We start from the raw sequence: 72089 nt of genomic DNA on the forward strand, positions 1-72089 counted from the left end.
TCCCTCCAACTCTGTCCTGCAGCATCTCTCTCTCTCAGTAATAATAACTAGCTTTTCCATATGAGCCATCCAACTCTGTAGGCTGGGAACTTCTATCCTCATTGCCTTCTTTGGGTTTTCAGATGGTTATAGGAGTCAGAGCAGATATTCAAATTCCCATTTTACAGGTGAGCAAGTTGAGTTTCTGGGAGGACATAACAGCTAGTAGGTGGCAGGGCTGGGACTTGAAAGCAGAACTTCTGCCTCCATATCTGTGCATTTCTTTGTACACAGCACCACCTCTGCAGTCCCTGTACCACGATTTTCTTTGCGTCTTGCTGTCTGTTGTTTTCCAGAACAGTCCTTAGAGGTAAAGTGGACACTTCATTTGCCTTACCAGTGCCCATGCACATCCTCATCTTCCTTACCAAGAGAATCCAGAACTGGTTCAGAGATCCAGGCCTCCCACCTCAGGTGACTCCACCCTCAGACTGATCTGAGGATAATCCCATTCCCCCTAACAATGGGAAGGGCCATGTGAACCAATTCTGGCCAATGAGAGAGGGAAAAGAGTCTGTTAGGAAACTTAGGGAAAACCTCTCCTCTCTTCTAAGAGACTCATAAAAGGAGAGCTCCTCTTCCTCCTCCGGACGTTGCCCTGTGTGTAGCACTCAGGACTGCTGAAAACATCTAGGTAACAGCCTGAAGGTGAAACCAGCACCGAGGTTTCCTGATTCCTGGGTGGAGAGCAGACTGGAGCCTAAGCCCTGACAGCATGGTGAGTGTTGACTGTCACACCTGGGGCTAATTCTGAACTTCCCATGATGTGAACTCAGGAGTTTTCTTACTGCATATGCCTGTTAGAATGTGGCTTCTCCTCTTGTAGCTGGGAGCACCCTTCCTGGCTGGGATCAGCCTACAGGTGCACTAAGCCCTCCTCACTCAGCTCTCCCTTCCCTTACGTCTTTCTCTGTCACTCTGCCTCTATCCTTTTGTCAGGAGGGCTTACACATGAAGGGGAACTTGAAGTACAGAATAGATGGGAGTTCTGCCTAGCTCAGGACAAATACTTGGAATAATTGAGATAATTGCATTTTGTTTGTTTGGTTGGTTTTAGTGTTAAGATTCTTTGTGTTGGCCATATTACAGCCTTGGGAATGGTAGATACTTTTATTTTTCCTATAAAGGAGCCACCCCTTCCACAGTCCCTGCTGGGCCCTTCCCTCTAACCAAGGCTCAGCTGATTGAACCAGGCAGGAGCACCCAACTCCAGAGAGAATCATCTGGGCTGCCAGCTGTCCATACATTGTGGCTGCTGTTAACAGAAAAGACAACTACAAATTTGTCATCTGAGGACTCTGAACTAAGGGCACAAAACATGTTATTAGCCAGTGGAGAGACAGACATACACAGACCTGGGAGAGCATGGGCAGCTGGGTGTGCTATAGTATATGCCCCCTTACAGCAAAACAGTCATAGAAGGTTTGCAATGCTCCTGAGCCACCTGGAACCCCAAAGCTCTTTCAGATCCGGGCACAGTAATCTCTATCTCCAGGATTCCCTTTGCCACCCATTCCTTGTGATAATCTCCCATGATTTAAGATGTCTTCTCCCTGCAGCTAGACACCCATTCCCTGGCATGACACACAGGGCGCTCCGTGATCTTCCCTGCCTGTGTCCCCTGCTCTCTCAACTTGCTCCTCTTAACTGCATTGCCTCTACTCCTCTACACACGCCACATCCTTCCATATCTTCCTGCCTTGGTTTGTGCTAGTCCCTCTGCTTGGAATGTCCTTGCTCTTTGTCCCCTGGTGAGATCATGTTCATCTTCCAGAACCCAGCTCCTACAGCTCCATGATTCTTTCAAGTAGATATGAGTATTCCTTTCCTTGTTTTCTCTTGCATGTGTTCATTCAAAATTTATGTATTTAGTGCCTACCATATGTGCTGTTATGACAATGAAACAAGGCTGGAGGAGGAAAGAGTGACAGGATTGGGGTGGCTGTAGTGGCTGCTTTAGTGAGGGCCATTGGGGAAGTCTCTGAGCTGAGATCTGAGAGCGGTGAGAGAGTGGCCTTATGAAGGTCTGAGAGAAGACTTTCATTTCTAGCAGAGGGAACAGAAAGGTGAAAGCCCCACGGTGAGAACAATTCTGGAAAGAAGACAGCAAGCGTAGCTGGAGTGTAGAGAGTGAAGGTGAGTCAGAAAATGGGCAGGGATGAAATTATACAGAGCTTGATAGCCTCACTGGGCCACTGCAAAGAATACGAATTTGGTCTAAGCATGAAGGGAAATTCCAGGGAAGGGTATGAGAGGAGCAAGTGCCAGGAACTGATTTGCATTTTAGAAAGGTTCATTTGGCTGCTGGACAGTGGGAAGGGAAGAGTAAAAACAGTATTCCAGGTAGGATGGTGTCTCTGGAGGGAGAAGCGTGGCAGGCCTGGGGCCTCCTGTGGAGGGAGAGCCAATAGGACTTGTGGACAGGCTGGTCGTGGAAAGGGAGGGCGAGGGATAGAGTGGAATTGAATCTCAGATTAAGGCCTGAGCAATTGGGTACATAGAGGCACCTTTTACTGAGATGAGAACAAGTGGAGGAGTGAGTTTGGGGGTAGAGGTCAAGAGCTGGGTTAGGACCTAGCACTTGTCAACCATACTGCAAGACTTTCCTACAAGTCCCAGACTCCTTGAGGGGAGATTCCATGCATTTTTTTTTGGTCTCTCTTCCCCCATTATACATAGCCCAAGTCTTCAGAAAAGAAGATACTCAGTCCATTGTTGATGAAGGCTTTGACTTCCACAATGTCCTTATTACCGAAAAATTCCAAATGGTACATGGATATCCTTCTTTTCATTACCTTACTTGGTCACCACCAAGCCATTTTGTTTTTTTTTTTTGATTACTCTTCAAATGGCAGTAACATCATCCCTCAGTCACAAGTCAATCTGACCTCCCTCCATACCTATGCCCTCCTTTGGTCCTCTCACAGTCAAACATGACCCAAATGGGTGCCAGGGGAGCCCTCCAGTTAGAGACTTGTGCTGGCAGGTGCTCCATTAGCATACCTTGGTTCAGGAAGATGTGATAGCTTGTTCCCACTGGGTTATGTCAAATTGGCCAATCAATCACCAACCATATACTGAGCACCTTTGATAATAAGCCCTTACCTTTGCCTTGCACTTTATAGCTTACAAAAAGCATTTTTATATATCTGCTCATTGGACTTGTGCAACCAACCTCTGAATTGATGAGGCTAGGTCTCTGGATATTAAATTCCCTATTTCACTTCAACTTCCACATCTTGCAACTAAGGGTCTTAACTAAGACTGTTCCCTCTGCCTGGTGTGTTCTTGTCCCTCTCATTGGCCTGGTAAACTTCCGGAAATGGTACCTTCCAGAATCATCTTAAGTGTGAAATGACACCATTCCTGACCCTCAAGCAGAGTTAATCATTCATCCCTCCCCACTCTGTGTTACATGAGGCTATAGGGATATATCTGCCTTTTTATTTATTACCCTATAGATATACATAAAATATGTAATACATATATATGTACCTATCTCTCTAATAGATAATATTCTTTTTGAGGGGAAGGAATGTATTTCATTCACCTCAGAATCTCAATGCCTGATATATTCCTTTACATATAGTTAGCAATCAATAAATCAATGGCCATATGGGTGTTTTTACAGCTTAAGGTCATATTGTGGAGAACTGTGTATATTTTGCTAAGGGATATGGAACTCAGCCTGTAGGCATAAAATAGTCAATGGGAGCTTGATTTATATCATGAAAGGCAGATGGCAGGCTCATTTCACAGAATTTATTTCCCTGAAAATTGATGAGTTTTGATTTATGTCTTCCCTTGAAGGTCAGGTTATGGACTGTTCAACTCACTTTGCCTTTCTCTCTAACAAGGGTTTCATGAGAATAAGATGGTGGATATGGTGTCAATTATACACAGCCTGTTTGTTTGTCTCACCCAGGAAGTTTCATTTCAACACATCAAATTTTCATTGAGCATCTACTGTGTGCCTGGCACTGTGGTCAATGCTGTGATAATAAGGCAAGGTGGTTGGGGCGCCCTTTGCAAAAGCCCTGGAGGTGGGGCCTGCAAGGCATGTAGAATGGCGACATGTCTGAGTCCCCTGTCGTGTAGCCTTCATTCCATGCTGTTGTGATCTGTTCCCAGGGACTTGAAGCTCAAGTATATCTGTGCTTCACTGGAAGAGATGAAAGAGCTGGAGACCGTCTGTGATCAATGAGCCCCTGTCACTCTCATGACACTTTCCTGAACCATTTCACCAGCACTCAGGTGAGCCTGCAATAATGGGCTGATGGGATGGGCCCACAGGGAGTGAGGCAGTGGAGGGCAGCAGCACTGATGGATATAAGTGTCAGAACGGCCCACTAGAAGACTTAATTGACTTCCTCAGGCTCTTCCTTCTGCACTTATTCATCCATCCATCCATCCATCCATCTATCCATCGATCAATCCATCCATGCACCCATCCAGCTATTTATTCTTTTATCCACTCATTCATATCTTTAGCTTAAAGCACAGGTCAGCCTCTTCTTTTTGGTGCATATTCATCCATCCGTCTATCCATCCGTCCGTCCATCCATCCATCCATGTATCCATAATTCATCCATGAATGCGTAATTCGTTTTTAAAGTACATATTTTCTTGCTCAAAAACCCTGAGTGGCTGTCATGTGTCACATGTTAGAAGCAACGTTGCCTGTCTTAGCATTCCCAATTAGCCTAGATTTCCTGATCATATCTATATGAACCCTCCCTTAGCTCAGTTTCCCCTGGGGCAAGCTGGATTTTTTCTCCTCTCCTTTTCTCCCGCCCTCTTTCTCCTTCCCTCTGTGCCCTCCCCATCACTCCTCTCCACTTCTTGTTTGTTGCAGTCCAACTCTTCATTCACTTAAGTCTTCACTTCCTCGTGTGACTGTCCCCTTTGCTCTTGCAGTAGCTGTCTCCTGGGTGATCTACCCCTTCTCTGAACTACTAAAGCTGTCAGCATCTGACTCACTCTTTGGGTGTTTGACTTTTGTGTCCTTAAATTTATCTTTTTATAAATGTGGTCTTTCTCTTCCAAGAATCCTGCCTTTCTTCAGTCCTAGTAAAGACTATTGCCTTTGACTCTGTCCCACCTAGCCTTGAGCCCATCAGGACTCTGAGAAATCAGGAATGAGTCTTGATACTTCAAGCCTTGTGCTTCTGGCTCCTGGCCTGAGTCCTGGGCACCTGTGAGGCTCTGCTCTGAAGCCTTTATTCTCAGACCACTGTACTTAGAGGAAGGGTGCATGTTAGGCTCACCTAGAAGCCTGTTTGGCTTTAACACTTGTGTCATTCTCCTGAGCCCCAGCACTGGGATGCAACCTGTCCCCTTACCCCAAATTTGATGAGCATTTTCTGTGAACTGACTAGTCCCAGAGAACCATGTCACTGCTGTGTGTGTGTCTTTGAGTGTTACCATTTTAGTTACTTCTTGCTGTGTAACCATTTCAAAACCTACTGTTTCTCATGATTCTGTGAGTTGGTTGGGTGGTTCTTCTGCTGGTCTTCCCTAAGTTCATTTAGGTGACTACCGTCAATTTAGGAGCTCCCTGGATAGCCTTGCCCACGTGTCTGGGGTGAAGTGACTGGAATGGCCGGGATGACCAGGACTCTCTCTCTCTCCATGTGGCATCTCATCCTCAAGGAGGCAAGGCTAGGCTTCTCAGAATGTGGCAGCCTGGGAGTTCCAGGAGTATAAACGCAGAAGCTTCACAGAGTCCTCAGCTCTGGAACTCACCCAACATCTCTTCCGCCACATTGTTGGTCAAAGCAAGTCACAAGGCCAGCCCAGGTTCAAGAGTTGGAGAAAGAGATTTCACTCTTTTGATGGGAGGAGATCTAAAATATCGGGCCCAGCTTTTTCAATTCCCCACCTCATTTACCCTGTTCCATTCACCAGACTGATCTCCCCCAGAGGCGTACACCATTCCAGATTAGGCCCAAGTTCTCCACTTTAGAGATGACATATAACACCCCGGGCTATGACCTCAGGAGCCCTCTTTTTACCTCACTAGATCATCTCGACTATCCTATACACTCTGTGAGGCAGGGGCTGTGTCTAGACCCTGGCAACTGTCTGCACACCATCCTGTCGCACATTTTTCAGAGCAGTTATTACTACCTAAACTCAACTTCTTGTTGTTTTGTTCACTTGTGCATTGACTGTTTTCCACCAAAACAATAGTTTCCTAGAGGAACTTTGTTTTGCTCACTATTTAATCACAGTACCCAGAGGTATACTTAGCACAGAGTAGGTACTCAGTAAAAATTTTTTGAATGAGTGAAATCTCCCCAAAGACTGTGATCCAGCCTCAAACCCATTGACAACCCCTCTCCCAGCTCCTGTCACTGGCAGATGCCCAGAAACATCTGTTATTTAGGACAATTTATTCATTTATTACACATAAATGTGTGAAATGCTATGAAGATTGTGGACAGCCTCTTTACTCCCATTTGATAAATGTTTCCAAGAGTCTTCTATATGCCCTGAGAGTGTTCTGCTCCTTGGAAGTGTATAATTTGTTTGATAAGACAAAACTTGAACATCTGGAAAGACAAGAGAATGTTGTCTGTTTCATTCAAATTCCTTCAAAGCAGTTCATCTCAGCCATTTGCATGTGTGCTGGGTGCACATTTTTTAAAAAGAGCAAAAACCCTGCCACCACTATGAGCACTCATCAAGGGGTTTACCAGCAATCCCTCAAGACTTCTCAGGCTCTTGTTTAGATGCGGTTGTTCACTGAGGTGAAATTCCAGGTGACAGGAGATATTATATTTCTGGCATTTTCTCTGGCAGAAGATGAAGACTGTGCTCTACCTGTTCCTTCTCTGAAGCTAGATGATCTGGTGTTTCGAGTTTGCCCCAGCCAATTGACCACACTGAGTGACGTGCTTAGTTTACACTGAATACCAAGAGATGGGTGGGATTGCTGTGCATATGTATTAGCAGGATTTTGGCTGGAGGCCACTTGTGACCTCTATTGAACGCAACTTCCTCACTCAGGAGTTGATATGGAACAACTCACTCCTATTGGCTCAGTGCCCAGAAGGCCTCAGAGAGAGCCCACAAGATCAACCTGACAGACCCTGGCTTTCCAAATAAAGAAACACACCCCCTCCACCCCAGGGTAGGGGTCTTTGTGGGTCCTGCCTACACCCTCCTAGGATTGCTTTCAGGGGCTCAGAAAATTAGCAGTGATGTCCATGGCCACCACCTGAGCAGCGTATGCTTCCATGTGAGGCCGGGTTATGGCAGAGCTGTGATTTGTCCTTGGAATCTAGGCCACATCCCCAACACCCATAGGCTTCCCCAAGCATGGCAAGGAAAGGGGGACTCAGGGAACCCACTGCCCTTACCACACCCCAACCCTTGGTCATAAATAGGGGAGTTCTGAAACTGAAGGTGGTGAGCTCCTGCCTCCAGACTGAAGTGATGATAGAACTCAGTGCCTCTTTATCTTCAGGTCAAATCTTACGACACCAGGCCCAGCCGCTTACTTGAATCAAGGCTGAGTCAATGTGAGTAAACAGGACCAATGATCACTCCCAAGTAGAACACTAAGCCACCCTTAGATCTGCACTAAGTGATGGGCGCTGTCCATTGTACCTGCTTCGTGTCTTCCCCTGCTCCATAGCCTGGCCTGGCTGGAAGCACACAGCTGTCATCTCTGGGAACATTCCATTCCCTGCCCTCCTCCTGCCTTCAACCGTGCACACTGCCTGTGACCTCATCTCCTCTGTCCTCAGGGACTGTCACAACCATCTGCCTATCATATTTTGGAGTTGACTATGAAATGACCAAGGATCCTGAATCTTAGTTCTTCCAGAAAGACAGACTTCCTCTTATAGTGTGAAACTATGGTCTTCCCAAAACACACAGGTGCCAATCTTCAGAGGGGCCACAGTGTCATCATGAAGGTGAAATATGGGCTTCATGGCACACGTTTACCTGGATAAGCCAGGTTCACATAAGGAATCTAGAATAAGATAGACTGAAGATTCCCTCAGGACTCCTTTCTCAGATTTCCTGCTCCAACCTGCGTTAAAGGGGGCCACTAGACCATTTAGAATACTCTGCTATTTTCTTTGTCATTTAACTTTATTTATAAGTATATAACATATAGAAAATAATACAGAGAAAAATAAAACAAATACCCACCACCCATCTCAGGAAATGAAACATTATAAATACAACAGAAGGCCTCTGTGTGACTTTCCTAGATCCAACTCCCCATCTACCTTCCCTCCTCAGAGATAGCCACCACCTGCAATGAATATTCCCAAGCTAGATCTTATGCTTCCAGTACATGTGGGAAAGCAAACATCAGCTTGGTCAACAGTTTTGTTTGCCTGCTTTAAGTCTTGTTTGTTTTGTTTTGTTTTTTCAAGACAGAGTCTTGCTCTGTCACCCAGCCTGGAGAGCAGTGTTATGATCTTGGCTCACTGCAACCTCTGGCTCCCAGGTTCAAGCGATTCTCCTGCCTCAGCCTCCTGAGTAGCTGGGACTACCGGTGCACACCACCACGCCCAGCTAATTTTTGTATTTTTAATAGAGACAGGGTTTCGCCACGTTGGCCAGGCTGGTCTCGAACTCCTGACCTCAGGTGATCCACCCGCCTCGGCCTCCCAAAGTGCTAGAATTACTGACATGAGCCAACACATGCAGCCTGCCTGCTTTAAATCTTTATCTAAGCAAAAGTACTATCTTCAGGATCCACTGTAACTTTTTCTTCCCTCAACATCAAGTTTCTAGTATTCAGCCACGTTGATACAGGCTGCTTACTCATTTGACCATCTCCTTCTCTTTTGGTGGACTGTTAGGGTGTTTCTAATCTCTCACTACCAGAGTGCCGCTCACTTCTCCTGCACAGGAAGGAGGAGCTCTCTAAGGTGGTTCTGTTCGTTTAGGTGTATCTTTGACTTAACTAAATAATACCGAATTGCTCTTCAAAGTGTTTGTATCTGCATTAGCATAACAGTTACCATTGCTCTACCATCAATCAGTACTTGGCACTCTCAGATTTTTTCATTCCTGTTCCTTGGATGGTGGGAAAATGGCCTTTGCTCTTGCTTTAATTTGCATTCCCCTGATGATCCACCAGGCAGGGTGTATTTCATGCCTATTGACCATTTCTGCTTCCACTTCATCTTACCTGTCCATAGCCTTGTCCATTTTTACTATTGAGTTGTTGATCTTTTTCTTAATGATTTATAGCAGGGTTTCTTAGCAGCAGCACTATCAACATTTTAGACTGGATAAGCCCCTGTTTTGGCAGGGGTTGGGTAGGGGTGCTGTGCTGTGATTGAAGGATCTTACTAGCATCCCTGGCCTCTACTCACTACATGACAGTAGCAAATTCTCTCCCACCACAGTTGTGACAAAAAAAAAAAAAATGTTTCCAGGCATTGCCAAATGTCCCCTGGGGAGTAAAACTGCCCTCAGTTGAGAGCTGTTGATTTATAGGAACACTTTATTTTTCATAGATGTTAATCTATTTTTAGCCTTACAAATTGCATATATCTTTACAAAAATATTCTAGGACAGTCAATAGATGTGGTTCCTCTCTGTCTCAAAAACTTTGCCATGGAGAGAGGAAGATAGAACAGCACGTTTATTGTGTCCAAAGAGCTAGTTTGGGTGGTCTCTGTTTCTTTTTTTTTTTTTTTTTTTTTTTGCTGCAAATCTACAAGATATGTGTTAATATTCCTATTTTATAGATGAGGAAAATCAATCTGGTAATTTTCCCAAGAACATTCAACCAATAAGAGTAGAAACTGGTACAGATTCAGGTCTGTCTGTCTGTTTCAGCAGAGTGGAAAGAAGGTGGCACCAGGAGTGGGGAGGTCTGATCTTAGTCCTGGCTCTGTCACTAACTGGCCATATGACCAATGCCTGGCCTCCACACGTCAGTCTCACATGATGATAAAGAGGCTGGACACAAGATCTCAAATGTTCCAGCCCATTCTACCAACAGAGCAGAGTGGTTGGCTTTGCCACTACCTCATGAGTGATCCATCTCTGAATCTCCACTCCTTGTTTTCCTCATATGAAGGTAGAGATGCAAATAGCACTGAGTCCCCAGGGCTTCTGTAAGGATTCAACGATTCATGTAAAGTACTTAACACATAGCACAAGTTCCATAGATGCCATAGAATGTCATCGTAATTCCATAAATAGGAGACCAGTTAGTCTGGATTGGGAAGCACTGTGAAATGTAGAGTATGATATAAAGGAACATTTCACTACCTTTAGGTATAAATAGTAACACCCAGGAAGAGTTTTGTCAATAGGCAACTCTCCTTCTTTGAAAGGTGAAGAAAGCTCTGTGACAAGCTTGTGGCTTACATGGTGGTGGTGCTTTGAAGAGTTATTCAAGCCTACCTACGGTTTGTCCTTTTTTCCAAGAGAATTGGCAGCTGGGCAGTGCTATCTGCAAAAACTGTACGGAGATAAATATTAACCCAGGGCTCCCAGGAATCACAGGATCTGAATGGGGCTCTAAATGCATGCCTTGCTTTCCTCTCCATGAAAACTGTATTTGAAACAAGGGAGTCAAGCTGCTCTGGAGGTTTCATGGGCAGAGGGGCAGGCTATCAGCAAGCAGGGCCCCCCTTCAAAAGAGGGAGTACAGAGGGGTAAGGGGCTCTTTAAACATGCATGCCAAGAGAGCAAACGCCCCACAGCTAATGGCTCTGCAGGCTTAGAAAGGGGATGCCTGCAGAGTTTGCCTGTAATTAGTTGTTAACACATGAAAATAAAAGCTGATTTGGAAACGGAGTCCATCATTTATTTATAGCGATCCAATGCAAGTATTGTTTTAAATAAAAAACTAGACACAGTTCCTAGTCAGAACCAAACCATTCAAGTAGCTCCAAATTTGCCTCCTCACTCACTCACCTTCTCTCTACCTTTTCTTAGAAGTCCACCTAGACCACACTGACCTGCCTGAGCCCTGCACCCTTTGGCTTTCAGGCTTGCATTCTGCCCCAGACTGTTGTGCATGACTAGATCGTGCCCGATTCCTTGCACTTGTGCCTCTGTGTGTGTGCTGGTGAATGAAAAGAGCACAGACTTCAAAGAGAACCCAGTTCAAATCCTGTTTCTAGCCATGTTCAGCTCTATGACCTCATGCAAGGCACTCTGCAAGCCTAGGCTTGTTGTAATTCAGGTATAGATGCAACTAGGTACGGGAAGCCCCTAGTATGTTGCCTAGCACATAGCAGGCACCCTCATTCCCTCCTGGCCAAGGTCGGCATCTTTCTTTTTCATTCATTCTTAATTTATGGCGAAAAATCAGAACAGCATAGATAGTACAAGTTCTAGAGCCAGACTGCCTCTCTGTGTTACTTCAAGTGACTTACTTAGGCTTATAGGACCCAATGTCCTCCAACGCAAAGTGGGAATGATACCAGTACCTACCTCACAGGGCACCTGTGAAGGCCAAGTGAGCACTTAATAAGAACTCACTGCATTCCAGTGCTCTTGATACAGGCAGTGATAGCATGCAAGAAGGAGATGTTTTCTCCTTACTCCCTACTCATAAACGCTATACCTGGAGTATGGTGAGAAAGGAAAGGGCACCTGTTCTTTGAGTCTGACAGACCTTAACCAGGATCATACCGATTCCACCGTTGTGATCCTGGGGAAAGGCATAGAACATCTCTGGGCTTCACTTTTCTTCTCTATAAAACAGGAGTATCAACAGCACCTACCTCATAGAGTTGTTGTAAGGGTTATATGCATTAATATGTGTAATGCGCTCAAAATAGGGCCTGACATATAGTATGTTCTCATTAAACATTACCTTGTAACAAATGTATGACCTCTTTGTTGACTTTCAGCCTCTTCATTCATCTTTTCTCCTCTGCTTTTCCTTCTTATACCTTCCTCTGGCCAGGATACCCAACTGCTAGGGTTCGAGAGAACAATGTTGAAGACAGTTACCCTCTCTCCATTGCCACTGAGTGCTGTGTGATTTATACACAGTATCCCAGGGAAGCCTCTTATTACTGCTGCAAGGGAGGGTCATTTTAAGAGGAGTCCAAGGCTTCTGGAACATGTTATGCTCCCTCTGTGGCCCCAGGTCTAAGTGCAGCCCTTAAATTACTGTGCAGCTTCAGAAGAGACTGAAGCATTTCCTTGTCAGAAACAGCTTTGCTCCTTCTGGAAGGGAATCTCCAGGGGAGAGGTGAAAAGGAAGAGGAGCGGCGAGCAGGGCAGCCTGACACGGGATTCAGGTGCCGCTGAGAGGCCTCCCCATGCTGTGGAGACAACAGAGCCTATCTTATTGGTTCTCTAGACCCAGAGCTTCCCAACCTGGCACGGCATCAGTATTTCCTGGACTTCTCCCCAGAATAACCAAACCTGATATTTCAGGAAGATGGCCCTGGAATTAGCATTCTTACCAACCACAGGGGATTTGGATGCAGCAAATGAACAACAGTGGAAAAGCAGTTCCCCTAGCACCTATTTTTACCAGTCCCCTCATTCTCTCTCTAAGGAATTAGCCACCAACTGAGAGATGTCCTACGTATGACTGCTCAGCCTCATTCCCCTCCTCTGTGCTCACACCATGTGCCACCCGGCCTGCCTCCAACGTGTCTTACACTACCATCCGTGAAACTCCTACCCTTCTGCCTAGGGCCTCTCCAAAGGAGAGAAGAGAACCTTTCCAGTGGCAGCCAGTGGTGTGTTCCTGGTGCTTGAGGTGTGAGTTGAAAATGCCATTATTAGCATTTTTCATCCAGCTGCATCCAAGCCTGGCCACGCTTCTGTTGCTTACTTGGGCTTCCAATCTCTATTTACAGGTTTTGCACACAGCGAGGACTCAAGAACTGTACTTTCTGGATGGAGCTGAATTTCTAAGGGAACATACTTCCCATCTCCTAAACAGGTGACTTATAAGACACCTTTGGAACCCATTCTACTGGCAGTTTAGAGACCACCTGCCCTTATTTTATTTAACTGAACCCCTTCCACTCTACTTAGGGCCATAATCTCTGATTTTAGGAATGATGAGACATTCTGAATGCCCTTAGAAGCGTTCCCCTATCTACTGGTCATTAAAAGCAAATGACAGCACAGTGAAACACTGTGGTTTAGAAGTGTCTAATCCTGGTAGTCACTCAAGCTGACATTTCAATTCTCTGAGCCTTAATTTTTATTTATAGGACACGTTAAACCAGATGATTTCTAAAATCTCTTTAGGCTCTGCTACCTTACTCATTTACATTATCAGTCATTTACACCTTAGCATGAATAAAGACTGAACAAAGTAAAATGGGTGGGCGAGACAACTGGGACTGATAGAAGAATAAAGGGACATAGACAAAATGGCTAAGGGATACCAAGAAAAAAGTTCAAACAAGTTTCCTTAGGGAAGCCTTTGCCTATTCTTGGGAAGATCTTTATATGTTTGGGGTTCAGTCACTGTGTCATTAGACTCCATCTCTCCCCTTATTTACTTTACTCCCCGCTCCTCTTCCCTACACCAACTCTACAACTGACCCAGCTTGACCTTGACAGAGGGGGCACTAATGGCTCTTCAATATAGCCCCACCTGGAAGGTGCTGATTTTGCATAATCCTAAGATTAGTCAGAGTTCATATAGTTCAGTGACTGTAATTAAACTGTGGAGCTAAGGATTGGGGTCTGTGACCTGAAACAGTGACCATGGTAAGCCCCTGCCACAGCAGGCAAGAAGAGACGGGTGGGGTCAGAATTCTCTAGCTTCTGCTGTTGCATCCTCACCTGGTCCTAGGAAGCACCTTGGAGGCGGTTATAGAATGCCGGTAATGGTCAGGTGCCGTGGCTCACTCCTGTAATCCCAGCACTTTGGAGGTCGAGGCGGGTGGATCACTTGAGGTCAGGGTTTCAGACCAGTCTGGCCAACATGGTGAAACCCCATCTCTACTAAAAATACGAAACAGTAGCCAGGCGTGGTGGTGGGCGCCTGTAATCCCAGCTACTTGAGAGGCTGAGGCAGGAGAATCGCTTGAACCCAGCAGGCGGAGGTTGCAGTGAGCCAAGATCACACCATTGCACTCTAGCCTGGGTAGCAAGAGTGCAACTGTGCCTCAAAAAAAAAAAGAATGCAGGTGGGTGACTCGGATGTTGGCCCAGGGAACACTAAAACCTCCACAGCATTATTCTGGAGGTGAAGGTAGAAAAACAAGGAGATATACACTAGGGCTGCCAGGTACCCATCCAGTTTATTCATTCATTCCACATTCATTGAGAATCACGTGCCTTACTGTGTCTGGAATTGGTTCCTTCTGGTGGGTTCTTGGTCTCCCTGACTTCAAGAATGAAGCTGCAGACCCTACGGGTGAGTGTTACAGCTCTTAAAGATGGTGTGTCGGGAGTTTGTTCCTTCAGATGTTCAGCTGTGTCTGCAGTTTCTTCCTTCCAGTGGGCTCGTGGGCTCGCAGACTTCAAGAGTGAAGCCGCAGACCTTCGCAGTAAGCCTTACAGATCTTAAAGATAGTACGGACCCAAAGACTAAGCAGCAGCAAGACTTATTAGGAAGAGCAAAAAAACAAGCTACCACTACGTGGTAAAGAACCCCAGCGAATTTCTGCGTCTGGTTCGGGTGGCCTGCGTTTATTCCCTTATTTGGCCCCACCCACATCCTGCTGATTGGTCCATTTTACAGAAAGCTGATTGGTCCATTTTACAGAGAGCTGATTGGTCCATTTTACAGACTGCTGATTGGTCCATTTTTACAGAGTGCTGATTGGTATGTTTACAAACCTTTAGCTAGACACAGAGTGCTGATTGGTGCATTTACAATCCTTTAGCTAGACAGAAAAGTTCTCCAAGTCCCCACCTGACCCAGAAGCCCAGCTGGCTTCACCTCTTATTAACATCCTGAACTCCAGGATTGGTACTCACAGGGTAGTAAGTTGACCACCAGACCACTTTATACAGCATCCAAACTGGCATGGAGAACTCAGACTCCATTCAGATGGATATCAATTCCATCTGGATCTAATCAAATGCAAAGGACCCAGCATCACAAATACAGGTGGCAGGTAAGACTCAAAGTCAGGAGTGCAGCACTGCTGCAACTCTGGGTATAGAGTTCTATGAGAGCAGGGCTTTGACCATTGTGGTGGGAGAGATATATGCAAAGAGGGAGCGGAAGGAAAGAGCTGGGGACTAGAGATCTGAGTAGAAACCACACTACAGGTGGCATCAGTATCATGAAAGGATGAAAATGATGTTACTTGTAGACGTGTAGGTCCCCAGGGCCCAAACTAGGCAAATTGGATGATGGGTGTGTTGCACTAAAACCAATGCCAGGCTGCACTCATGAGTGAGGCTGAGGGTCCTAATGGCTCCCTGCACTTATCAAGTTAGCTCAGGATTAGGAGTTAAGAATGAGAGTGAAGACTCAATGACCCCAGCTCAGCACCTCCTTCTCACTCTTGTTTTTGTGACCCTGGGGTCCCCAAGTACTTCTTCAGTGGGATCTTACTCTTGCTGCGTCTCAGCTAATATAAGATAAGGTGGTAGTAATGTCTTATTGTAGCACCTCCCCAAGATATGAAAAATAACTAAGTTCTTTTTATTAAATGGCTTAAAGGCCTATGGGATACAAACACTACAAGTGTAATAGTGTCATCTGCATAGGGGCACCTACCCAGGGTTAATGGGCCACGGTCATGTAGACACCACGTTTTTGGTTTATGCGGTAGGCAAAATTTTTTAAATGTCCCCATCCTCAAGATCACCCCTCTCATCTCTAGAATCTTTAAACAGGCTGAGATACCACGTCCATGAATATGTTACATTTACAGCAAAAGAAGTTTTGCAGATGTAATTAAGGTTACTAATTAGTTGACCTTAAAATAGGAAGATTAGCCTGGATTATCTGGGTGGGCTCAATGTAATCCCATGTGTTCTTAAAGGCAGATGAGGAGGACAGCAGGTGAAGTCAGAGAGAGTCAAAGCACAAGGATTCAACTTTCTGTTGCTGGCCTTGAAGATGCAGGAGGCCATCAGCCAAGGACTGCAAGCAGCCTCTGGAAGTTGAAAACGACCTAGGTGCTCAGTCCTACAGCTGCATGGAACTGAAATCTGCCAACACCCTGAGTGATCCGGAAGTGGATTTTCTCCCAAAGCCTCCTGATAGGAGCCCCAGCCAGCCGACACATTGACTTCAGCACTGTGAGATCAAAGAGCCCACCCAAGGCTGTTACTAGAGGGAGGGCCTTGAGTGTAAGTTATTCAGTTTCTTGGCGTTTTGAACAAAGAATTGGACAAAACACACAAAGTAACAAAGGACTGAAACATAGGAATGAAGTAGGGAAAGCAGGAATGTATTAAAGTGAAAAAGGACTCCACAGGGTGGGAGTTGGGCCCCAGCAGGTGGCTCAAGGGCCCAGTTGCAAAGTTTTCTGGGTTTTAAGTACTCCTGTTCAGGTTCCTATTGGCTACCCTTTATCTGGATGAAGAATTTGGCCTGTGGCTAATTAAAGGATGAAGTGAATTGGTGTCCTATGTGACGAAGGGATGGTCCCTGCTTGGCCCTCGGCCCATCGAAGGCACTCTCCCTTTCCATCTGAGACATCTCTCCCTTTCCATCTGGTGGAAGGAGAGGGTTGTAGGGAGAGTAGCCTTTGCTCCTTTGCTACTCTGGAGCGGGGAGGTGGTGTTTTTCCTTTTGGTTTAGCTTTAGGAAGTTGGTGTTAATTGGCCTTAGCTTCCCTGACCCTAGACCCAGGTGCTATCCTTTTGATTCAGCTTTAGGAAGTCAGCACGAATTGGCCTCAGATTCCGTGCCCCAACACCTTGGTGTTTTTCCTGGATTCAGCACCAATTGTCCTTAAGTTCCCTGCCTCCAGACCCTTATTCTCCTTCCTGAAGACGGCTTGAACTTCTGACCCACAGAACTAGGAGCTAATAAATGAGTGTAGTTTTAAGCCACCGAGTTTGGCAATTTGTTACAACAGCTGTCGAAAATGAATGTAATCTACAAAATAGGAGATGTCACTTAGGGGAGGGACAGTAATGCGTTGTGAGCACCTGGAGAGCAGAAACTGGGTGTTACTTATTTGGAGGCCTTACAGCCTGATATGTAGTAAATGCTCAATAAATATAAGTGAATGAATCAATGAATAAATGTTAAAAGGATAAGCAAAGGACCAGGCTCAGTCTATAAATTAATGATTTCCCAAATAGCTGCAGATTCCAGAATGTGTTCAACCGAGAGGCAAGGGTGCTGAGAGGTTAGCGCTTAAGAGTCTGTTGTCTGGAGTCTGAGGTCTAATCTCAGTTTGGTCTGCTAGCTGTGTGACCCTTGGGCAAGTTGCCTAACTTCTCTGTGCCTTTATTTTTCCACCTGCAAAGTTAGGATAGTAACAGTAACTACCTCATAGGGTTGTCACAAGGATTAACTAAAGGATGTACATCAAGCTCTTAGAACAGTGGCTTGCCATAGTAAATATTCAGTACATAGTTGCAATTATTTCACAGATGGAATCAAAATGATCTGATTTCAATTTTTGTTTCTCCAACAAGGTACTCAATTGGTCTCCACGCCCCACCCCCTCATACACACTCCAAACCTTCATTTTCTCATTTATAAAATAAAGAGATGAACATTAAGAACAATCTTTATTTTAAAAACCTCTATCATGTTAAAAAGCAGTAGGCATGGTTATTTTAATCTAGGCAAAGCCCCATAGTTCTCACTGTTGCTGGCTTTTCAAAGTGGAATTCATCAGCAAATGTTACTAATGCTGCAAATGAGTGGGGCTGGGTGGGGTTGGGCTGGCTCTCACCCTGCCCTCCAGATGCAATGAGTGTGGGGACACTGGTGACTTCCACAAAGACTCACTGAAAAGGTCCAGTCCAGCAGCGGCTTGGTCTAAGGCAAAGCTTCTTTTCTCATTGATTAGCTGAGCAGGGGGAGAGGAAGCTATTAGTTTTATTGTTGTTTTTCTTTATTGGACTCACAAGGTCTCAATGCCATAAACCCATAAACCAGAACTGGATACAATCTATTCGTAATTATACAGGGGCAGATTATCTGCATTACAAATTGTCCACAGCAAACCTTGCTCACTAATTATTGATGAGATTGTCACTTGCCCTGCCTAAGCTCATGTTGGCATAAATGGCCCCATTTCTTACTGCGGACTTAGAAGGCCTTATATTAGAAATGCTTATGTGTGGACATTTCTCTGCCTGCCTCTCTAGAAGAGAAGTTGCTTCACAGCGGGCACTGTGCTATCTATGAAACAGTTTGAATGTATGCCCCAACCGTGACCTTCCTTCCAGAAAAGAGGAAGGGAGCCGGCCATTATAGCTATGTCTGTATTCAACTGTAGGCATCAGGACCCAAACTCCAAGACAATGCCTGTCCTGTTTAGGCCAGTGTTTTGCATCAGTGTTTAGGGAAAATCTCTATAATAGAAACTATAGACGGAGAGGGGACTGTCTTAGGGCATGTCAGAACATGCCCACATTATTTCATAGCCCATAGCACCGAACATACCAATGTTCAAGGGTGAGCACTCAAGCAGCTTGTGAAGCCCCAGGTAAATGATGCTCAGCTGCCACAGTTTCATTGTATTCAGTCACAGCATGGGCAATTAAGAATAAACTGCATTTGATTTCTCTGTGGTTGAGAAAGGATCTTGATGAGATGTCATCCTGGAGCTGAGCGTGTAGGTCCCAGGCAGATGTGTTCTGGGCTCCTGGAGCAGAGGGTGGGGATGACCAAGCCTCTGCTTGGGTTTATCTCAGCCAGAGCTACAAGCCCTTTGGATTGTTTTCTTTCCTGTGCCCTAGCCTTGAACTCTTGGCACAGTTCGGAAATCCGTTTTCATAAAACCAATTTATTTTTCCATTTATTTGATTAATTGAAATTGCTAATACTCTGGCCTCTAGGTCATAAACACTGGATAATAAAACCCCCTCTACATCTGTCCAGTGTTTTAGTGTTCACTAAGCATTTCACATCCATCATCTCAAAGGTAGGCAGGGAAGGGATCGCCATCTTTAGTTCATGGAGAGGGAGACATGTGTTGTCAATGATTACAGTTAGTATGGAGCAGAGCTGAGGCTGGAAGCTGGTTCTTAGAGTACAAGTCTAGTTCTCTTGTGGGGTGGCTAACAAGAGAATGAATGGCTCTTGTTGAAATTATTCCAGTTTACCCCAGGATTGAGTAGATTTTTAGGATCTGAGGCTTTTAGTTTTAAAACTGGGTAAGTTCTGGGCAAATTGGGAGGAGCTTGTCACTCTACTTCAGAATCCCAGGGTGTCTGTTGTGATAGAGCCCTGTCACCTCCATCAGGTTCAGGGGAGGGAGGTGGCATGTGACTTGACACAGGTGAGGCAGATGTTGTACCTGGAGCAGCCAACCAGGGCTGCTAGCTGAGAACAGCCAGAAGAACCTTGTGGATGATCAGAGAGTGGCAGGAGATCCATCTAAGTCAGATCTTGGGGTGGGGTTTGATGGGTTGTGGAGGGACAGGAGGTGCTGGTGATGGAGTGACCCCTCCTGCCTAGGCTGCTTGTGGAGACAGTTCATAGGAGAAGGATTCAGAAGCCTGAGAGTGCTGAGCCAGAAAGGGGACACTAATAGGAACTGCCTGGCCAGAAAGACCCATGAGAGAGACACCGATGGCCTAAAGACAAAGACAGAGCAGAGGCACCATGGTGGGTTGATGGGATGATGGGGGATGGAGGGAAAATGTCAGAGAAGGAGCAGACAGAGAGAGGAAGGTCCATGAGGTAGTTTCAGTTGGAGAAGAGTTTTGTGGCCCTCACTTGCCATCCACAGAATCTCTGTCCTTGTGGGCTACAGCCTCTTTCCCTCCAGCCTGGAGATTAAATCCTTCCTAATAAACCAGCCAATCTAATTTAGTTGGGGTGGAAGGAGAGGGAAAATGATTTGTTCAAAGTAGCCTGAGCCTGAGCTGAGTCTTCAGCTCTCCAGTCCAGGTTAATGGGCTTTTAGCCTTGAATCAGGGCGAGAGCCAGGCAGGCCACGTGGCTCATGGATGTACTCCCTTGTCAGCCTCACTGTGTCCTTGACCCAGTCCTAGGACCTCTGGCCCTGGGAACTTAGATGCCTTCCCCAGTCTCTGAAGGATGGGATCTCAGGTCTTGGTTCCATTCCCTTGCTTGTTAGCATTTTGCCTTTATTAATTTGAAGAAATTCAAATCTTATTGAGAAATCGTTAAGTTAAACCAAACCCAGAACAAAGCAACTGAGTAGAAAATTGCATATACCAGCTGCACTTTTTCCTTCCCACCCAGAGTGGAGAAAAGACTGTTTTTGTTATTACCACAGAGGCAAGCAGGGAGAGTGAGGCACCTGCACTGGGTATGTGGTCACCATGTGACTGGCCAGAAAGCCCCAGGAGTTGGTGTCAATATGGGAAACTGTGTAATGCTGAAGGGAATAATAAATAAGACAGAAGGAATTAGCTAAGAGATGGGATTTCCTATCCTTTTTTGTTATGGCAACCAGGTAGGATGTTATAACCTGCATTTTCGTTTTCCCTTCTGCCCCCTAGTCTCTATGTTTTATCTAATTTGTAGTTTTCTTAGTCTTGATATATTTAATTTATATCTTTTACTTTATTACATATATTTCTTGAAAGCTGCTTCAAATCCTCTGTGGAACAAAGTGAGGAATAAATATACAGTCTGACGAGCCTCTCCACTAGTGTCCTTTTTGGAGCATAGAGCCACAGTATAAGACTAAGTAACTAGGGAAGCAGGATGGCAGAGTGGTCATGCATGCCTCCGCAATACCTTGTCTCAGTTGGTGCTCAGAAGGGGGCACACAGCCACCTCTAAGTTGTGCCAGTGCTTCCTAGACTCAGGAGAAGCAAGTGAATATGGCTCTGTGTGAGCTGGCAAAGAAGAGTGTCCACCGCAGCTCTTGGCTCATGGCACCAAGTCACCCTGTCTCAGGATCTTATTGAATTGTGATTTCATGAATATCCTCATAAAGAAGCCAGTCTATCTTTCTGGAGCTTTCTTCTGGAGCTTCTGGGTTCTCAGATTTTATATTCTCAGTCTGTGTTTACCATCTGTGGGGGCAGGGGGACCTATTGTAACCTGCTTGGGTGAATTGAGATACGTCTTATAAAATTCTTGGATCATTGCAATAGCTTCCCAACTAGCATCTCTGCTTCACTCTTGCCTCCCTACAAGCCACTGATTGATCATTAAAAAAATGTAAATCGTCACTATGCCACTTTCCTGTGTAGAACCTTGCATTGCTCTTGGCATAAAATCCATGGTTCTTCCCAGGCCTTCAAGACCCTGCATGATCTGGATCCTACATACTCTCGTCTCTCTTGTCATTCTTCTTTTGTCTTCCTGAATATGCCCAATGTATTCCTGTCTTGAGTTTTTGCTTCTTCAATTACTATCGCTTGTTACAGGATTTTCCTGTTTCTTCATGTAGTAAGTTCTTTCTTATTCTTTAGGTCTCAAATCTCATCTTAGACATGCCTTCTCTCCCAATCCATCTAAACTGGCTCCATCCCCTTCACTCTGCTTGACCTCAAAATTATCCACCACATCATGCTACTTAAATCCAGCATTTATTACAATCTGCAATTATCTTCTTTATTTTCTCATTTGTTCATTATACACCTGCCTGAGCAGTGTATAAGCTTCAGAGGGCAGAGACTTGATCCGTTTTGATCTTAGCTATAACTGAGCCACACCTAGCACCTAGAACTGTGGCTGGCATGTAGGAAGTTCTCAGTAAATATTTGTGAGATTAATGTATTAATGACTTAAACCAAAAGTTCACAAACTATGGCTCATGGACCAAATCCAGCGTGTTGCCTGTTAGTGTAAATAATGTGCTGTTGGAAGACAGCCTATTCACTTACATATGCTACATGATTATGTATTGTCTGCAGCTCTTTTTGGTGCTACCATGGCAGAGTTGAGTACTTGCAACAGAGCTCATATAGCCTGCAATGCTGGAAATATTTACTATCTGATCCTTTGCAGAAAATGTTTGTTGACCCTTGGCTTAAACCATAACCCTAACAATGGCTTAATCCATATGGGTATTTAGCGTTTCACTTAATGAGAAACAGAAGATCTCAGGGTCAGTTCAGTGGCTCAATGGTGTCATTCAGAACTCACAGTCCTGCTATTTTGTGCTCCTCTGTGCTGGAAATATCTTCCCTCAAAGGTCTAAGATGGCTGCCACAGCTGTACACATGATGTCCTTACACATCAGAGTTCTAAGGAAAAAGGAGCTTAGTGAGAGCAAAAACTGGCTTTCACATGCTCAGCGCTTGGCCAGTAATTGACAAGAAGGAGACTGCCATGATTGGCTTAGACCAGTCATGATTCATGCCTTGAGGTTGGGCATAACACCTACAGTGAGCAGAGAAGAAGGCGGACGTCTGTCCACTTGTACGAATGAAGCATACTCAGTTTCCTCAAACTCAAGGTGGTTGTGATTAAGGACTGAAGTTTGTCTACTCTCTCCCCTTGATAGAATTAGAAATGGATGGGCACATTATTACTCTTTTTTCCTTTTCTAGCTTTCAGGTGGATCTTCTGTCTAACCCTTCACCCTCTTCACCATTTTCTTCCCACTCGCTCCCAGCCTTGACCATATAACATAACTTCAAGCAAGTAGGTCTCAGCTGACTTTATGACAATCTCACTTGATTTGGATTTTCCTAAGAGGACAGCCTGGCCTCATTATAAAGATTTAGGAACACCAATTGAGACTGTAAAATGTTCCCAATTCTATTCCCCACCAGCCAAGTCTGATGCTTTAAACTCCACTATACAAGAGATATTTTAGTTTAATGCATTGTTCTTCAGAATGTCTCTGTTAAAATGAATGGTATTTTCAAAAGACCATGCATGATGTGAAATTATGGCTTAATCTCAAAAGTATGACATCACATATCATCTTGGACAACAGAAATCTTGACCTTCAGAGGAGCAGGGAGAATGTTATCATGGAAATAGCACAGAATCATGAGATACCTGGATTCCATTTCCTGTTTGCCTATTGCTCTGTTATCCACCTTAGGTAAATTCAATTTCTCTTTCTGGACCTCACCTCCCTCATCTGTTTGATGAAAGAGTTGGATTCAGTGATCTTTGAGGGCCCTTTCAGCTGGTGAAGAGGAATTGGCCACACACTTTGTACAGTTTCATGTCCACATCACTGCCTTCATTCACTCCTCATTTCTTGAGCCATTCTTCCAATCCGTGTTTATTGAGAACTTCCCATGTGCTAGGAGTTTTCCTGGATGCTGGGAGTGTAGCACTCCTGCTCTCATGAAGCTTACTGTCGAATGGGGAAGATAGAAAGAGTACATGAGTAATATAACACCATGAGACAAGTGTGAGGAAAGAGGAGACAAGATCGCATCACAGGCTCATTTCAGTCCAAGGCAGAGAGGGAAGGTGTTACCTCATACAAGGGGTCAAGGGTGGCTCCCCAGATATAGAGATGTGTGAGCCTGAAGGAAGAGTCTGAGTTGACCAAGCTAAAAAAGTGTGGTGGGAGAAGAATCTCTCCAGTAGGGGTATTGGCATGTGTTAAGAACTGTTAGTAAACTGTGTACCATTTATGCTATATCAGGTTCACCATTTTTCAGTCAATTGACTTGCTATGTGGCCCATTCAAAATGACAATGGAAAGAAGAATCAGATAAATTTAAGAAGAATCTGAGCCAAGTTTATCCAACCAACCAACCACCACTGGGATCATAGTTAATATCTATTTTATTACTTAAATAAACCTATACTATGCGTTTTAAGCATGCCACGTATGTCAGATTCATTGCTTTAAAATAGAATTATCAAATTGTCACAATGTGCTAGGCACTTGGCCAGAGCCAGAGATGGGAAGTAGAATAGGACACAGACCATAGTCTCCAGGAACTCAGAGCTTAGTGTGGAGACAGTTGAGAACATTAACAGCCCGAGTACAGTGTGTTCCCAGGCACACAGAGGATGCTGACGCTATCAGGCTGGGGCCAGAAAAGCTTTCAGAAGGCCATGCGCCCCCTGAAGTGAAATTATTTCTTATTTATTTATTTTACTGTGGTAAAATAAACATAACAAAGTTTATCGTTTTAACCATTCTTATGTGTATCATTCAGAGGCATTGAGTACATACACAATGCTATACAACCATCACCACCATCCATCCCCAGAAACCACTCATCATCCCAGACAGAAACCCTGTGCCCCTGCAGCAAACACTCCCCATTTCCCAATCATGCTAGCTCCCGGAAACCTCAATTCTACTTTCTGTCTCTGTGAATTTGCCTACTCTATAGACACTTCACATAAATGGAATCACACAGTATTTATCTTTCTGTGTCTGACTTGTTTCACCCAGAACAATGTCCTTAAGATTCATCCAAGTTGTAGTATGAATCAGTATTTCCTTCCTCTCAAAGGCTGAATAATATTCATATATATATATGTATAATATTCACATACCACATTTTGTTTAGCCATTCAACTGTTGATAGACACTTGGGTTGTTTCTACCCTTTGGCTACTATGAACACAGCTGTACAAGTGTCTACTTGAGTGCTTGATTTCAATTATTTTGGGTGCACACCCAGGAGTGGAATTAGTAGATCATATGATGATTCTATTTGAACTGAATTTTGAAGGCTAAGAATGACCAAGCAAGAGGAAGCAAACACACAATTGATTAATGCCGAGGGAGGATGCTTTTCTGTGGGGCGGTCCACCCATCATATAATCTCTCACTTGTCCCGCCCTCAAAGAGCATGCTGTGTCCCACTGTGGTTACAACCACCAGCTCAGTTCCTGGTTTCCCTAGAAGTGCGACTCTGGGTCATTCAGGGGAAGAGGGTGGAACATGCTACCCTGTGGGATGTGCCCTCCTTTCCTATCTCCTTCCCTACTTCCACCCCACCCAGAAACATCCTGGGTCTTTCCATTCCCCTGCCTACCTCACTGGGTTGTTTTGAAGATCAAGGGGCAGTATGGATTGAAAGTGCTTTATACCTTGTAAGGCAGTAGTAGATATTTGTGGCCATAGCTGTTGCTATTGTTCTCTTTGTTAGGACCATTGTGAGCCTCCATTGACCTCTCCTGGCCTGAGGAAGTGAAGGGGGAGTCATCCCAGCCCCCTGCACAGGTACTTCATCATGGTGAGGAACAGGTTTCTTATTTACTACCAGGTCTGCCAGGCTCATGAAATGAAGCTGAGATAGAACACCTTCAATGGCTGTGTCTCTACACCATACCCCAATCTCTACACCACACCCCAATCTCTACACCACACCCCAGTCTCTACACCACACCCCAGTCTCTACACCACACCTCAGTCTCTACACCACACCTCAATCTCTACACCACACCTCAATCTCTACACCACACCCCAATCTCTACACCACACCCCAATCTCTCCTGACACCAAAGTCTATAATAATAACAGATGAAAACAGAGATTCACTCATCACATCCTGAGACATACAAAGGAAGCCAGGCTGCCGTTTTCATTTAGAGTGTCCACAGATCTGCATGGGAGAAAATTTCTAGAAATTCTGGAGCTGTAGTCTCCTCCCTCCAAGAGTTGGTTTCCAAAGCTTGGTTTACTCGATTTCAAACATCTAAACCATAGGTACTCAGGAACAGCTGTGTGTTTGGCACATTGCTAGGGTCTGTGGGGGTAGAGAAGCCCAAGACATGGGGTCTTAGCCTTCAGTCTGGTCATTGGCTTCATTCCAAGGTGCTCAAATGCTTGGTGTCTATTTCCTAATACCTCTGTTCCTGTTTTCTGTTATATTCTGCTGTTCTGGGCTCTGAAGGTGACTGCCATCTTCTGCTAAAAGGCTGTCTACTTTTAAGTAACTCCTTTGCTTTCGTTTGGGAAAGCTGTCTTTCAGTTACTGGCTGCCTGTCTGGTTTCTACCTATAGTCAATCAAAACACAGGAAACTATCTGACATGGTATATGATAAGATTCTAAACTGCATGACACATAAAATTGCCCCAGAGTCCCTGGACCACTCTAGACCTCTGATAATTAGCAGGGGTCCAGTTTCCCCTTAGGCTCAGAATGGCAAATAGATTCCACTGAGCTGCATTTCTCTGCCCCCAGGAGACATGGTTAATCCATCTTGGTGCTTTTCAGCTGAGCCAAGGCTTGGCTTCTGACCTTTTCTCAGTGCAAAGCTGTCGGCAGCCACCATCAATCAATCTGAGCTGGCACTTAGAGTATGTAGTAGACAGCTGGTGTCCCACCCCAATATCCTTTCTGGGCCATCCCCCCAGCTGCTGGGGGTAGTGGGTCTCACAACCCACCATTGCAACTGTCTCCTGAGAATTGTTCTCTGCTGGCCCTGATAGGAGCCACCTCAGCAGGAAATGTCTCAGATCTTGTGTCTTGACTGATACAGGGGCATGAAAGCCTGATACCCTTGTCTCAAAGTGGGGCCACTCTGTGATGCTATTTGTACATATTGATATTCCTGGGATCAAGCTGAGAATGACTGTAGCTTTGCTGAGCCCCTCTCCTTGCTCGGTCCCCCTTCCCTCACATCCTTACAGCTTTTGTTTTAGTTTGCTTGTACCTTCAACAGATCACTCACACAAGAATCCCCATCTCAGGGTCTGTTCCTAGAGAAACCTGAGCTAACCTAGGTCATCTGCCATACCTGCTTCTGCTCCTATACCCAAGAAGGAAAAATCAAGGACAAGGATAAATTGATAATGTGCAAAGTTTCCCATTCTCTGGCTCCTGCACAGTAAACAAACCATCATCCCACAAGTGTCTTCTGGGCTCTGGACTTGTGCCAGGTACTGTGCTGTGCACTGAGGACACACCGGCACACAAGACCAAGGAGGGCCCGTCCTCATGGAACTTCCATTCTATCTTAGCTCACTTTTCCTATACCACTTGCATTATCTGTTCCATGTATCTCTGGATTTCAGGTGGCCATTGACCCCCTGCTGTGTGTCCCAGTGCTGGCATTCTGCCCTATTCTGACAAAGATCATCTCTCAGATGGTTAACTTAGTCTTAACCTTGGTGTTCACTAGCTGCCGGAGCCTTCTCTGGTTTGCTCTGATTTTAGGCCAGCCTCTATCTCATACCAGGGCATATGTAACTTTGGAGATGACTGGGTCAGGCACAAGCCTGAAGTGAGGGAAGCTTAGAGGGGGTCAGCATTGTCTATAGTGAGTTAGAATACAACTTACAATACCATCACTGATAACATCCACTTGCATTCAGCACTTTGCGATTTACAAAGCACTTTTATGCTTGCTATCTCATTTGCTTCTCCAGCAATCTTGGAAGGTAGACTTAATTAGCTCTGTTTAAGTGGTGAGTAAGCTTAAGGATGGGTATAGATATGACTGGACTGCGAGCAGGAAATCTACCCCAGACCAAAGTGAAGGAGGTGGGTAGAATGGAAAGAACAGAGCAGCTTCTGAAGTATCTCTCAGGAGACAGAAGGTCAAGTAGCAGAATCAAAGACCTTCCACTGCCCTCTCCTCTATCTTCTGTTCAACCCAGGGAGTAGAAGGTCTTTGACCCTATTGCTTGGCCTTCCATCTCCTGAGAGAGACTTCAGAATCCATCTATTCTTTCCATTCTACTGTGCTCTGGTGTTCTCATTATCTGTAGCAGAAGTTTTATAATTTGCAGCTTATAGACCCCTAGAGATTCACGGGAGAGTTTCAGAGAGTTCATAATCCCCTTTCCCCAAATTGAAGTGTATGTCTATTTTTACCTGCAAAGTAATTCACACATTTCACAAGATCCCCAAAAGCATCTGCAAACCACAAAAGTCAAGAATCACTGCTTAGGTTTTGTGGCCAGGATATACAAAGGACCTGAGATGAGGACGGAGAAAGGTTTTTGATAATATCAAAACATCCACTGCAGATGCAGCAATTGTATGTGCAGGCACAGCTGTGATGTCCATGGAACATCTGGCTGATAAATGAATTTTCCTCTTTCCAGTGGTTTTGAATCATGCAGTGACAGATTTTTAGAGCGAGATGCCTGTTCACTGCTGGGCACTTGATTGTCTCTCTGGGTCCCCTCATTGGTAAAAAAAAAAGCACATTGTGCTAGGTTATCTTCAAGGGCTCGCCCATCACTGATGTTTTGTGCTTTTGTAAAGAGCCTCAGAAATCATCTCTTTCAGGATCTATTTAAAAGGTTACAGCATGCAGTGGCTAAGGGTGGGCTTCTGAACTAGAAAGCTCAGGTTGCAATCTCAGCTTTGCCTCTTGGGCAGGTTTTCTCTCTGGGCCTTGGTGAAATGGTGATAATGATGGCAGCTTCCCGTAGGGGTACTTTGAGGAGCACAAGAGTCAGTCATATGAAGTGCTTAGACGAAAGCTAGCCACACAGTAGGCACTCCATCCGAATAAGTGTTGACTTTTGTGTAATTTGCACACAGAAGAGAGAACTGAAGGGTAATAAGTAATTTTGAAAAGGTCAATACAGTGAGAAAGAACAAGCCTCGGATTCTTGATTCTTAGTCTGTGCACCTCCCTGACTGCTACACTTGCTATCATTCTTCATTTCTCCAAAGACTGAAGATTATTCTCAGTATCTGCACAGCCTTAGAAAACCCCATTCCCTAGGCCTGCTGATAAATCAATATTCAGGGAGTTTTAAAGACCTCTGTAAGGCCCAGACAGCACCTAGTACTATTATTTTCTATTCAAATTTTTATCCCTGTTCCAGCCAAGTCCCAATGTCCCATCTTTGGACACTGTCCCATCAGGAAGATCCTGCTGTGTCTCAGATGCAAGTCATCTTGCTAGATCTTAGCTTGCATTTCCTACACCATTTGCATTGTCTGTTTCATGTGTCTCTGGATTCCAGGCTGCCATTGGCCCTCCACTATGTGTCCCAGTGCTGGCATTCTGCCCTATTCTGACGTAGGTCATCTATCAGATGGCTGACTCAGTCTTAACTTTGGTGTTCACCAGCTGCCTGCTTTCAGAGCTGTCTCTGGTTGGCTCTGATTTTAGGCCAACCCCCATCTCATACCAGAGCAGGTACGGCTCTGGGGATGGCTGGATCAGGTGCAAGTCTGAAGCGAGAGAAACCCAGTGAAGGTCAACATTGTCTATAGTGACTTAGAATGCAACTTGCAATACCATCACCAATAACATCCTCTTGCATTCAGTACTTTGCAATTTATAAAGCACATTTATGCTCACTATCTCATTTGCTCCTCCAACAATTTTGGAAGGTAGACTTAAGTAGCTCTGTTTAGGCTAGGCGTAGTGGCTCACACCTGTAATCCCAGCACTGTGGGAAGCTGAGGCATGCGGATCACGAGATCAGAAGATCGAGACCATCCTGGCTAACACGGTGAAACCCCATCTCTACTAAAAATACAAAAAATTAGCCGGGCGTGGTGGTGGGCACCTGTAGTCCCAGCTACTCGGGAGGCTGAGGCAGGAGAATGGCATGGACCCGGGAGGCGGAGCTTGCAGTGAGCCGAGATCACGCCACTGCGCTCCAGCCTGGGCTACAGAGAGAGACTCCATTTCGGAAAAAAAAAAAAAAAAAAAAAAAAAAAGGAGCTCTGTTTAAGTGGTGAGTAAGCTCAGGCCTAGGGAAATTGAGTAACTTGGGTAAGGTCACACAATTTTTTTTTGAAAAAGTAAAATTGATGGCGAGGTGCAGTGGCTCATGCCTGTAATTCTAGCACTTTGGGAGGCCAAGGTGGGAAGATCACTTGAGCCTGGGAGTTCAGACCAGCCTGGGAAATATAGCGAGACCTTATCTCTACTAAAAATAAAAAAAAATTAGCTGGGCTTGGTGGCAAGTACCTGTGGTTCTACCTACATGGGAGGCTGAGGCAGGAAGATTGCTAGAGCCCTGTAAGTTGAAATTGCAGTGAGCCATGATGGCACCATTGCCCTCCAGCCTGGGCAAAAGAGCAAGACTTTGTCTCAAAAAAATGAAAAATTAAAAAAGGTAGAATTGAAAACCAGGTCTGTCTGACCTGAAGTCCATTTTCTTCCAGCTATGCCACAGCTGGGACGTCAGAGGGTTATTAGTTCTGGAGTAAGTGGAAAGAAGCCAGCTAGTTTGGGAAGAGCAACAAGATCTCAGGAGACAAGAGGGCTGAGGCTGGGAGCCCGGTTGTTCTAAGGCACTGCACTGTGACAGAGCACCCCTTAAAGAGTTGGGCTTCTTTTGCCTTCCCACTTATGTAGCCTTTAACTGCGTAAGAAGCATTGGGAGCCTCAGCTATAGGGGCTTTTATCTCTGTTTCTTCATTTCTTGTCGCATCTCCCAGGAAGTTCTGTTGTGTCACAGAGATGAGCATGAGCTTTAAAACTAATCAGATCTGAGTTTAAATCTTTATTTTATGACCAAGAGATATTGGGCAAGTTACTCAGCATCCCTGAGCTTCTGTTTCTTCATCTGCAAAAATGGAATAAACACATCTGCCTTGCAGGGGGGTTGTGAAAATTAAATTAAATAATGATGCATTGTTTTCAGGAATACTTGGGGTGGAATGACCCACAAAGGGGTTTAACTTCTTGGCCAGAGAAACCCAATGGGCCTTCCCATGAGAGGCTGGGCCCAGGCCTCAGCTGTGTCTTGCCTTCTCTGGGCTCCACTTATTTTCTGGAGCCTCTTCTGTTGCAAGCTAAATAGTTCCTCCCCCTCAGTGGAGTCTATGCTGTTTCCTCTGGCTACAGACTCTATAATGCTCCTTGCTTAGCAGTTTCTTAGCCAAGCTGGGCCAATTAAGCTGCATTCCTTTAATTGTTTTGGTGGCTTTTCTCGGAACTCCCTCCAATTTGTCTACAAATCAGTTCTAAATTTAGACCCACCCGCCAAATCTTGGAGCTCTGAGCTTTTCACTGCTCCAGCCAACCATGAGGCTCTTCTACCTTCAGTGATTGAGTTTGGGGGTGGTTCTCTTCCTCTCTCTCTTCTCCTTCCTCTAATTATCAACATGTAGGCATGAAATGACTTTGTGACATGCTTTATTTTGTTTGTAGAGTGCAGGTCCATATTCAGTTACCAAACAGTTATTCGTATTTAAACTCCCAGGAAAATGATGGTAGAGAATTAAAGGTGGGATTAATTTAAATGCACAAATTATTTTTACATTCCAAAACTGCACAGAGAAAATAAACCAATTTTGATATAACAGGGGAGAAAAGGTAAGAGGGTAGGGGCAAGAATAAAGTTATTTGCTCTCTGTATTTTTGTGCCCCACTCCCTGCACTTTTTCTACCTTCCCAGTTTGCATTCACCAAAGTATCAGCTGCCCTCCGCCTTGGTGTGTCTAACACAAAGAACCTGCAGTGTCTTTGTCAGGCATGTAGGACCCTCCCAACCTCCAGCAGACAGATTTCAAAGATCCCTATTCTCCCTCCTTTTTTCTCTCCCTCCTCCTTCCTTTTCCTTCATCCTCTTCTCCTCTCTTCTTCCTCCTCCATGTCAATATCAAATTCATTGCCACCAGCCATCTTTTATACCTACACTTAGAGTGGCTTATGCTCTTGAAAGCCTTTTCATAGACACAGTCTCATTTGAATTGTACAATAGTCCTGGGCAGGGCCAGAGCGGGTACATACGACTCCCTTCGACAGATGAGAAAAGAGTACTCCAGAGAGGTTTAGCAACTTGCACAAAGTCAAACAGCTCATGGATGAGCTCTCAAAAAGACCCAGGACTTCTGGCTTCAGTCTTGGTCACAGTTGGTGCTCTACAAACATTTGTCAGATGAGAGAATTCTGATCTCACTGCTGGCTAACAGATCAGATCAACACAGCCAAAGGCTTCATGACAGGCTGGCAGGCTGGCAGAGAAGCCAGAATCTTCCGTTGTCTCAGAGCTTCATTCCCATCAACCCAGTGGACACCTGTTGACTGTTCCCAGGAAACCACTGCAGACATGTTTCTTTGTTGTCAGCAGAGTCCCCATGGACATCTCACGAGTCTTTGAGGATGCCCACAGGGCCCTGCAGGGAAGGAGACATGATGGCTGGCTGGAAGAAATGCCTCCACAGGTGGCGGAGGGTTTTTTTCACTTACTGTAGACTACAAGTCTCTTTCTCTTAGGACCCCAAAGGCATGGTAGTACATAAATTTAAATCTAACAGCAAGTGCTTGGATCTAACAATATTCTGAGTGCACAGGGCATGCAGAGCTGACAATCCTGCTTCCCTGTATAGATGACATGTCCCTGCTCTGCAAAATGGGCCTCTCACTTCTACATACATGACTTAGCATTTTTTTTTCTATAAGAATCAGGTGGGATAAGGAGTTTAAACAAATTTACAAAACAGAAAGTTCTATATAAAATAGATGATCATTCTATATAAAAAACTCCTTTGCTGCTGTGATTACAATAATCCTAGCGGTGAAGTTGACCTTAATACGGGATGGAATCAGCGATGGAAGAGACTTTAGAGTCATGTTTCCCAACCCCTGAGTTTGTGGATGAGAACACAAAGATCCAGACAGAAATGATGATCCCACAGGGCCACACAGCAGGTGTCAGGAGGGATAGTTTTAGAACTCTGTCTCCCGGCTCATCCCCTTGTATTCTGTCCTTTTGTTTTGGATGCTGTTTGTAACGTCTATTTTTCTTTCCTTAATTTCTCCCTCTTTCCTTTTCTTTCTCAAAATTCAATACATGCAAAATGTCTTCCAAATACTCCTTATCCACAGCCTTTTCTTTCTCCGAATATGTCTATTTTATGTCCCATTACCTCACAATCTTGTGATATTGCTTTAATAATTAATGAATCCATGCTAAGGGATTAAAAAAGAAGAAACCACAATGACCAACTGTGCCACTCCATCCAGAGATCATTTCATTTCAATAGACACCTTCACATACCTCCAAGAAAGAGAAATGACTATTCATGAAATTTCAAATCCTGTGGCATGCCATTTGGGATTTTCCCCAGATTGCACATTGATTAGGAGGTTCATCTCACTCTTAACTCATGGTTGAATATGTGGCTGCCTTCTCTTATTGGCTAATTGCTCTAACCTTCTGAGCTCTGTGACCCTGACTGATGGCACTGGATATTTCCACAGCCTTGTCCAAAGAGGCCTCCACCAACAGGGCTGGTTTCTGACACAGAGTGTTTGCAGGTTATTCCATATTCTTTGGGTCAAGGATGGAGCTTGAGCTTCTTTCTGCATGTTCAGTAATTAGACCCAATAGGTTCCCAGTGAGTATGCATGAAATTGAAGGGTGGTGTTTCCTCAGGATGTGTTTCCTGGGTGAAGACTGTATGTGAAAATGTCAGGGCTGGTATCAAAAGAGGATTTAAAAAGAAAATTTTACTCAAGAAGAAGAAGCAAATGGACAGACAATTCCCCACTTGATATCAGTCATCTGGTACCTCTTTTCCTTCTCAGCTGGGTCATGGACTTTGCATCTTTTCTTGCATGTATACAGCCTATTACAGATCCTGAAATTTCAGTGTTCAATGAATACCAGTGCTGGGCTGTAAGACATTGGTGCCTCCAGGACAAGGAAGGATGTGCCCCACAATCAAAGAAGGGGGACAAGAAAGAATGAGATTTCAGAACTTGGAGGACTTAATTTCAACAGTTTTGGAAATTGCCTAGTCTAAACTCCCTCAACTACTTTGTCAGGGAGTCTGAGACTGCCTATAGGGTATGCAGGAATGCATTTTGCTGGAAACACACAGCACCATTTGGACTGTGTGAGTGTGCGTGCACCTTACACAATCAACAAAGGGCTGTACCTGTATGCACACATATGCCCATCTGCTCCACAGTGTGGACAAGCCCAGGATAAGCATCCTTTTCTGTAAAATGGAGCCTTGATATCTGCACCATTTACTTCACAGGGTTGTGAAGAGGGTCAGTAAGATCATGCTTTGAGACATATAAGAAATATTTTTTTGAAAATATGAGTGAAACCTTGGTGTGCATGGGATTAGGTGCACAACTGGAGGAAGCTGTGCTTGCTGAGAACAGGCCTATTTTGTGGTCTGGGGAACAAAAGATACCTCTTGCCCTCAACACACAACCCTGAAGGTTGGGCAGGCCACAGCCATCTGGGAAGGGAGAAAAGGAGCCTGACAAGGTATGTGGATGAGGAGGCTGTGGTGGACAAGAAGGGATGGCCCTGTCTCAGGACATGTAGGAGGCTGCCTTATCTTGAACATTCTCCGGAATAACGGGGGGTCACCTGGGGTGCTGAGGTCCTCAAGGCCACCAGGTCTGGGTCTTAGAACTACTGGGGCTGAGTGTTTATGTATGTAGATGACAGCTGGCAGATGTGGAGTAACACATGGGTAGGAAAACAGACTGGGAGAGTGAAAGACATTTGGCTGAGGCTGCACAACAGGATGTGTAAAGTGAGGGACTAAACACAGGCCAGTGTGGCTCCAAACCCAGGATGCTCTTCCCAGCATCACAAATAGAGCGGTGGAAGAGAAGAGGGCTGTTCTGTGCTGAGGAGACCTGAAGCCCAAGGGACAGGCCTTGCCTGTGCTTGGGATGAAGAAGGTAGTGGCCTCTGATTGCATCTTTGCTCCTCTGGGGAGGGTTGGTGAGCTCTACCACCCTTCTAGAAAGGATGGCTCAGACTCCCCACTACTCTCCTTTTTCTCCAGTTTCTTTCTCCAGTTGCTCAAGCTCAAATCCTTCCTGTAACCCTTGATTCTTCTTTTTCTCTCCTTGGGAGCTGTTCATTTGAACTGTGTTCAGAAACTTAACAGTTCTCGCCATCTTCACTGCTGCCATCCTGTCCAAGCCCCATCATCTCTCTCTGGTCTCATGCATCTCTCTGCATCCACCCTTACTGCCTGCCATCTCGTCTCTGCACAGCAGCCACAGGAATCCTTTTCATGGGTAAGTCAGTTCATGCCTCTCTTCAGAGGGAAACCCCAAAGGCCCTACTATTATTTGAATGTGTCCCCCAAAGTTGATGTGTTGGAAACGTAATCCTCAATGCAACAGTGTTGAGAGGTGGGACTCTTAAGAGGTGATCAATGACATATGGATTAATGTCATTATTGCAGGAATGGGCTCCTGATAAAAGGATGGGTTTGGCCTCCTTTCCTCTCTCTCTTGTCCTTGTGATGCCTTCCGCCTGTTATGACATAGCAAGAAGGTCCTCACAAGATGCAACCCTTTGACATTGGACTTCCTAGCCTCTTGAACCATGAGCCAAAGAAATTTCTGTTTATTATAAATTACCTAGTCTGTGGCATTCTGTTATAGCAGTGCAAAACTAACACAGAAAATTGGTATTAAGAAGTGTGGCTATTGCTATAACAAATATCTGAAAATGTGGAAATGGCTTTGGAACTGGGTAATGGGTAGAGGTTGGCAGAATTTGGCAGGTCAGGCTATAAAAAGCCTATATTCAATAAATGAAGCGTTAACCCATTTATGCCTGAGTTGGCAATTTTTTTTTAATTTTTGCAATCAGACCTTGGTGATTACCTTGAGTGCTAGGATATAAATAACTACCACATGCTTAGCGTTCCAATAATGGAACACTAGGCATAATTAGGGGCAATTCTGGTGAGGGCTCATAAGAAGACAAAAGTCATAGGGAAAGCCAAAATCTTAGCAACTACTTGAGTAGTCATAATCAGAATGTTGGTAGAAATATGGGTGGTAAAGGCCATTCTGATGAGGTCTCAGACAGAAATGAGGAAGAAGATATTGGAAACTGGAATAAAGGCCATCCCTTTTATATAGTTGCAAATAACTTTATGACACTGAGGACAATGGACTTTGTGGAAGGCAGAACTTAGGAGTGATGAACTAGGATATCTGGTAGAAGAAATATCTAAGCAGCAAAGCATTCAAGGTGCTGTATGGCTTCTTTTGGCCACTTACAGTAAAATGAGAGAAGAGAGAAATATTTTAAAGATGGGATTTATAATTAAAACGAAAGCAGAAAATAAAAATTTTGTAAATGTCCAGCTTGGCCACATAAAGAATGAAAGAGTATGTTTGGGAAAGCAAAGTAGGGTGTGTCCAAGTGACCATTTGCTAAAGAGACTAATAGAATAAAAGGGAGGCAGGGGCTATTTACCAAAAGAATAGGAGAAAGACCCTGAAGGCATTTCAGAGGTCTTCCAGGATGTCCTTTCCATCTAGGACCTTGAGAGAAGGGTTTCCAAAGAAGTGCCCAGGGGACCTCAGCATTCACTGCCCTGCACCACCTTTGGGACTCTGCTCCCCACATTTTGGCACAGTACTCTTTGGTTGCCCCAGCTGTGGCTCAGGCAGGCCCAAGTGCAGCTCGTACTCCTGCTTCAGAGAGTGCAAGTGGTACACCTTGGTGGTGTTTATAGGGTGCTATTTCTGCAGGTGTGCAGAAAGTAAAGCTGTGGAGGTATCGTGGCCTCTACTTAGATTTCAAATAATGTCTTGGAGAGCTTGGGAGCCCAGGAAGAGAACTATCATGGAGCTAAGTCACTGCAGAAAGTTCCCACTAGGGCAATTCCTAGTGGAGTCATGGGCGTGGGGTACCCCAGCATGCAACTCCAGCCTGGGAAAGCTGCAAGCACAAGACTCTAACCTGTGAGAGAATGAGTGGACTGAGCCTAGTACAGCCATAGGGATGGGGCTGCCTGAGGCCTTAGGGGCCCAACCTCCACCCTTGTATGCCCAGGATGCAGGACATGGAGTCAAAGGAGATTATTCTCCAGCTTTAAGACTTCATGTTTTCCCTGCTGGTTTTTGGACCTACTAGAGACCAGTTACCCCTTTCTTCTTTTCTATTTCTCCCTTTGGTAATGGGCATATCTATTCTGTGCCTGTCCCATCATTGTACTTTGGAAGTGTATAGCTTGTTAATTTCACAGGCTCACAGCTTGTCTCAAAGCTTCTTTTCAGATTCACAGAAAATAATTTATCTCAGGACAAATCCTTGGGTCTCACTCATGTCTGATTTAGATAAGACTTTGGAGTTTGGACTTTCAAGTTGATGCTGGAATAAGTTAGGACCTTTGGGACTATTGGGACAGAATGAAGGTATTTTCCATATGAGAAGAACATGAATTTTTGGAGCCAGAAGCAGAATGCTGTGGTTTGAACGCATCCCCCAAAGTTCCTGTGTTGGAAACTTAATCCTTAATGCAACAGTGTTGAGAGGTGGGACTTTTAAGAGGTGATTAGTTCATGAGGGCTCTTGCCCTTGTGAATAAATTAATGTCATTATCCCAGGAGTAGGCTCCTGATACAAGAATGAGTTTGGCCCCCTTCACTCTCTCTCTCATCCATGTGATGCCTTCCACCGTGTTATGACACAGCAAGAAGGCCCTCACCAGATGCAGCGCCTCAATCTTGGACTTTCCAGCTTCTGGAACCATGAGCCAATAAAATTTCTGTTCATCATAAATTACCACCAGTCTGTGGTATTGTTATAGCAGCACAAAATAAATAGATGCCCTCACCCATTCATAAGACAAGGCCCTCCATGAGCTGCATCACCTACAAAAGACCTCTCTGGTCTCACTTCTTCCCATGCTCTTCCCCTGTCCTTGCTCACTGGCTCCAGCCACACAAGCCTCTCCTGTCTCAGGACCTTTGCATGGTCTGGTCTTTATACCTGGGTGTGGGGTCCACTTGACTCATTGCTATAGCTCTAGCAATAGGGCTTAACATGGGTTCAGGAAATAGCTGTGGAATGAAGTTCAACTCTTTCCCTCATCGTTCTTTCTACCTTGTACCTTTTTCCTCAGTGTTTTATCCTCCAGAGCCCACCCTAGAATCCTCACAGGGGCTCTGAGAGGAAGGCCTGAGCCCTTTCCCAATATCTCTTATGCAGAGAGGGAGCTGGAGGGCACAGAGTGTGAACATTTTCAAAATCCCATGCCAGTCTTCCTAGCTCTGCATTTCCCCACCACCTCCAGAAGCCCCATCTTCCTCTGTGTGCCATGCTTTTCTCAGCCCTCCAGGCAAGAATGAAGTCACTGTTGTTATTCACTGTGACTGGTTGTCATGGCAACAGGGCCAACACACATCCACAGAGCCCCTGGTTAGTGTGCACCAGGGGTTTAGCAACGTGGAAGTGGTGGTGGTGGGAGTGGTGGGGGTGTTGGGCTGCTTGTATGGGTTTCCCCACAAAGGAGTCATCTGGGGAGAGAGCCTGATTGGGACTCCAGGACAGTGGCATGTGCTTACACACTGCTTGGAAGGAGCATGATCCCAACACAAAGGCACCATTAACTGCAGAGAAGCTTGCACAGGGGCCAGCTAGTTGCAGCCCCTGGGAAAAGGTGCTTTTTGGATCATGGCCTGATAGGCTGTCTTCCTCTGCCTGGGACTTGGCTGATCTGGCCCAGCACCCAGAAGACAAGACAGAGGGAGAAATGGACAAGAGAGAAAGAAATGCATGGAAAAGTGAGGGCATGAGGCCACTCACCTGTCTAAACCCAGATATGGGCTCTGGTTAACTTCTGGGGTTGGGTCAGAAAAAGAGAAGTCAAAACTGGATTCTAGATCCTTCCCCTGAGATAAAGGACTGACCCATCTATATGAGTTACATATTAGTTAAAGTAGTGCTAACTGCTATAAAAGATAAACTCCTAGATTTCAGTGATTTAACCCAGTAGAAGTTCATTCCCCACTTACACAAAGTCTAATCAGCATTACTGAAAGCAGGAGTGGAAGGGTGCTCAGGGCCCCAGGCTGATAACAAGTCTGCCAAAATCAGGTGGCTTCCAAGGTTGTCTTGGACCTTGGCATCCAGCAGACAGACTGTGAGGAAAAGCAGAGGGTCACATGGTAGGTTTTCAGGACTGGTCTGGAAGTGGGCTGCCTCACTCTGCCCACATCCCATTGGCTGGAACTGTCACATGGCCCTACCTAGCTGCAAGGGGGTCTGGAAAATGTAGTCTAGTTGTCTGATCAGAGTCTCTGCTGCAGGCTGAAAGGGAACCTGGCCCTGGAGGCAGAATGCTGTGTCAAGGAAATGGACTGGAGGTGGACATTGCCCACAGCCAGACAGGAAGGGGCCCCCAGGCATGCAAAAAATACCTAGTGATAAGAACCATTCAGAATTAGAATCCAGATTGGCCTGACTCCAAAATCTTTGGTTGTTTGTATTCTGAGGCTTCCTCCTATAGGAACTTCCTGGATTCTGTTGAAAGGAGAAAGGAGAGAAGGTAGGGAGGAGGTGGAGTGGCCATGGAGAGCAGGTGGTGATAAAGTGTGTGTCAGCCTGGTCTAGCTCCTTGGGTGCCCTGCGAGCTTTGCCCATATTTGGTGCTCATGAGGGTTTCCGCTGGAGACTCCCTTACCATTCTCTTTGAAGCTAGATGAGAACTCAGGTTAATGTGCACAATGGTGGCATGGCAAACAGGTGTGGAGTACAGGGATGGAACACAAATGACAGCACAACAGAATCCAGGAACTTTTGGTCCAAACTGACAGGGCATTCCACCTGACGGGTGAAGTGAATTGGGTCCTCAGAGAAAGAGGCGAGGGGCTTAGATTTTCATCCTGGAGGTGGCTGGAGGAAGAGCAGCCCAGGAGAGCCAGGTAGATGGGCACAGGAAAGGCTGCTAAAAGGAGAGGATGGAGGGGTCTCAGGGTGGAAGGGAGGCCTGTATCAGATCCACCTAAGTCTTTGGTGTCAGGCTTTTCAAAGGTGGGGCTTCAGTATACCATGTATACCATATATACCAGTATACCATGAGTGGTATAATGAGGCTCAGAAGGAGGAATCATGATGTTTCCAAAGTCACAAAGCTAGTTAGAATCAGACCCCAGCCTAGAACCTTCATCTCATATCTCCTGTGTCAGTGGTTGTTCTACTTCTATAATTGTCCTACACACATATATTATTTCGTTCTGTCTCTCTCCCTCTCTCTCTCTCCCAAGTTCTGAGGAACCCAGGTAGACTTAGAATCTCCAGTAGAAATCCTGACACTCTGACAGTTGGAGGCTGATTTAGCTGCATGTTCTCATAATTGAGTGTGTAACTTGCACAGATCTAATCCATATTTATAATCTTACATTGGGCAAGTGATACCTTCTGTGTCTGCCAGCACGGCAAGAGCCCTGGCTGCAGGTTGTAGTGCAGAAGCGGGTCTCTGCTGCAGGGGGGAGCCCAGGAAGGAAGACCCGTCTCATCTCTGAGAATGACAGTGCTCTCCCTGAGTAGCTCCTGTGCAGGGTCTGTTTAAAAACCCTCAATGATATGCAAAAAGAGGGTAGGAGAGAAGTTGCCTGATCTAAATTACAGAAATTCTGAATTATAGAGAACTTTTAAAGATAGTAGTTTTTATCACTTTCAAGGCATTCAGGAACCAAATGGACAGATAGGAAGCAAAACAAGCTCAATTAGAGGCACTCTGAGGACCACTTTAATGAATAGAAAGAAAGTCCTATGTACTTAACATGCTTTATGCTGCTAAACTGGTATTCCATGTGTTGAAAGCTACCTTTTTAAAAAAAGAAATATAAAATTATGGGGTGGCAACAATGTATACTATTGCTCTGCATGAAGAACTCTGATTTGCATATAGTAAAAAAACACTGGCCCAGACCAGACTATCAACAGCACTAACCAAGGAGATTCTAGATCCCGCTGCAAACCTTAGACACAGCACATCCTGCCTCAGGCCCCCAACCTCAGCCCAGACTGGGTCCCTGGCAGCCTTGCCATGTATTCATGCTCATCCCCCTGTCTTAGACATAGCACCCTTTTCTAGCATGCTCCCCCTGTCTCCACTGAGTCTCGGGCAAACCTCTGAACTCACCAGCTCCCACTTTCCTGGGGTGAGTGGCATAGGCACAGGAGATATTACAATGACACAGCCGTGAGACTGCCATTGATTTCCCGCTCGCAGTCTCTGCTTTAATCCATATTTTTATTAAACTTTTTTGTGCAGGAAGGAACATTTAGGGAAAACCATGAAGGGCTGTCAGGCGCTGTTATTAGTCTTCTCAGCTACCACCAATGAGCTATTCCAGGCAGAAATATTTGCCATCAGACAGCGGACCCAGGGGCCAGCTTGGAAGCAGAGCTGATTTGGCCGACAGAAAGGAGAATAAAAGACGATTCTCGAGATGCCAGGAGGACAATCGGAGCAGCAGTTTCCAATTTATTTCACTTCTATTGAATGCTTTTTAGACCTCAGTTCCCACATCTGGTGAGTTGGCGCCATCCTTCTCTTAGAATTACTGAGGCTTGTTGCTGGGGTTTAGAGAGCATCCAAATCACTCCACACAGCTTTATTTGGACGTTTCCAGGTGTGAAGCTTGGGGCTAGGTGCTGAAATACAGAGGCATACAGGCTCCACAGCAGTTCATGCAAAACTCCTCTCTTCCACTTGAGTTCAAGGCTAAGTCTTTAAAGATGCCTTCTCCAACCTACCACCTTGGAACTGCTTCTATTTTTATGTTTATTACAGTATTAATGTGGTCTGTGCTTCTTCTCCAACTACACTGTTGAGGGCATGGCAGTGTCTATGTATGCAGCATAGTGCCTGGCAGATTCTGGACACCCAGAACATATTTACTGATTCATGAATGAATGAATGAATGAATGAATGAATGAACAAATGGCTTAATGCACCACACTGAAACATTCAAATCCTGTAGTACAGGTTGAGAAGGAGGAGGGTATATACCAAGGGAAGGCAAGATGCCAACAAAGGGGGCTGAGAACTCCAACCTAGGGTCTGGAGGTCCTGAGGATCTCCTTGCTTCTTTCACACTTCCATCCAATCCCATTCTGTGGTCACAGTGCCTCCTAGGCCCATCCTAGTCTATGCCTCTGCTCATTCCCCACCAGTGTGGGCGTTGCAGAGCAGTAAAGGTGTGCAGTGTGAGAACAGCAGAACTATTCTCTGGGGGAGAGGTTGGAGGAGCATGTACCAAGCCCCTACTGAATCCCTAGTACCAATTTGACCCAGTGGCTGAGCATCCTGCAGAAAATCAAGACACTCCTGATCGGGAGGAGCATTAATTAGGATCACAGGACCCAGGGGCATGGAACAGCCTGAGCATGTTTTAGGGAGCAGACCAATAAACGCCAAGGAACAAGGTAGGAACAACAACCCAGGGTGTGCAGGATAGTTTATAATGCTCTCTGCCCAAACACAACCTCCTGGGGGAACGTGAGCAATGAATAAATTAGGAAGAAACATCAACCCTGAGGGTGTAAGGCAGGGAGGAAACTCACATTAGGGACCACCTACTAGGGCCAGGCTCTGGGCTCACTACTCTAGCTGCACCCCCAGTGGCCCCCTCCCACACTCCCTGCACTGATTTGGAGGCCAAAGTCTCTTCTTATTACACCCACTGCAGCAGAATCCGGCAGTCCCTAGAGGACTCCGAGGCGATCTTTTGAAAGCTGTTTGCTCTTACCGTTGGGAAACGGGCCGTGGTTATATTTTTCTTTCTCATTTTCTATGTGGGAATGATAACAGTAAGAATGATGCTTACATCTCCCTGATGAGGGAAACAGTGGCGGCATCTGTCTGTCACTGATCCCTGCGTTGTGACTCTCCATCAGCTCAAGTCATAGGTGACTTTCATTCATAAAGAGAGCTGCCCTAGACTCTAGCAAAGGAGCTTTGGACCACTCACTACAGGAATCTGAGCAAAATTGTGTCTGAGAATGAGGCTACCTGTGACCCATCTGGGCACCACATTCTTAGAACATCAGCAAGCAGGAGTGTCCCTGAGACTCAAATGAAGCCCCTAAGAGAAACTTCTGGAGGGACTGAGCTAGTTTAAGCTGCAGATAGGAAGCCTTCAACCTAAAGGAAGTGTTCAACAGGAAGACTGTGCCTTCAACCTAAAGGATCCTACCCATAGGCTGTCAGGACAAGAGGAATGGGACTTACTCCGTGCAACCTAATGGACAGAAGCAGAGTCAACAGGTGGAAGTTACAGGAAATACAATCGGGCCAAGGAAAGGAAGGTATTAGGACTCTCAAAAGATGGGCTCAGCATGATGGCAGCTTGTGTCTCTCTAAGCATAACACCCCATGAGAATGGCATTACATAGGCTTCCCACGTGCTTATTTCCTTTAACTCTCCACATCCCCGTGAGAAGGATCAAGCTCACACTATTGCTCTTTTTTAGAGGGTGAGTGTGAGGTTCTGAGAGGTCAGGTAGTAGAATTATCTCCCCCAGTGTGGGGTAGATCTGGGTTTGATCCCAGTCTGCTGCTCCTTCCAGTAGGCCCTAAGGCCTAGAGTTCATATAAAAGTCTCAGGAATGTTGGAAGAGACTCGTATATTTTCAGCATCTCCAACTGTAGATCATAGGAATCCACAAATTTAGGTATGTGGAGTTTTAACTGGGTGAACTCAGTTCTGGCCACTTGACTGCCCTGAGCCTCTGTATCCTTATATGCATGGTGGGGTGGAATTGCCTTCCTTCCAGGATTAGTAGTGCCTGGGGGGTCTCTGAGACCCAACCCAGGATGATACAGTGCTGGGAACTCTGGGATTCTGTTTACTCTCTGGGCACCAGTTGAGAAGCAACACAGGTCTCCTTTGCTCTAAGATCCCAAAGATTTGAGGAAGAGGAGAGTTTTTGTGCTCTCCTTGCCTCTCTGAATTAAATGGGTATATAATAGGATACAGAGCCCCTCACCAGTATTAAGAACTTCCTTACTTCTTCTGCATTTGTTCTTCCTATACCCTACCTGGCTCAGCCTAATTTTATTTCCTTCCAAGTCTTCTTAATGTATATTTGGACTTCGGCTCTTTAGCCCAAAGACCTAGGAAATGATGTCATTATCCTCTAGTTCTACCCTGGCAATTCTGCTAAAGCAACAGGTATCTTACTTTTTGTCTGCCCAGATAGTGAGAATCATGGGGCAGTGGGTGTGGAGGAGGTGGGGGCACATCAGGCAAGCTCTTCACAAATATCATCCTGCCACAAAGACATGTCTTCACTCTATGTACTTACTTCTCCCTATCTCCTTGGACGCTGTTGTGACTTAACCATCATCTCCCACCTGAACTGCTGAAACAGAATTTTAAAAGCTTTCCCTCTTGGTTCCCTCCAATCCATTTTCCTCGGGGATGCCAAATTTATCTTTGTACAAGGCAAAACTGTGTCATGTCAATCCTCTGCTTAAGAGACACTGATGGCTTCCCAGTGCACTTGGGATAAACCACAGAATCCCTGCCTGCTCCCGCTCCACTCCTGCAGCCTGTCTAAACTCATCATGACTGCCCTCCCGCTTGCCCTCCGAGTCAGTCATTTGGGCCTCCCTCCAGTTCCTCGAGCACACCAAGGACATTCCTTCACACGTGTTGGTTCCTCTGCCTGGAATTCTTCACATCCTGATCCTCCCGTGTTTCCTCCCTAGCTCATCCTTCAAGCATCAGGTTAAATGCTGCCCCCAAGCTCAACCCAGTAGAAGCCTTCCTGCAACCCCAGTCTAAACTGGATCTCCCCTGAAATTCCCTCCCTCTTATTCTTCACTGATTTTATCATGGCTTGGAGTTAGATTCATTTTGGGGTTTGGTTGTTCCTTCCAAAATGTAAGCTCTGTGAAGCAGACATTGCGTCTTTTCAGCCTTGCACCTGTTAAAGAAGCTCACCTTATCTGTGGGGCACATGAAGAAGAAAGGAGAGGGAGAAGAAAAAGGAAAGGGAAATGACAGTAAAATGTAGAAGGGAGAGAAGAGTAGGAAAAGCAAGAAGGATAAGAGAGGAAGGAGAGAGGGGTTGAGGAAGGGAAAAGAGGTAGAGGAGGGGAGGAGGGAAAATAAGAACTAGAGTCTCTCTAGCTGGCCACCAGCTTCTCCCTCCTCCTGGAGTCAGCTTGATTGCTGGCACCCTCGCCTGACAGATGGAGCTTGTGCACCCACCATCTCTCTTCACTGGGACGCTGGACAGAGGCGCACAGACACACACACACACACACACACACACAGATACATGCACACACAACTGGATGCATGCCTTGAGTCTGAAAGAAGCAGATGCTTATTCTTTCTCCCTATTTTGCCTCTGTCTTTTTGAAACAGAGTCTGGCTCTGTTGCCCATGCTAGAGTGCAGTGGCATGATCTTGGCTTACTGTAACCTCCAGCTCCTGGGTTCAAGCAATTCTCCTGCCTCAGCCTCCCAAGTAGCTGGGATTACAGGTGCGTGCCACCATGCCTGGCTTTTTTTGTATTTATAGTAGAGACGGGGTTTCACCATGTTGGCCAGGCTGGTCTTGAACTCCTGACCTCAAATGGTCTGCCCGCCTCAGCCTCCCAAAGTGCTGGAATTACAAGCGTGAGGCACCACACCCCCCGGCCCATTGCCCCACAATTTTGCCTCTTAACCTGGGCTCCTTTCCCTAATGGTCTGGGTATTATTTTTATTTTTTTGGACATAACAAAAGGCAAAAAGAAAGGACAGGACACAATTGGAAGGTACACCATACAAATGATGCCTAGAGGCCAGGTTTGGTGGCTCATGCCTGTCATCCCAACACTTTGGGAGGCCAAAGTGGGAGGATCACTTGAGCCCAGGAGTTTGAAACCAGCCTGGGCAACAAAAAGAGACCCGCAGATTCTGCAATAAAAAAATAAAATAAAATAAAATAAAATAAATAAATAAATAAATAAATAAATAAAATAATTAACCAGGCGTGGTGGTATACCTGTAGTACCAGATCCTTGGGAGGCTGAGGTGAGAGAATTGCTTAAGCCCAGGAGGTCGAGGCTGCAGTGAGCTATGATAACACCACTGCACTCCAGCCTGAGTAACAGAGCAAGACCCTGTCTCACAAACAACAACAAAGAAATAGAACAAAAAGTTCCCACACAACTGGTGCCTAAAAAATTAGCACAGAAATCCTGTAATTCCCTCCAGGCATCTAGGAATCTGGTGTACCAGCAGATTGATTTCTGGGAATTGGTGTGGTGGCTGAGCAGGAACTCACAATCTGCTAAATTCCCCAGACTTCAACTAATCAGGGAGGTGAGAGAAAGCTTCTTAGACCTCTGCTTCCCTGCTGCTAGCTGCTGCTTTCCCAACTAGCCCTCCTGGTGCTGCCTGGTCCCCTTCCCTTTCCCCCTCTCCTGTCCAGATTTAAATACCAGCATCTCTAAGCCTCAGAGTCCTGCTCTGTGCTGGATGGTGGACATCTGGCCATTAAAAAGTACTGGTTTTGGCTCCAGAAACCTGGGCTCTGATCTATGTTCTGTGAGCTCACACATGACCCCACCCCTCTCTGAACTCCAGATTGCTCATCTGTAAGATGGTCTTCAATAACCCTGGGATCCAGATCTTGTGTTCTATGGTTCCAGTTACCCTGCTGATAGGGCCCCATATCCATCAGTTGTTGCTGACAACAAAAACCTTAAAATCTCAGTGGCTTCCAACAGTAATTATTTTCATGTTCACTGGTCTGTAGGTTGACTGAGGTTTGGCTGATCTGGGCTAGGCTAGGCAGGGTCAATCCAGAGCCCAGGTCAAGTGAGATTCAAATTTGCTCCGTGTATCCTTATTCTGATGCCCAGACTAAAGGGGCAGTGGCCATCTGGAGCAAGATCTTCTCATGGCAGATCACAGGGGTGTGAGAAGTTAAGCTAGATTGTGCAAGCACATGCAAAACCTCTGCTCACATAGCATCCACTAAAATCCTATTGCCCTAGGAGAGTCACATGACTAAGGCCAACTCAATGGGGTGGAGGAATATTCTCTGGTTGCTCTAGTGGGAAGTGGTGCAAAGTAGCAAAGGTTGTATTAGTTTGAGTTCTTACTATAAGGAATTGGCTCATGCAGTTATAGATGCTCAGAAGTCCAAGATCTGCAGCCAGCAAACTGGAGACCCAGGAGAGCCAATGGTAGAGCTCTAGTTAGAGTTTGAAGGCCTGAGGACCAGAAGAGCTGATACAGTAAATTCTAGTCCAAGTACAAGTCTGAAGGAAGGAGAAGACTGATGACCCAGCTTAAAGGCAATGAAACAGAGAGAAGGAATTCTTTCTTACTCAGCCTTATATTCTATTCAGGCCTTCAATGGATTAAATGAGGCCCACCCACATTGCAGAGGGCAATCTGCTTTACTCAGTCTACTGGTTTAAATGTCAATCTTCTCCAGAAACACCCTCACAGACACACTAAAAATAATGTTTGACCAAATATCTGAGCACCCTGTGGCCCAATGAAGTTGACACAAAAAATTGGTCATCACAAAGGGCTGATACCTGTAGTTCTTTTACCAGGAGTGGGTAGAAAACTCAGAGCAATGAACCGATGCTCTGCAAGGGCTTTGAGAGATTAAAAAAAAATAGCAAGAGTGCATTTTGGGGATCCTGGCCAAACAATGAGGAAGAGATCTTGAAGCAAGGATTCTTTTCATGCTCTACATATTTTGTCACATTGAGAGGTACCTATTCTGGGTTTCCTGCTTGGAGCAGAGAGTATCAGTGGTCACCAGTATCCCTGTGCTCCTCTACAGTTCCCAGCCTCCCCTGCAGTTAGATTGGTCACATACTAGTACTAGCATGTGCACAGAAGTAATCTGTGTCATTTTCAGGCTGAGGTGTGTAAATATTCATCATGCCGTCCCCTTTACCCACTTCCACAATGCCAGGACAACCTTGAAGCAACAAGAGGGAAGACTAATCGCTGGGTGCAGCCTCAATCCCTGAGTCACTGTATGGAGGAGAGGAGCACAGCTGCATCAGATTGTGTCATGAGCAAGTCACTAAAATTTGGGATTTATTTGTTATTACAGCATGGTCCAGAGTATCTTGACAAATACACTTCTGTTGTATGGCTCCCCGGGTAAGTCCATTATCTCTTCTGTTCCAAATTTGGACTCATTCATTGATTCACAGGCTATAAGAGTTAATGGGACCATCTGAGCAGACAATGCAGGCAGGAGCAGGAGGAGCTAGTGCAGACATTTCTTGTGCTTGGCTCCAAGGAGGGAGAGGAGTTACCAGAGAGCCTTGGGATAGCAGTATGTGTTATTTTTTAAAACAAAATGACAGTCACTAGTGTGTGAATATGTTGTTTTAGTATATAGAGATAGAAAACCAACAAAAAACATGGACTACAATTTCCCGGATAACCTCTGCTTTCATTTTAAAAATAACAGTAATATGTGGTAGAACCTTCAAATAAAATAGATACAAAAGGAAAATAAGATTTTCTCTCCTCATTCCTCCAGTGCCTCTGCTCAAAACTGGATACTTTAAACAGTGTGTGAACCATTCCTTGCATTTTCTTTTGGGGAAAAAGAATGTGTATTCTTTTTTTTTTTTTTTTTCCTGCTCTGTAGCCCAGGCTGGAGTGCAGTGCTGCGATCTCGGCTCACTGCAAGCTCCACCTCCCGGGTTCATGCCATTCTCCTGCCTCAGCCTCCCGAGTAGCTGGGACTACAGGCACCTGCCACCACACCCAGCTAATTTTTTGTGGTTTTTTTTTTAGTAGAGACGGGTTTTCACCATGTTAGCCAGGATGATCTCGATCTCCTGACCTCGTGATCAGCCCACCTCAGCCTCTCAAAGTGCTGGGATTACAGGTGTGAGCCACTGTGCCTGGCCTACTTGTATTCTCTTATACACATATCGAAATGTGTAGTCTTCTTTATTTAAGATTCTGTTCTACATTTTGCTTTTTGTCACTTAGTAAGACAGCATCAAGGTCTTCCTGCATCAGCACCCGCGGGTCTTTCTCATACTACTTAATGCCTTCAGAGTAGTCTACCATATGGTAGCACTATCATTTATTTAATATGACCCCTATTGAGGGACTCTTAGCTTCCAATATTGTTTGTTTGTTTATTTTTCTACTATAACCAGTGCTGTAGTGACTATAATGAATATTCCTGTGCCTATATTTACAGAGCAGGTTGTTAGCAGTGGGATTCTTGGGTTGAATGGGATGCATTTGATAAATATTGCCAAATTGCCTTCCCCAAAATTGCACCATTTTGCCTTTCTACCAACAGTACAGGTGAATGCTGTACATCCTCAGCTGCACTGGGTTTTAATTTTTTCCAGTTTTGTAATTGAAAAATGGCATATTATTCTTTTCAGCGTGAGTTCTTTAAGGATGGGTGTCCTTATTATTATCCACTAAAAATCTGTTTCTTGAGCAAACTATTTTCATTAACAGGCTATGAAATAAATGAAACAGAAAACAATGCAGTGTTCAGAGGGCGTCATCACCTTCAGATGGAGCCGTGCCCCATCAAACTACCCATTGGTGTTCTCAGGATTCCTGAACTTCTGCCCCAAATCCCTTAACTGATTGCTTACCTGGTGGGTTGGGCTGTACCAAGGTCACCTTTTTCTTCTTCGTTAGGCTGAGCCAACCCGGCACAGCCAGATCTGTGAGTTCCTTGTCAACAAAGCAATTCAAATACAGGTCAAGAAAATGCTTGATGGAGATGGTACCAAAATAAATTTCTGCATTGCCAAGGGGCTAGATGATATCATGTCTTGAGTTTATTTATTTTTTGAAAATTTATCCGCTATATTTTTTCTGATTAAAAAAATGCCTTTGATGTGAAATCAAAAAATACAGAAAAATACAAATAAGAAAGCACAAATTGTTTGCAGTCCTGCCATCTGGTGTCACACACTGGTGTATAGGTTTCTTGTCCTTTTAAACACACACCCACATGCACATACATACATTTACCAAAATCATTAGATATTCTTCCAGAGGGAGTGTAACAGAGTGGTTAATAGTATGGACTCTTGAATCAGATAGCTTGGGTTTGTATCTCAACTCTGCCACTTACCAGCTGTGGGACTATGGGCAAGTCACTTTTATTCTGAAGGCCTCAATTTTGTCATCCTTTAAGTGCACATAATAATAGCATCCACTTCATAGGCTTGCTGTGTCTGTCAATGCATTAATTATAAGTCAAACTGGCAAATGGGAAGAGCCATATAGGTTCTTACTTTATTATTATTAAAGATGTCTTCCCCTTGTATGGATGTACCATTATTTAGATCCACTTCTGTTGAACATTTGATATTTTTCCAACTTTTTCCATCACAAATAACACTGCAACAGTCAATCTTGTATATAAAACTTTTCTAGCTATGGAATGGCCATTTCTATGGAATGAGAATCCGAGAATATGGCTAATTTCAAAGATCTCAGTATGCATTGCCAATTTTTCCATAAAAATTGTGATAACTTGTATAGGCAGTACTTAAAAGTACCTGTTATTTCCTTGTTCTTTCACCAAAAGTGGGTGTTATTATTTTTAAAAATCTATTAAGTCCCCTGTGCCCCACCCAAAAATATATGATTCAATAGACCCCTTTAAGAAAGAAAATAACTTAAAGGAAAAAAATAACTGGAAAATTATGGACATTGAGTTGAAGCTAAAACCAAGATATTTATGTGATAGACCTTCAAAAATGAAGACTTCTAAAGTTAACTTGAAGGACTCCCACTGCTAAGAGGCTAAGGTCTTGGTTCTAATATCATGAAGAACATAAAACACCCTCAATTTCTTTTTTTAGTTTTAATTTTAAGTTCTGGGGTTTAGATTTGTTACATAGGTAAACATGTGCCATGGTGGTTTGCTGCACCCATCAACCTATCACCTAAACAATCCATGAAAACCTTTAGTTTTTAGATTTTTGGGGAATTATGGAGAATGCCTTTAAAATAAAAACAACGACACTAAACTGTAAACAGCTGATCCTGGTACATTAATAGCTCTCGAACTTCACCACTCTCTGGGGGGAATAACCTTGGCCAAGCTACATCCCCCATCCTCTTACGTGCAGGATTCTAGTGAAGGAAGGAGGCAGGGAGTCTCAGACTGGGCTCTCACAGATCCCTTCTGGCTCTAACATTTCACCAGCCTGTACTACCTGAGTTTACAAAAGAGATTAGCAGTGTACACTGCAACACATTTTAAACCATGGCCTTTGACCAGTACATGTAATTGGAGACACTCTTCAAAGTGACAAAATGCATTAGCAGGTCTTGGCTCTGCTGGAGTCTCTGTTACGACCAGCTGTCAGCAGCAACTGCAGCAGCACTTGCTTCAGCAGGAAAGTCTATACTGTGTAGAACCACCCCAGTTTTTCATCTATGCCCTTTCTTCTCTGGGTCCAAGAAATCAAGTCTTCTCCTTCTTCTTCCAAATGAGAAAGGATTTGGGGGTGGGTGGGGGGGTGGGATGCAGGTACCAGCCATGTTCAAGACAGAGCACCTGATACAAAGAACAGGAGTAGAGGCTGATTCTAAAAGCTCCTGATGAGCAGTATCTCCCAGTGTATACGATACATGCATTCGTGGAGCCATAGTTTAATATGGCATAGCTTGGTATTTTCAAGTGCGAATCTTGGAGCCAAACCTTTTTGATGTCAATTCTGATTCTGAACTTACTACTGTGATTTGAGCAAGTCACTTAAACTCCCTGTGCCTCAGTTTCCTGTAGACAAATCCATATTTAACTTTAATAACCTAGTTGACTGATTCTCATTCTCTTCATCTCACTGTAGTTCTAGTTAATAACTGGACATGCTGAATATTGCCTGTTAATACCCAATATCATCTCTGCTTTTCTAAGAGAGATCTCTGAAACTCAGGGGCTAGAAGCCTGGAAACTGCATTTCCCAGACTCCCTTGCCAGCAGAGATTCTGCCAAGGAGAGGCTTTTTGTTTGAGATTTCTGAGATAGAAGAGCAGAAGAAAAATACCATTCTTTAGAAGCAGTTGTGTGGGCACGAGTGTGGCCTTCAACAGATAGTGGATATGGTTTTTTCCAGGGCTTTTGGACACCCTCCTATAGACATTGAAATATGTACTAGCTTTCTTGTGATTTCCACATTTCCACACTTTGTGAAATACAACAATGCCTCTCTGACCTCTTTCCTCGGCCCTTTCAAGGGTTGTGTAAACCTCTATTGCCCTATATTAAATACATTCCTGTTCAAAACATTAAAGAGGCTTTTGTTTCCTAACCTAACATTTGTTAATACATCATGTATTCTCTAAGTAGTAAGTAGAAAGCACCCTAGGCTTAGAATTTAAATTCCTGGGTTTACAGCAATTCCATTATTGGGTATATGCCCAAAGGAATATTAATTGTTCTACCATAAAGACACATAGACACATATGTTCATTGCAGCACTATTCACATAGCAAAGACATGGAATCAACCTAAATGCCCATCAATGAAAAAATGTGGTACATATATACTATGGAATACTACACAGCTATAAAAAGGAACAAGAATATGTCCTTTGCAGCAACATGAATGAAGCTGGAAGCCATTATCCTAAGAGAACTAACACAGAAACAGAAAACCAAATACCACATGTTCTCACTTGTAAGTTGGGGCTAAACATTGAGAACACATGGACACAAAGAAGGGAACGACAAACACCAGGGACTACTTGAGGGTGGAGGGAGGGAGGAGGGTGAGAATAAAAAAACTACCTATTGGGTATTATGCTTATTACCTGGATGATAAAATAATCTGTACACCAAACCCCTATGACAACACAATGTACCTGAGTAACAAACCTGCACATAGACCCCGGACCTAAAATAAAAGTTAAATTGTGCTTCTTTATAATTAGCTCAGATGTTTTTATATGAAATAAATGGTACTTGTATAATTTTTAAAAAACATAAAATAAAATAGATAAATTCCTGGGTTTCAATTCCACCTTTGCTGCTGAAAATCCATGTGACCCTGGGAAAGCCATTTAGTTTTTTCATCTTCAAAAGAGAAACAATTATATCAATAATTACATGTTTATAAAAAATATTTTCCCGATTACTTCACAAGATTAATTGCAAAGGCTAAAGGGGATAATGGATGCAAAAGTATGTGCTAAACTGTCCATATTTTTACATGAAAAGGGAGTTACTATTTTGTCATCTTTCCAGAGTTTCTTTTTGAGAAAATGAATGCTCATGCTGCACATTAGAGAGTCTAATAGACTCCTTCTCAGCCCAATAGTTGATTGTGCAGAAACCTGGGGATGGATAACCTAGTTATCCATCCCCAGGAATTAAAGCCACTGCCCTATCCATATTCTGCTTGTATGACAATGGACTGTGATTCATACTAGTTATTCAGTTCTCCTTGGTTTTTGCTGTTGTTGTTTGTTTGTTTTTTGAGTCAGAGTCTTGCTGTGTTGTCTAGGCTGGCCTCAAACTCCTGGGCTCAAACTATCCTCCTCCCTCAGCCTCCCGAGTAGCTGAGACTATAATCATGAGCCACCACACCTGGCTCAATGCTCCTTATTTTTAACCAACTCTGAAGACTCTTTGATGAAGCCAAGTGTATACCTCAGCTGCTCACTCTGGAATGGTCTGTTGAATTAGTAGAGAATATGTCCAAAGCCAAAAACAAAGGACAAAGCCAATGGGAAAGAAATCAATAATTACATGTTTATAATTTAAGATCTGTTTTGTTCGACACAGTGCCATTGTGGTACCAGCCCTGAGCAATTTTTGCATTCTTTCTCCTCCTTGTCCACGTATCTGAATGCTGCCACTTATGCTGTGGACATGCTGAGCCTTGGTTCCCTCATCTTTCATGGGTCACGTTGGCTCTGTAATTAAGTCCAAACTCCTTAGCCTGGCATAACTGGCCTCTCATGATCTGGCCCTGGCTGCTGTCTCTCCATATTTGTCTTTTCCTACTTTATGAGCTCACCCTCACCAATGCCCAAATATTTTATTAATAAGCCTCATCTGTGCTGAGTTACTTGCAGTTCCTCAAGTACACCAGGCTCTCTCATGAGCCTGGCCGTTATACATGCTGTTCCCATGGCACAAATATTCTCGTTTTATTTTCTGTTTTGGAAATCCCTAATCATTCTTCAAATTCCAGGCCCAAAATATCTCCTGTGTGAATTTTTCCTGGAACCTTCCTTCTCCTTCTCCTGTGATCTCATTACACTGTGTAACTGAAATAAAGTATGATAGACCATAAGGCATAGAAAACAGCACTGAAGATCAAAAGAAAAAGGTATTAGAACAAAATATGTAGGGTAGGAGGTTTGCTATACACAGGTACTTGAATCAAAGTACAGATGAGTCAAACTTGTCTGTAAATATAACTGTTTTTTAGATTCAGTTTCAATAATAATTTAAATAATAATGGGTGCTTTGGCTTTAAATCATAATTTCAATATACTTTTTATCTGTACTCAATAATAATTTCAACATGAATTCAATTTTAATATATGAAGAGCTTCTTCTGTTAAGCTCCTAAAAATGATGTACCAGAAAAGTTATACTCAATAATAAATTACTTCTTTAATTAAAAAAACACAAGGTTTTAAGGGGAAAAGAGGTGTAAGTGCAACATCTGAGGTAGCGGCTGCTTTGATTATAATAGAAAAGGATTCAAGGGTAAGGTTGGAGAGAGAGCACGAATTCACAGAATCATTTATAGGCAAGTGATTGTAGTAAGAAATGAAAGCAAGCAGTAACAAAAGGCCACAGATTCCATCAATGTGCTTACATTTATAAAAACAAGAGCTTGAAAATAGAGTCAATCATTAGGATGCTTTGTAATGAGAAGGGAGGTGACCATAACATCTCTTGCAGCACAGAGCGTCTCTGATTGTGTCACAGCAAGTCCTCAAAACAGCTGCTAAACTTACAGCAGAGCTACGTTCTTCTGTTTAAAAAGACAAGAGTTCCACATTTGATGACCTTTTCTGTGATGACAAGTTGCTGTCAGGAGTATGCAACCTAGCAGGTATTATTTGAAAAAAAAAATCTACATTTAATCTGTTCTTTCAAGGTAGAGGTGACATTTTAACAACACATGAGAGAGCAATTGCGTCTCAAAAGAAAGCCGTGCTAGGAGACAGCATTTGGAAAAATGGATGTTTGGAAATATTGCGATTGTTATGTGACTTTATTGCTGTAAATTATGTGTCTCCCTTATAAAAGTTTTCATATGTGTACACTCCAAAAACATGAAAATAATATTCTTCTGATCCTCTTTAAAATCCCCTAAAAGGAAATTCCTGTCGAATTTTGAACCTGTTTGTTAAAAAATATAAAAGTGCAGTATCTTTAATTATTTATCAGAAAAACTAAACAACTGATGGGCTGTTGGAAAATATCAGAGTAGAATGGGATCCAAGCAGAGGAAAATGAAAAAAAAACACATCCTGCATTTGCCATACTACACCTCTATTAATACAGCCAAAAAGCTTACCAGTAATGCAGCCACTATTCACAGTTGATGGCAAAGCTCCCCTAGGTCCCTACTCCACCAAATTGTAGCAATTCTTTTTAAATTTAGGCAACTCATGATGGACTCCTCTGTATAATGTAAAAATCTCCTGTCAATAAAGTCCATTTGTCTGTATTTACCATAGGGATTTGGGATTGCTTTGTGCAGTGTTTTCTGAAGCTGGTGAAGTCTCCAGTGGAATCTAGTGACAGCCTGTGAGAAGTGAAATCATCCTTATTTTAGAGCCTCCCCATAAAATTAGCAACTTTGCCATTTTTCTGTAGAGAGATTGATTTTTATGTCTCTGAACAACAATTTAGAAAACATTTTTAAAACCATCATTTCATCTGTAGCCTTCTTGTTTCTTATGAGGTAGAAAGGATGATTCTTAATGAAAGACATCTATTTGAATGGAGTCAGACTGTAATGCTCAGTTAAACTAGGGGTAATGTGCCTTTAATTTCTTCTTCAATTAATCTTTACCTTTTATCCATCTTGTGAATCAATTCTATGCCCATTCCAGGGCCTCCCAGACCATGCACTCCCAGCCCCCACAGCCTCTCCAGCCTCTCTGAGCCCGCCCCCTTCCACCATCACTCATGGACCCGCTGGCAGTCCTTCTTTTCTTGCACCACATATTTATCCTGTCTCAGGGTCTTATCCTTGCTGTTTCCTCTTCCAGGAATGCTCCTCCCCCCGGTTTTCCAGAGGCTAGCTGCTTCTCATTGAGAGCTGGGCTAAAGTGCCACGTTTTCAGGGCCCTTTCTCAGCTCCTTTCCCTAATGCAGCACCACCCCAGCCATTCCCATCACATTGTCTTGTTTTACAGTCTCTTGGTCTTAGCCTGTGCATGTGTTTGTTAACTAGTTATGAGAGTAATATAACTATAACATAAGTAATATAACAGAATGTAAGTGCTATAAGAGTCCAGACCTTGTCTATTTAATTTACCACTGTACCCTGAATGCCCACAATAGCATCTGGCATGTAGTAACTGGTCAGTAAATATTTATTAGATGCATAAAGAAACAATACTGCAAATGTCTCAGGCAGATAGATCCCTCTTCTTCAAATAGAATGGGGCGTTGTAAGGAGTTGCAGATGTGTAAGGTCCATTTTAGGAGAATTGGGGAAGTAGTGCTCATTAAATGGCCAGTGTATGCTGGTTCATCTTGTTAGGTGTATCATCCTCCACACAACCCATCAGTGTAGGTGAGATTGACTCCTTTGACCAGACAAGGACGTGTAAGCTTAGCAAGTTAACACAGATAGCACTGGAGCCATGGAGCTAACATCTGGCCAGGCTGTGCCTTGGGGTCAATGTGTCAGAATCAGGACCTGTCTTCTTTCTCCTGCAGTTTTCTGAACAGCACAAAGATGCAGTTCCTGGAGGGCTCTGTCACCAAAATGCTGGGGTTCAAACTTGTCTAATTATCCTCCACTGATCTTCTACTAATTAGATCTTCTACTAAATTTCTTCTAAATCTTTTAGATTCATTTTCTAAATCTTCCACTAAAATCTTCTATTTTTCTGTGACTTTAAACAAGGCATTGAATCTGTTAAATTGGGATGATAATAGTACCTACCTTGGGGTTATTGTGACTAGTAAATGAGATGATACACATTAAGCACCTAGAACAGAACCTGAACTGTTAGGTGTCTCAATAAATGTTGTCTGTTGGCACTATGATGACTATCATCATTGCCATAAGTCTTATTGTTTCTGAAGCATTTCTCTCCCTTTATTCCTTTAATAAATACTCTTCAGGATCCTACTAGGTGCCTGGCACTGTGCAAGGTGTCTGAGATAAAAAGACAAGCAGAGGACAATTTTCATTGAAGGCGATGTGTACAAAGTGCTACGGAAGCTTAAGAGATTGCTGAAAAGCTTTGTGGAGCAGTTGACATTTGAGTTAAGCCTTTAAGTTTGGAGTAGACTTCTTCGAGATGGAGAAGCCAGGACAAAGGAAAGCATAAAGAAATTTCTGTTGGGACTAGACTTTAGGACTGAGTCAAGATTTTCCACGGGAGAAACAAACTACAGTTTTTTTTAAAAAAAAGACATACACACACACAGACACTCACTGAGAGAGAAAGAATGGCAGATTGGAAGCTGAGTGCAAAATATGGCTAAATTCTACCTTTCAATCATCTATTAAGTCTAGTTTCATGGAGGCAATATTCTTTCAGAAGAAATAACTTGGGTTTTGCTGTCACAGTCTGGAGTCAAAATGGCAACTAAGCTATGTGTCTTTAGACAAGTTTATTTACCTTTCTCATATCTAGGTATCTTACTCATTTAAAAAAAGATGGAAGGAAGGTAGACATTCTCATGTTACAGGATAGTTCTAAGAGTTAAATGGAATAACCTACGTAAAAAATGTCTAATCAGGGCCTGGCAAATAGCATATGTTCAATAAAATGTTTGCTTTCTTTCTTCCAAAATACAGCTGCACACATACTGACCATGCTATCAACCTGAACCAAACATTGCCAGACACAGTCATTGTTTTCACATTTAACAAAATTAAGAGAACACAACCACTTAATTCAGTTATCAGTTTAAATGAGAAGCAGGATTTTCTTTCCCAAAAATGAGAGCCCAGAGAAGTTGGGGCCTCTGGCACTGGTAGTTCATTGGTCGAATTTTTTATTTGGACATTTATTTAGTGCCTGCCAAGCAACAGAGACTTGGGCAATTGCTTGCTTTTATTATTCGTTGATCCCTTACAACAAGCCTGAGGGTGAGAAGTCTCCCATTTTACAGATGAAGGCCACCTAAGCTTAGAGAAATTTAGAAACCCACCTAGGGGGTTTCTGGCAACTCCAGGGCTGGCTCCAAGAGTTCTGTAATTCCAACTCTATGTGCTCATCCAGGATGCCTCTTGTGATATCGTTTTTTTGTTTTTCTGTTTTTTTGTTTTTTTTGATATGGAGTCTCTCTCTGTCACCAGGCTGGAGCGCAGTGGCGCGATCTTGGCTCACTGCAACCTCCACCTCCGGGTTCAAGTGATTCTCCTGACTCAGCCTCCTAAGTAGCTGGGACTACAGGTGCGCACCACCACGCCCAGCCAATTTTTTTTTTTTTTTTGTATTTTTAGTAGAGACGGGGTTTCACCATATTGGCCAGGATGGTCTTGAAATCTTGACCTCGTGATCTGCCCGCCTCAGCCTCCCAAAGTGCTGGGATTACAGGCGTGAGACATCCTGCCTGGCCTCTTGTGATATCTTATGGTGGTAAAGTAATAGGACCTGAACAGCTATGAAGAGCAGAGCTAGGGCAACATGGAACTGTCCATGTTTCTTATTTTTTCCATAACAGAACACTAGTCATTTTTGTCCATTTCTCTATCTGCGTTTGTCTCTCAGTGCTTCTTTTTCATTCTCTTTGTAGTCACGTGCATAACATTCCCTAACTACATTTTTTCTTCTTTTTCTCTACTCCAGGTAGAGAAACTGAGGCTCACAATCCTAGAGAGATAGTCCAAGCTGTACGTAGTATTTGACTTGGCTGGAATCCGAGGCTCCAGCCCCCCACCTTCCCATCTGTCACCCTCCTCTGCCTTCTGTCTCTGGTGTCAGACGCAGACCTTCTGCTTCCTTGCCTGCCAGTCTGACGCATTCTTCAGGCCCAGAACCATTTAGAAATAATTATTTTAAAAACAAATAAACTCTTCTTTCTGTGATCTTTACTTTCTGCGCATCCACACCAAGCTGTGGCTATTTTTACTCACCCTAGCTCCTGGCAGGTCTCTTTGGAAAGTCACCATGACATTTTGTGCTGCTTGGCCTGGCATTCATCTAGAATATTTTTTCAAAAACATCCTGCTCTGGAGAAATGTCAGTGTTTATGGTGCATCCAGAGGGATATATCAGCAGAGGAAAAGATCCACTTAAGTAAGTCCTAGCTTGACAAGGAGTGGGTTTGGAGGCAGACACACCCAGAAGTAGCAAAGCACAGCGAGGCATGCCGGAAAGAGATGGTGGTGAAGATCCATGTCTGTGGGGAGGTCACCTGGTGAAGGTTTGAAGAATCTGGAAAAAGGATGGATACACAGACTGAACAGTAGTTGGGTGCTCAAGCGAAAGCAGGGAGGCTGTCCCAATTAGTGATGTCCAGCTGGTATTGCACTTGGACAAGTCACGTTTTCTCCTTTTCTCTATTGGAGGCCTCCTCTTGTATCAGGTATGGGTAAGAATTCTAGGGCAAACATACACAGTATCTTTCTTATTGATGCTGGAGAAGGAGCATTGGAAGAAGAGTCTCAGGTTCTAGTGCTGGCTTTTTACTAAGTAGTTGTTTGATCAGTAGCAATTCACACTATCTCTTTTGGCTTAATTCACATTATCTCTTTTGAATAAAGTGGGGCACTGGATGGTCACTTCTAGGCCTTAAGTTCTTTGAGTCTAAGACAAATGAAGATAGTTGCTTATCATAGAGCTAAGCATTTGGGGTCTAACAAGTCAAAGGGAGGTCATTTTCACCAATCCAAGCATCCATCATACATTTGTTCACCTTCACTAAGAACATTCTGTATGTCAAGAACTAAGCTAGCACTATGGAATTGATTTAACTAAATACCTATCTTCAAAGAATACATTGTGAAAAGGCATCACAGCCAGCATGACTCTCAGTGAGCACTGCCTCTGGCTAGTGACACCCTTATGTGGATCCCTTCTTCCTTGTACCAGGATCAGTCTTTGTGATCAACAGAATACAACAGAAAAGGTGGTAGGCCATTCTGAGGTTTTGTTATCAAAGACAATGTGGCCTCTCTGTCATCTATCTATCTATCTATCTATTATCTATCTATCTATCTATCTATCTATCTATCTATTATCTATCTATTATCTGTCTATCTATCTATCTATTACTATCTATCTATCATCTGTCTATCTATCTATCTATCATGTTTCTTTATCTCTCTTTCATCTCTTGCAGTAGAGGAAGTCAGCTTCATGTTGTCAAGATGTTCAGGCAGCCTATAAAGAGGACTACATTGAAAGCTGGTCTCCATGTAACAACCAGTGAAGAACTAAGGCCTTCCAACAACTACAGGAGTGAGCTTAGGTAAGTATCCTTTCCCACTTGAGCCTTCAGATGACTGCAGCCCTAACCAACAGCCTAACTGTAACTTCCTGAAAGACCCTGAGCCAGAATCACCCACCTAAGCAGCTCCCATGAAAACTGTGAGCTAATAAGTTATTGTTTTAAGCTTCCACATCTTGGACTAATTTGCAACACAGAAATTGATAACTAATACAGAAGAGAGATTAAAACATGGACCTATAGAATTGTCACACAAACTTTTTGAACATCCCTAAACATCAAAGACATAAATAAAAGGTCTGGTGTCCACTTTCAGGGAATACACAATTGAAATAAAAAGTGTTATAAAGAAATAAAATTGACAAATCTGCCATGTGAGTTTTAAGGAGAACAAGCTCATGGCCAGCTAGAGAGAGAGTGGGAAATCTACACTGCTTAGCTTGCAGATGCTTCATGAGTATCTTTGAACTGGATTCTGAAAGATGGGAGAGATTTGGAGATGCAGGTGGAAAGGTATTCTGAATGTCAAGGTCCTTGTAAGCCAACCAACCAACCTCCTCTTAGATCAGGCATTGGCAGGAATTCTAGGGTAGGCATATACAGGGCCTTTCATGTTGGTGGTGGAAAAGGAGAATTGGAAGAAGATTCTGAGGTTCTAGTCCTGGCTTTGCTGCCAAGTGATTTTTTTATCATTAGCAACTCACATTGTCTCTTTTGGCTTCTGTTTTTGCAGCTGTAGAATGCAGTGGGGCACTGGATGGTCACTTCTAGGACTTAAGTTCTTTGATAACTTCAGGAGATTTGAATGAATAAAATTGGATGTATTCTTAAGAATGGCTGGTAATTTAATGTGGTTGGTAAGTATGGAAAAAAAAAAGACTTGAATGTCATGCAAAAATGTGAGTCCTTTTTTCTTTAAGCCATGGTTCTTAAGCTTTAATTATTCATTTACCACGTACATTATTTTTTAATGCAAGTATACCATATATCATAATTTGGTTAATTATTAAATTTAGATTCACTAGCTTTTTCAAACATTAGTTTTGCCTTTGATAACAATATTCATAAAACTATGAATCTGCTAGGCTATTTATATTTTTTCTAATAAACATAAAAGTGAACAATCACTATTTAACGAAATGTGCTCTTCTGTGTACCACCTGAAATCCTCCAGTAGCGCAGCAGTGGTACATCACACTTTGGGAAACACCATTCATAATGGTGTCAGGGGAGGGGATGCCCTAATCGAAGCTGTGTTTGTGTGGAGTCAGCTGGAAGTCACCCTAGAGGCTCTCCTCTTCTTTAGCACTCCTGACATCCAATCAATTACCAAGCCCAGTTGATCCTGTCTCCTAAGTAGCTCTTTATGCCCCTTGCTCTCACTCCCTTCTCAACTTGCCAGGCTTAAGTTCTCATCATTTGCAACATGCACCATTTCAGCAGCTTCCTGATTTCCAGCACTCAAACCTTGCCCTTCCTCTGCCCTATGAACACAATTCTGACCATGTGACTTCTTTGCTCAAAATCCTTTCCCCTCACCTTCAGAATAAAAACACACACTCCTTAGCTTTGTGCACTGGGCCCTTCAGACTTGGGACTGTACATACCTGTCCAGTCTCACTTCTGGCCCTCATCCACCCCGCATCAACACATGCACAGGCACACTTCAACCTCCAAGAACCCTGAAGGATTTGCACTTCCCTGAACAAGACTGTTCTCATTCGTGCAACCCTGTGTCTTTGAAGGAAAAATGCCGTCATCCTGGAATGCCCTCCCTTGCTAGTCTGCTGGAACAAGCATCCTCATCCTTAGGGGGTCAGCCGTTCCAGATTCCAGATTTCTCTCTAGAGACACAGGCATGTCTTCCCTGGAGCAACCATTTCACTGGGTACAAATCTCTATCCTACCACTCTATGTTATAAATGCCTCTTGCTATCCCAAATCCAGTGCTAAAGTGTGAAGACAGAGTTTGGGTGCTTTATTTATTCCTTTATCTTTGATGCCCTGCACCCTGGTGCCACCCAATAAATGCTTCTCAAATAAATATGTGGCCTGCCGGTGCATAGAGGCAAGTCTATGGTTTGGCTAGAAGGGGAACTAAATTCCAGCTCCCTCCTGCTGCTGCTCTTGCCACTGATGAAAAGTGTCTTCCCAACAGGAAGAATGAATGAGCCTTGGGGTGGCAGTAGCAGGTGTGATGAACTCTGGCTAGGTCTCCTCAATCCCGGAAGGTGAGGCCTTGCTCAAAGCTTCCTGATTCCTGTTAAGTTCAATGTTTTCTGACAGACACAAGCCAATTAGCTGTCTGCTGCTGGCAGCTGGTTTATTCAACATGGTTTGCTGTTTTGATTTGAAAACCTAATATTTTTCAGGGATTTGATTTGGTTCCACTGGGGAGCAGAGATAAGCTGTTCAGCCTCAGCCGCTGAGCTGGCTCTAATGGCCCTCGTTCACTGCATACCCAATATCCAATGAGTTCTCAGGCTGTCTCCAGCTTGGATGTAAGAAGAGGCCTCCTCCGGGTGCCTGTAGTCCCAGCTACTCGGGAGGCTGAGGCAGGAGAATGGCGTGAACCCGGGAGGCGGAGCTTGCAGTGAGCTGAGATCGTGCCACTGCACTCCAGCCTGGGGGACAAAGCGAGACTCTGTCTCAAAAAAAAAAAAAAAAAAAAAAAAAAAAAGAGGCCTCCTCCTGTGCTGTGTGTGGGCCTACACAGGTGGCTAGGACAACCCTGATTGGACCTCAAAGAAGCCACAGTATTCCAATGTCCTCCCATTAGATCAGGGTGGTCCCGATGCCTGGGAGTCTGCCCAGCTCCTTCTATGGGGACCTAGTCTGATTCAGCTTCTGTATCTTCCAAGTTCTTTCTGATTTGCTGTTGGAAAATCAGAAAGTAATTGATTTTCTGATATCTACCTGTCTGGCTTTTTTTTTTTTTTTTTTTTTGAGACAGGTGCTCACTCTGTCACCCAAGCTGGAGTACAGTGGTGTGACCATAGCTCATTGCAACCTCAACCTCCTTGGTTCAAGTGATCCTCCCTTCTCAGTCTCCTGAGTAGCTAGGACTACAGGCGCATGCCACCATGCCTGGCTAATTTTTAAATTTTTTTTTTGCAGAGATGAAGTCTCACTATGTTATCCAGGTTGGTCTTGAACTCTTGGCCTCAGTGATTCTCCTACCTTGACCTCCCAAAGTATGAGGATTACAGGTGTGAGCCGCCTCACCAACCCTATCTGGCTTTTTAAAAGCAGGGAACTCTGTTCCCTTTGTGTTTGTATCCCTGGCTGATAATAATCATTTGTCAGTGTTTAGCTTGTGTCCATGCCTGGTACAGTGTTAAGCACTGTCAACACTCTTCTGATACTTAATCCCCATAACAGCCCTCTGAGGTTGATACAATTATTACCTCCATCTAATAGAAGGAGAAACTTGAGTCAAAAGAGATTAAGGAATTTATCAATGCCAATGTTCCCCTTCTAGCAAGAGACCAGTCTGGGTTTGAATTCCACTTTGCCTGATACCAAATCCCATGCTGTTAGCCCTGCACTGTGCCTGGCAGTATCTGTTGCACGTGGGAGCCCTCAGCACAGTGTTGGGAATACAGCATGGATGCGGCCGTTCTCCCCATCCAAAGTCCTCTCAGCTTTGGGTGAGGGCTGACCTCCGAGGAGTCACAGCTGCCTTCATCCAGACCCTCTGGATTAGGCCCTGTGTTGCCAACATCTGCCTGAACTACACTTGTATCTGCTATTCCTGTTTGACCCAGTACATAAGCCCTCCCGGTCCCCCTGGCTCCCATCCCAGAAACCAGCTTCTGTAGCTAGAGAATGCTCACCAGCCTTCCCCGTGGCTTCTTCCGTGCTCTCTGCCAGCTTTTCTTCCACTTTTCAGTTTGGTTAAGATCTGAAGTCTCCCATGGTCCACTATTAAGGATGAATGTTTAGGCTTAAAATTAGAAGGCACTTAGGAATTGTCTGAAGGGGCTGACATTTCACTCCAGTTGGGAAGTTTTTAATCAATTCCCAGATCAATGCACAGCTCTCCTAATTGGAAGAATCTGATGGAGATCAGAGGGCTACTCAGTTTTTATAAAGTATCTATAAAAATAGATAGGTTAGGGAGCTAATGTTGACCAAGTGACATATGTTGGTTGCATTAATACAAGTATTGTCTATACAATGAGGGAGGTGATTGGCTCTTGATTTGGTGAGTCCCAGGTTACACGGGGGAAGGTAGACAATATTTCCCTAGGAGAGCTGGGAAGGTTAAAGGATGCTAGAGGGACGATACCATAGCCATGGCCCTATAGTGCTATCTCTTTGAGCTGAAAAAACTGGAATCAGTGCATTACTTGAAAAGTGATAGAGGTGCTGCTCAGCAGCCCTGGGCAAACTTCCAGGGTAGCAAACCCAGTTCTGCCAGAAACTCTGGCTTTCAGTAGTATCCCAGGGAGAGAAGCTGTGACCCTGTAAGGCTGAAGAGCTAAGGATGAATATGCCAATGGAAATCCCTAAAGAGATTTTATGTTTCTTAACTGCAGTACCGTGAGGCTCAGCAAGATGAGGAAGGGACTTGTTCAAGACTTGGGGATCCCTCTTGATATTTATGCATTGAAGGCCAAACGCAGGTTACATGTGACTCAGGTGTGGTTGCCCTGTTAAGCCCTTTATGGGACCAGGTCGCTCTAGGTCCACCAGTGGCCATCCCTCTACTTTTCACACAGTTGCCCCAGGGATGTTTCTGCAACTTGCATCTGATCACTTTTCTTCCCTACCCTCAGTTCCTCTGTGGCTTCCAATCATCTGTAAGAACTTTGGGATCTCATTCCTGCAGTATCTTTAGCTTCTTCATCTATCAGTTCCTTCCTTCCCCATCTCACATAAGTTGGTCACATGCTGACAGTTCCTGAAAAAGCCAGACTATGCCACTTCTGTAGGTCCTGGTTCACATGGTTTCTTTTCTCTGAGTGCTCCTCTGCTCCCGTCTATGCAGTGACCACCTACTCAGCTTTCACTAACCAGTCTGCACATGCCAACTCCATAAAGCCTTTCCTGCCCCTTTCCTGCCCCCTTTCCCTGTCCTTCCTGGAGAAAGGAAAGGACCTTGTGTGTGCCCCATGGAGATGTCTGACTTGTACCACCTAGTGCACTGATGTCCCCTTTAGGACCATGCCACTTAGCTCTCTATGACAAGCATGCTATGAAACACTACAGCACAGTGCTCAAGGTCAAGGGTTCCAAATCCTAGCTCTGACACTCCCTGCTGTGTGACCTTAACAATCTACTTAACCTTCTGAGCCTGTTTTCTCCTCTGTAATATGGAAAAGATAACAGTACTTCCCTTACTGGGTTATTGAAAGAATCAAATGTGAAAATTCAGGCAGTGTTCAGCCACACTGCCTGGCCTATGGTGGATGCTCAGTAAGCATTAGTTATTGTTTTTATTCTTGTCATCATCATAATAACTAGCATCATCATTTGTTGAGTTCAGATCTGGTCTGGCATTGAGTAGGTGCTATACACAAAAGTATAAAATTAAGGACTGACATACAAAGTCCTGTCTCACCAAAAGGGTGAGACCATTCTTTAAATTCTTATCTGCAAATTAATATTTGTTGAGTGACTAAATGGAAAAGTGTGGATAAAATGTGACTCTCAGATTGGAGTAAAGTTGGAGAATAAACCTGGGTAAGGAGCAAGTGGAAGGTTGTCCAGTTTCTGTGGATGGGGCCCAAGAAGACACTGCCACATGGTGGTGGGAGGGAGTCAGAGGCCCTGAAGCCAGGCAGCATACAGGTCAATCAATGCCAGCCCCTTGGGCTACGGGAAGTAATTATTGGAGCATCAGAAATCTGTACTTTGAGAACCTGCCTTTATGTGGCTGGTGTTTTCTGTAGTTATTTCCTTTGTGCTCCCCCTCAGTCTTAAGTGTGGCATGCTGCTTTTAGTGATTTTTTTTTTTTTTTTGGAGGGAGAGTTTGTTTTTGTTGCCAGCCCATCTCAGCTATACTAAGGAGAAACAGAGAAAGTGACTGAACTGAAATGTAAATGGAGAGACTGCAGTCCCATGATGACATTATGGGCTTTGGAGAGAGACCTACTCATGTTTGATGTCTGCTGGTTCTGTGACTTTTTTGTATCTCAGTTTCCTCATCAGTAAAATGGGGATAAGAATAGTATCCACTGCAAAATGTTGCTGGGAAGATGGAATGCAATCGTGCCCACAGGGGGCTTAGCACTATGCCTGGCGCATTGACAGAGAGGACAAAGACAGAAGTTAAAGGCATTGGGGGTGGTATAGCATCCATAGGTGGAAGGAAATGATGGGGAAGGGGAAGTCAAAGTCTGAGAGTCCCAAACGGCAAGTGAACTCTGGAGCCCCTGAAAATCTCCTTCCAGGGTGGAATGTGTTCCCCTGGGAGGGCCCTTTGTTATATTCAAATTAAGAAGGCTATTGTCTGATGGGGACTTGATCACCATTTTCAAATATTTGATAAGAAAGATAAGAGGGTATGGTGTAGGACAGATGACCTTTAGGTCTCTTCCAAGTCTGAGATTCTCTGATTCAAGAATGGGGAAGGGCCCAAAAGTGGTTGTATTATTGGTTCAAAGTCGGGCTGACCACACAGGTCTTGCAGAAAAGGAGGCAGCATGGCAGAAGTTATAAGTGAGGGCTTGAGGGACAGAACTGGGTTCAATTCCTGGTTCTGCCACTTATTAGCTGTGTGACCTGGGAAAATCAGCTAACCTCTCTGAGTCTCAGTTTTCTCATCTGGAAGATGATAATATTTACCACAGAGGGTTTGTGATGATCAAATGATATAATGCACGGAAAGCCCTTGGCTAGTACGTAGAACCTAGTAGTGATAGATTCATTGCATTTAAGGATGTCCAATGTTAGTGAAATAATTTACCTGCAATAATAATATGATACATCAAAACAACATAATAATAACACTTAAGATTGTTGTTGTTGATAAAGTAACACACAATTCTCTGTCGCGGTTCAGATTAAACGTGGAGCTGCGGGATATGGAAGGCCTGCATGCCCCAGCACGCAGGACTGCCCAGTGCTGGGACAGTGTCCCTAGTCACATGTTTTGTAGACCAATCAGAAGACCGTACTCCACCCCTACCCCCAACCCTTGACCATGAGCCCCGAGAACCTGGAAGCTGCTTTTCCCAGTAAACTATGGAGTGTTTGGTGCACTGTTTGATTTTTATTTATTTATTTACTTATTGGTAGAGATGGGGGGTCTTGCTGTGTCACCCATGCTGATATCAAACTCCTGGCCTCAAGTCCTCCTGCCTCAGGCTCCCAAAGTGCAAAGATTACAGATGTGAACCAGTGTACCTGGCCTGGTCCACCCTTTGAAACTCCCTCTGCCCCTTTTCTGACTCTTCTTGACCAGGTTTGTCTCGAACCTTACAACAACAATGCCAGCAATAATAATAACAGCTGCTATTTATGTCTACTTGTAGATGACATTGCGCCAAGAGTTCTCTGTAAGTGCTCTAATTTAATCTTCAAATATAGTTGGGGTTCTAGGAGGTTCGATAACTTGAGCAGAAAGCCCTGGATTACAGCCTAGTTGAGGAAGAAGACCCAGAAGCTCTCTCTCTTACTTTTGCTCCCTGCTGGCTTCTTCTGTGTGGGTTCCAGCACAAAGCCTCCTTCCCTAGAAACGTCAGGCTGAGTGAAGGCAACATGATTTTGCCTCAGTGCTGCGTTTCTTCTCCAAGGACTGGTGAGGGTCCGGTCTCCAGGGAGTCATCTGAGAGAGTGTTACCCTGATTCTCACTGGAGTGCATCAACCCAATGCCCATGAAGCCCAGGGGCTTGCCACAGCACTCTTGACCTGTGCGAGGGTCAGAAAAGGCTCTTGTGTGAGCCATTCCCCGCCTGTGGGGTGCAACAAGGACCAGGACACCTGCTTCTCTGGGCAGCCCTGACATCTGGACACAATGCAGAGGGCAGATCATGAGTGGACTCTGGGACATAGAAAGGTGAGGGTAGCAACGAAGGACTGGTTAGAAAATAAACATCACAGCATTGACCCAATCCCAGTCCCTGCCACAAGCTTGGGTGCCCCAAACTTGGCCACAGGGAGCCTGTTTCTGCTGGGTCGAGGGGTTGCTGGAGTTGACGTGCCCAGGGCCTCTCAGTTCATGTGCTCACCCCTTGCATTTCATGCAGCCTACGCCTGCTGTGTCTGCCAATTAGCATAAGCCAGTATGTCCAGCCAAAAACAGGTGTGTGTTTCCTCCTCCCTATGCACAGGGATTGTGCCCAGAGCACACACCCATATCTCATCCTCTGTAGCAACAGCCACACCCATGCCCCAACCATTTAATAGCTTCTCAGCCTGTCCTCTTCTAAGGCAGGAAAGCATTGGTGGCGGTTCCAGCCCTATCCTCAGGGTCTGACACAATCGGGCTTTTAAGAAAGGCATGTTTTACTGCCACCTGGGTCTAGCCTAGTGACCCCGAGACCCTGCCTTTTCATGACTCCTAAACCCATCTTCTGTGCAAAGCCCCAGAGCTAGGGGCTTCCAGAGGCATTTCCTGCCTTATTCTTTTTGCCTTAATCTGTGTCCCAGGATCCTGCCCTTGTCCTCAGGTTCTCTGGGCTCCTACTAGGTATTCCCCAAACCTGGTGGGTGCTGCTAGACCACAGCTTGAATTCCCAAACACCTGCAACAAGCCCCCAAGAGTTGGACTTCCCATTCACGTGGATTTTAGAGCTAAGTCTACTTCTGGATTTCCCATTGCTGGACCCCTCATGACTATCACAATCTCTAGTTCCCTGAATATACTGCCCTCATTCTGACAGTGCCATAGGACTGTCATCTATATCTGGGCTCCAGATTTCAGGATAATTGCTTCTGTCTGATAGATCAACCTCTCCCCTTCAGGTCTAACTAGTTTCTGATCCCATCTTCTCCTAGCCTGCCCTGTCCAGCTGCAGTGAACACAGTTGTTTCTGGCCCTATCCCAACGTTTACCAGACCCTTCACCTAAGTTAGTAACGATAATTACTAGCTTGTTCATTCAAAAAGGTTTACTACTTTCCTGCCACATGCTAGCCTATGAGGCTTGATACTGGATATTCAGAGAGAGAAAAACTTTTTTTTCTTTTTTGTTTTTTGAGACAGAGTCTCGCTCTGTCGCCCAGCCTGGAGTGCAGTGGTGCGATCTTAGCTCACTGCAAGCTCCGCCTCCCAGGTTCATGCCATTCTCCTGCCTCAGTCTCCCGAGTAGCTGGGACTACAGGCGCCCAACACCACACCCGGCTAATTTTTTTTTTTTTTTTTTGTATTTTTAGTAGTGACGGGGTTTCACCCTATTAGCCAGGATGGTCTCAATCTCCTGACCTCGTGATCCACCTGCCTCAGCCTCCTGAAGTGCTGGGATTACAGGCGTGAGCCACCGCGCCCGGCCGAGAGAAAAACTTTTATCATCCCTGTGCGATTGGAGCTTTGGTTTCATGGAGGAGAGAGACAGTCAATAAACTGGCAAACAAAGAAACAGAGAATATACTTTGGCAAATAGTGATTATCTTGGGCAGAGGATTATGGGGAATTTCACACATTCCAAGTCACACATTTCTGTAATATTAGAAATTTTACAAGCATACAGTGAGCAGAGAAAGAAGTAAATATTATAAACAAACAAAAGAATATTTGTCATCCAAGTCTAGGGCTTCATCTCCAACTCACTGTTTCTAAATCAAACAATTGAGTATATGGTGAGGCCATTTATGGAGATGGAGAAGATTATAATGAAATTAGGTTGAACTAGATACAATTGCTGTATTTGTGGGTCAATAATGATAATAATAACGTAGCTAAGATTCAGTGAGCACTTGCTATGTCTGAGAAACTATGCTAATTGCTGTGAACACATTGTTTCATTTAACACTACAGTCATTATTATCCTCTTTTCCAGAAAGTGAAGTTTAGGTTAGGCAAATTACTTGACTAATAGCTCCCAGCTGTGAGGCATAGTAGCTGGGACTCTAACCAGGTCATCATACTCTTAGGTAGGCTGGTCTATTTCCCTTAGAACTACTACCTGCATTAGGGGACATAAGCACATCATAGCAACACCAGTGAAAGCCCAAAGTGGGAGATAGTATTTAATCTGCTCTGCAAGTGAATTGCTGGGTAATGTATTTTTAAACCCCTATGGGAATGCTGAGAATCCTTAAGAAAGACAGTTAAATAAACAGAGTGATGAGGAGGCAGGTGAATTTATTTTTAGCGTCTCTCTGTATAGAGAAGGCACCAGAGGTGGAAAACAAGAAATTGCCCTGCATATTAATGGGGAAGCTAAGAACTGACAACAGAGGAACTGGAAGCTTATGGTTCTCCAGCCCTGCCTTCCTGGTAGGTCCCCATTGGAACAAAACCTCATCGCCATGATCTGTTACTGAAAGAGTCACATAAGGGTATGCTAAGGCACACACAAGGATGCTCGCTGCAACTGCAAAACTTAGAAAACCATAGAAATGTTCATCATCAAAGGACTAGATAAACAGAATGGAACCCATGCATACAAAGTAATAGTACGCAACCATTTCAATGATGGACACAATTTTCTATTAATTGACATGGACTGATGCCCATGAAAGGTTGTTTAGAGAAGCAAGCAAGTTGCAGAACAATATTGCATTATTTAGTTTTTGTAAAAATTAACAATGATGTGTGTATGTGTGAATATATGTGGATATGTTATGTGCATATATACATATTAATACAGATTCAAAATGCTAGTATATGCAAATAAAACATACAGGAAAATGTGTCAAAATATTAACGGGGCATGGTAGAATTTCATGTTTTAAGTTGTGCATTTCTGAATGTTATAATATTTATAAGGATATCCTGAGTTTGACCATTAAAACACAACAAAATAATCTTATTATATATTCTTGCTTCTCCTGTCCTAATCAGCACGACGTGCCTTAGGGGGAAGAAGGCAGCCTTCAGTCCCTCTCATTATCCTACCATGTGTCAGGACATCTGGCCTCAAACCTCATTATTGGGCCACCTTGTTGTCCTGTAGAGAGCTAACAGGACCCGCCCTGGCTGGTTTGAGAGCTAGTATTCAGGTGGCAAGCTTGGGAAGATGCCTGGCCCTCCTTTTATCATCTCCATAAGGCTGCCCTGATTTCTTTCTAAGAGTCCATATTTATGGGGCACATCTCTCTGGGCTGCTTTCTGCAGCTGAGAAGATATTAACTGAAGTTTTCTCAATCATTCACTCTACTCCTGTCCAGGAGTAGCAAATAGGTCTCAAAATCTTTACCTGGATATACATACACACACAGCACTCAGACACACACCAATATGAGCTCAGACACATGCATGGCAACACACCAAGTGACCAAGACAACCTACAAATACTCAAACTCCACGCTTACAAAGCTGCAGACACATGGCAGTAACACAAAAGCATATGCGTGCACACACACATACACACACACACACACACACACACACACCACACCTGTACAGTTCTCTCCAGCTTTGAAAGAGAAAAAAGAGGGAGGTGTACTCCAGACCCTCCAGCAGGCTGACCAAAGAAACTCCTGAACATGCAACACTTCTTTCTGCCCTTCCTCCTCCTTCTCCTCCCTTTGTTCCTCTTCCCTCTCTTCTTTCTCTTCTACTGTTGTCCCTATGCAAGATGATTTTTTCTAAGCTCCCTTTTCTTCTTAGCACCAGAGGCTAAATGACGCAGATAGAAGCAGAAGCTGGACCACCAATTAAAAACTGCCTGAGGTAACAAGGAGCAGGTTTTTCCTTGATTGTTTCTCCCTACCGGCCTGTCCTGCTGCCTCTCCCAAAGCAGCAAGCTG

The 72089-nt window shown here is 44.3% G+C and overlaps 3 long non-coding RNA genes across 4 annotated transcripts; 2 read left to right on the forward strand and 1 right to left on the reverse strand.

The window, feature by feature from the left end:
• Positions 1–1355: 1355 nt before the first annotated feature.
• LOC129051081 (uncharacterized) lies at positions 1356–14675 on the reverse strand. Its single transcript, XR_008515116.2, has 3 exons — positions 14292–14675; positions 11852–11953; positions 1356–6593 (listed from the first exon to the last, which is right to left on the reverse strand). It is a non-coding gene; the product is annotated as an uncharacterized LOC129051081 (long non-coding RNA).
• Positions 14676–33585: 18910 nt separating this feature from the next.
• Positions 33586–49421, forward strand: LOC129051085 (uncharacterized). 2 transcript variants are annotated; one of them, XR_008515123.2, is made up of 4 exons: positions 33586–34895; positions 40904–41164; positions 47574–47767; positions 49106–49421. It is a non-coding gene; the product is annotated as an uncharacterized LOC129051085 (long non-coding RNA). The 2 variants fall into 2 exon arrangements; XR_008515124.2 differs by lacking the exon at positions 33586–34895 and adding an exon at positions 38077–38408.
• Positions 49422–54568: 5147 nt separating this feature from the next.
• Positions 54569–61067, forward strand: LOC129051086 (uncharacterized). Its single transcript, XR_008515125.2, has 3 exons — positions 54569–54689; positions 60119–60247; positions 60960–61067. It is a non-coding gene; the product is annotated as an uncharacterized LOC129051086 (long non-coding RNA).
• Positions 61068–72089: the final 11022 nt, after the last annotated feature.

This window comes from Pongo abelii, chromosome 19 (genome assembly GCF_028885655.2).
Source record: "Pongo abelii isolate AG06213 chromosome 19, NHGRI_mPonAbe1-v2.0_pri, whole genome shotgun sequence".
In the NCBI taxonomy this organism is placed as follows: Eukaryota; Metazoa; Chordata; class Mammalia; order Primates; family Hominidae; genus Pongo; species Pongo abelii.